General features: G+C 41.3%; 1 protein-coding gene across 2 annotated transcripts; it reads left to right on the forward strand.

Annotated features, from left to right (window-relative positions):
• The first annotated feature begins 28,136 nt into the window (after positions 1–28,136).
• LOC122540976 (aromatase) lies at positions 28,137–51,754 on the forward strand. Of its 2 annotated transcripts, none has more exons than XM_043677367.1 (10): positions 28,137–28,526; positions 29,964–30,149; positions 30,224–30,374; positions 30,792–30,946; positions 35,187–35,378; positions 35,958–36,072; positions 37,229–37,343; positions 39,390–39,552; positions 46,514–46,755; positions 50,331–51,754. In XM_043677367.1, exons 1-10 carry the CDS (start codon positions 28,451–28,453, stop codon positions 50,568–50,570), a joined length of 1,635 nt encoding a protein of 544 aa, XP_043533302.1. In that variant the 5' UTR covers positions 28,137–28,450; the 3' UTR covers positions 50,571–51,754. The 2 variants fall into 2 exon arrangements, with proteins under 2 accessions (XP_043533302.1, XP_043533303.1); XM_043677368.1 differs by having other exon boundaries at positions 28,442–28,526; positions 29,802–30,149.
• Positions 51,755–63,749: the final 11,995 nt, after the last annotated feature.

Genomic DNA, 63,749 nt, shown 5'->3' on the forward strand with positions numbered 1-63,749 from the left:
CCTGAAGAAGGGCTTATGCCCGAAACGTCGATTCTCCTGTTCCCTGGATGCTGCCTGACCTGCTGCGCTTTTCCAGCAACACATCTCCGGCTCTGATCTCCAGCATCTGCAGACCTCACTTTCTTCCCTAAAGGAAGACCATCCAAAGGATATACATGAACCACCTGGATCTTTACGACAATAAATGACATGGTGACCCATAGTTTGATAAGTCAAGATACATTCATTGAATTCAAGTGCCACTGCTAAGGAAGGGTTTGAACAGATATCCCCAAAGCATTCCTGAAAAAGAGCTTATGCTCTTTGGATGCTGCTCCTTGGATGCTGCCTGACCAGCTGTGCTTTTCCAGCACCACACTCTTGACTCTGATCTCCAGCATCTGCAGTCCACATTTTATCCCCAAAGCATTAGCCTGGGTCTCTAGATTATTAAGCCAATGACAATCGCACACCACCACCATCTTCCCCAAATCTTGGTCTATCTTCTTGATCTCAGTAGGTTATTCTGCATCCATGTGGATCATGCCCAGATTCTGCTGGCATGTAATTCTCATTAACTTGGCCAGTCAACAGTATTGCTCATCCGTTTTCTCGGAAATGAATAATGCCACTTGTGTTCCCTATTGTGTAACCAACCCATGGCTACATACAGCAAATCATTATAATTGTTCATTAGACTTTTGTTAATTGTGTTCACAAAATGCCATCCCTGTCTTTCTTTATGCCCTTACACACCCAATGAGAATGATAATGTGCCTCTTCATCTAAGCTTTACTCACTGTCTATTTATTTCCCTCGTGCTTTCTCTGTTGCAAGACAGTTGAGTGCATTAATCAGTGACAGCATGTGTGGGACATATCTGAAAATCATCCATTTCAAATGAATACCAGAAAAAAGATTTCAGTGCCAAAGAATTTGCAGTTTTTATATAAAACAACTAAGTATAATCATACTTTTTGTTCATTATGAAGCTCTCTGAGTGAATTCTGCAAGTTTCTGAGCCACTGTGTAGGCGCTTCGTGAATTCACAAGCCCTTTCATATTGATTAAAAAGTCAAGCAAAGAGCAACTTTGGAACACTTCACAATGGCCTTTTGTATTTCTCCTATCAGTAACATTATGTTAGATCAACGCGTACACTTTCTGAAGACATAACAGAGACATTACCACATTGAATGAGGCCGCTCAGCCTGTCCTGTCTATACTAACTCTCTGAAGGAGCAATTCACCTCGTGCTACTTCCTTGCTGTCTCCCCAAAACCTTGCATATTCTTCCCTTTCTGTTAATAATCCAATTCCCTCTTAAAGGGCACAATTAAATCTACCTCTACCGTACCCTCAGTCGGTGCATTCCAGATCCCAACCAGTCACTGTGTAAAAATGTTTTTCCTCATTTCACCATTGCTTTTCTTGTCAATTACCTTAAACCTGGATCCTCTTGTTCGCAGCCCTTCCTTTATTGGAAGAAGAATTTCTCCATCTACTCTTTCCAAATCCCTCATCATTATGATCATTATAAAATCTTTTCTCAACCTTCTTACGTCCAAGGAACACAATCCTTTGACGTAGCTCAAGTTCCTCATTCCAAAAACCACTGTCTCCAATTTATTCACATCTTTTGTAAAATTTGAAGTTGAACACAATGTTCTATACGTGTTTGACATAACCTCCTTGATTTGTACTTCATTATTCAATGACGTCCGCTTGCCTTTATTGGTCAGGGCATTGAGTTTAGGAGTTGGGAGATCAAGTTGCGGCTGTACAGGACATTGGTTAGGACACTTTTAGAATACTGGGTTAAATTCTGGTCTCTCTGGTATAGGAAAGATGTTGTGAAACTTGGAAGGACTCAGAAAAGATTTACAAGGTTGTTGCCAGGGTTGGAGGCTTTGAGTTATAGGGAGAGGTTGAATAGGCTAGGGCTATTTTTCCTGGAGTGTCAGAGGCTGAGGGCTGTCCTTATAGAGGTTTATAAAATCATGAGGGGCATAGATAGGGTGAACAGCCAAGATCTTTTCCCCTGGGTAGGGGAGTCCTAAACTAGAGGGCATAGGTTTAAGGTTAGAGGGAAAAGATTTAACAGGAACCTAAGGGGCAATTTTTTCACGCAGAGGATGGTGCGTGTATGGAATGAGCTGCCAGAGGAAGTTGTGGAGGCTGGTACAATTACAACATTTAAAAGGCATCAGGATGGTACATTAATGGGAAGGGTTTAGAGAAACATCAGCCAAATGTTGGCAAATGGGACTAGATTAATTGAGGATATCTGGTTGGCATGGATGAGTTGGACTGAAGGGCCTGTTTTCATGCTGTACATCTCTATGACTCTGGTACTTGTGCACACGTACACCCAAATCCCTCAGTTATACCCTTTACTTCACATTGGGTGGAAGGGCAATTGGGCAAGGTGATAGTGTATCCAAATTCCTGTGCCTTCCTACCCTGTTGGCAATCAAACCTGCTGCCCCCTCTGATAAATCCAGCTCAAGTGGTCTGTCACCATGTGACATCAACAATAGCTGCTCCCTAGTGGGCGGCCTGTCACTGCAGGGCCACAGGTTATCATTCAAAGTATTAGGACGTTGGGGGGTGGGGTGCTCAGGGAGAGCTAACCCCTTGCTCTTGCACGAAACTCTTCTGCCTCCCTATCTCTGAAACACCCAAAGCAAGAATTACCCCATCCCCACCTTCTGAATCATTAAGTTGTAATCACTACACAATTGTCTTCAGTTGTTTAAAAGTTGAACTGCGGAATTCTTTCCCAAGCTTCTCCAACTCTCTTTCCCTACTCTGTCCCCTTTTAAAAGGACTCATTGAAATCTGTCTCTTTAATCAAGACGTTGGTCACATGTCCTAATATCTCATCATGTGTCAATGTTGAATGTTGTTCAATAATGCCCCTGTGAAGGACTTTGTGATGTTTGACTACATCAAAGACGCTATGTAAATGCCAGTTGCTGTTCTTCTTGCTGTTGTTGCCAACTTAGTATCCTTAACATTCACTTGTTTAAGTATACTTTAATTAAATAACCAAATTAATACTTAAGATAAATTTTAAAAAAAAACACAAACCATAATTTCTTTTTTTTGTTTTTTTAGATATGTTCTGTATAAATATGAGAGCAATTAACAGTGGTGGGCTTGGTGCTTGGTGCTTGGTGCTTACCCCTGATTCACTGCTGTCAGGGAACAATATAATGATTACCTAGCTGACATTCAGGGATTGGTTTTCAATCACTGCTTAGGATGGATTTGGATTTGGGTACGGTTTTGCTACACGTTAAAAGTGGTGCTCCTATGTGCAGTGTCAGCCACCCCACTGGAATGCAGTGTGCAAGATGAGACCAGTAAACACGCTCACCTCCACGTATCAAGAGACCATGTTTACTGAGCAGAGGTGCCTTTGTACAGCTGTGTCTTCTGGAAATGGCAGATGAAGTCCTCCTCCAGCTGGATAGCAGGACAGAATCCAGTTGAGAATTGCCACAGCTCATTCAAGTACAAAAGTAAACTCAGATCAAAGCAGACACAAAATGCTGAGCTGCCGTTGATCAAGCAGAAACTGTGGATCTAGCTCTTATTTAAAAAGTGAAAGCATTTTAATCAGTCATAACAAAATCCTTACCAGGCGCTGAGAAACAGCTGGAATAATCAGGGAAGCAGAACAGGGAGATACGGAGTGTACCCAGATTGGAAATTTATGCCAGGAAAGTTGGTCATAGTACACCCCATTAATTTGCTCTTGAAAAAATACCTTAACCAGCAGCAACTTCTCAAACAATGGACAATCTTCTTGTTTTGAGCCAAACGTTAGCAATATCCAGGGTGATGAGGGAGAAACATCCACATAGAACATACGGTGGTTACTGGGAATGGCGAATGTGAAATATATGCACAGCAGTCTGTGTGGAGGGCTGCATTTTCTGAAGAAATTGAAGACTTCACATTGTCCTGCCATATTTGTGTAAATAAGAGGAAAATGTCAAATGAAACTTTATTAGCATCTAGGTTCCAGGCAGGTCTTGGCAAAGGTTGGCCCTTGGCCCCAGTAGATTACTGGTTCAGGAGGTTAAAAGCTTCCAGACTGCATGCTCCATCAACCGAAACAGTAATCAAACTATTAAAAACCATCTTCTCAACCATATGGTCTTGGCCAAACTTCAAGATGAATGCTTCAAGAAATTTGGTAAAGACATTGAAATTAGGCCATGATTGAATGGCGGAGCAGACTCAATGGGCTGAATGGCCTAACTTCTGCTTCTGTGTCTTATGTTAATGTCTTAATTGCTTACGTTATTAGTTATCCTCTTTACCCATGGGCTAGTGGAGTATCAAAAGAGTTTTGAAAACCAGCATGTGGCGACTGCGGGAAAGGCTTCCATGTCCTGTCTGCCCTGGAGGTTAATTGGTGCAGGCACACCAGGGAGAGGCCATTCTCCTGTCCCGAGTGCGGGAAGGCCTTCAACAATTCCTCCCACCTACTGAAGCACCAGTGGATTCATATGGGGAAGAGGCCCTTCAGCTGTCCCGAGTGCGGGAAGGCTTTCAACAATTCCTCTGTCCTGCCGAGGCACTGGCAGGTCCACGGGGATGGGGGTGGGGGTGGGAAGGCCCTTCAGCTGCCCTGTGTGCGGGAAGGCTTTGAACAATTCCTCTGTCCTGCCGAGGCACTGGCAGATCCACGGGGATGGGGGTGGGGGGTGGGAAGGCCCTTCAGCTGCCCTGTGTGCGGGAAGGGCTTTACCGAGTCCTCCATCCTGCCGAAGCACTGGCAGGTCCACATGGCGGGAGAGGCCACTCAGCTTCCCCGAGTGCGGGAAGGCCTTCAGCGATTTCCCCTGCCCTGCTGAGGCCCAGCGGGTCTAACCCAGCAAGAAGCCCTTCTCCTGCCCCCAATGCGGGAAGGCCTGCAGCAATTCCTCCCACCTGCTGGCCCACCAGTGGATACACACTGGGAGAGGCCGTTCACCTGCCCCGAGTGTGGGCTGAGGTTCACATTGTCCTGCAGCTTGCGGAAGCACCAGTGGGGGCACCAGCGCTCCCAACAATTGGATTCCACCAGTGATGCTGCTGTGGGTCATCCCCAGGACTGAACCTTCTACCCGTTCTGATAGTGAGTGCAGTGGGAGAGTCGGTGGGTTTTTTTTGTTTTCTGCTGGACTGCACCCCCAACCCCACAGGTGGCTCAGGAGCGGCATGGTGGCTTAGTGGTCAGCACTGCTGCCTCACGGTGCCAGGGACCCAGGTTTGATTCCACCCTCAGAGCAACTGTCTATGCGGAGTTTGCAAGTTCAGCCCATGTGGTATCTGTGTGGGTTTCCTCCGGGTGCTCCAGTTTCCTCCCACAGTCCAAAGATGTGCAGGTTAGGGCAAATTAGCCAAGTTAAATGATCCCATAGTGCTCAGGGATGTGTGGATATAGTGCATTAGTCAGGGGTAAATATAGAGTAATAGGGTAGGTGAATGGGTCTGGGTGGGTTACTCTTCGGAAGGTCAGAGTGGACTTGTTGGGCCGAAGGGCCTGTTTCTACATTGTAGAGATTCTGCACTGTTAATGTTTTGCTATAGTGATTGCAACTTCTTGATTTATACTTGTTGAATACTTGGTGTATTCCCAGGTTTTTGTGTCTTCCTCTGTCACTTCCTGTCATTCTCTGACCCTCAGCTCCCATGTGACTATTTTCCTCTTTCACATTGTCTCTACTCTTTTGGTACGTCTTTCACATTTGATCCTTTGCCCAGCCAGTAAAAACTGATCTGATCAGGGTAGCCATTATCCCACTGGATGGCTTTGACGGGCCATATGTCAAGCTTGCACAGTGAACAAATGGATCATATCAAACAGCATATACCTTTGGCTGTTCGCAACAAGTAAGATACTAACCATACCTAACAAGCCCATACTTACAACACTGTCTTCAGTATTAGATATGATTCTGCAACTGGACAGCATTTGTTACATAATCCTGAGTGAGTGGCATTCAGACTGGCAATGTGGTGCACTTGCTTGTTATGAAAGCTACATACATTTTGGTGGCCTGGTGGTCAACACTGCTGCTTCACAACATCAGGGTCCTAGGTTCGATTCCACCCTTGGCCGACTGCATGGAGTTTGCACATTTTTACCCTGGATTACCTCCAGGTGCTCCAGTTTCCTCCCACAGTCCAAAGGTATGCAAGTTAGGTGGATTAGCTATGGGAATTACAGGGATAGGGTAGGAGTGAGGATCAGTGTAGACTTGATGGGTTGACTGGCCTGGTTCCACACTGTTGGGATTCAATAAATACATGGAGCCCTGTCCTTTATGGAACAGAAACATGAATGTACTTTGTGCGAACTCAACATAATAGGTGACAGCCATTCGCTGGTTCATCTCTCAGGACTGTGCCATGAACAGTTAGAGTGAACCTACCTGGTTTAAAATGTAAACAAAACTTGGCAGTTCACCGTTAGTCATTATTAACTGGCGTGTTCTCCATGGTTATACTTCCACCAATGAGACTCCACATTTCAACCAATCAGTGCTGTCCTCTCATACAATATAAATATTGTTTTCTTGTTGCCTTTAGGATTCTTGCGAATTGTTCTGTTGAGTGCAAGACAAAAAGCTTTAAAAAAATGTGTCTTTTTAAGCAAGACTCAAATCCTGCTAATACAAATCACGGCACAAGTTAAGCAGGGAGTCAGTTCAATAGGATCCAAGGATAGAAATCCAATTACAAACCGGTGTCAAACTTGCCTTCAACTCAATTAGTGGCTTCCCATTTCAAACTACGATTGTAAATCGAACCGTTGACATTTATAAGCTGTTTTTAAAACAGCAGTAATCCATAAGTTGCCTTTTTTTGTGGATAGAATCGGGATTTATCCCACTGCATTAACCCCCACCCTATACAGCACACTTCAAGCATAACACTCCTCATAATGTCCTTAATGTAAATGATCTGAAGAGTGAATTAGGATGAGATTGCCATCTAGCGAACTGATCTTATTACTGCACTTTAAAAATCATTATTAAAACAATCACTGCCCTTGCTGATGTCCCATGTGTGTAGAGTATGGCACTCTCACCCCATGGTTGAACACTTCAACTCCCCCACCCACTCTACCAAGGACTGTTTGGAGGAAGAACGCCTCATCTTCCACCTTGGGATCTCGCAAGCACACGGGATTAATGTGGATTTCACTAGTTTCCTCATTTCCCCTCCCCCACCTTATCCCAGTCCCTAGCCTCCAACTTGGCACTGCCCTCCTGACCTGTCCATCACCTTTCACACCTACCCGCTCCATCCTCCTCTCTGACCTATCACCTTCTCCCCCACCTGCATCGACCTATTGCATTCTCAGCTACCTTCCCCTCAGCCCCATTCCCCCCTCCCATTTATCTCTCAGCCCCTCAGCCCACGGGCCTCATTCCTGATGAAGGGCTTATGCCCGAAACGTTGATTCTCCTGCTCCTCAGATGGTGCCTGACCTGCTGTGTTTTTCCAGCACCACACTCTCAACTCTCTGCATTGAACTGATTTTTGTTTAAAATCAAAGACAGACATTGACTTTCAATAATAAAACAACCAATTCAGCCAATTTATGAAATGGGGAAGTCAATTGAAACCAGTCAGCAACTGCATTTGTCTTTTGTGCCCTTAGGTAGAATTTGAAGTAGAATTTAACATTTTAGGACAAGATCTCCTGTTCCAGTCAAAATCCCAACATTTTCAGGCACTAGCCAAACTGATGCAGCACACAGAACATTTTACATTTATTGTATTATGCAAATCTATCATTGTAACAGTGGATTTGTAAGCAACATTCAAATTTTACAAGTATCCTTCCTTCCTCTTTTACTTAAAGGAATTGTAACCAGCATGACCTGAAAGGCAAATAAATTCTCTTTTTTTGTACAATCGCTGCCTAGGGCAGCATTCATTGCCCCAGAGGGCAGTTAAGAGTCAACCATATTGTGGTGGGTCTGGAGTCACATGGAGATCAGACAAGGATAGAAGTTTAGATTACATTAGATTCCCTACAGTGTGGAAACAGGCCCTTTGTCCCAACAAGTCCACACCAACCCTCCGAAGAGTAACTCACCCAGACCCATTTCCCGCTGACTAACACTAACACTATGGACAATTTAGCATGGACAATTCACCTGACCTACACATCTTTGGATTGTGGGAGGAAACCCACGCAGACACAGGGAGAATGTGCAAACTCCACACAGACAGTCGCCCAAGGCTGGAATCGAACCTGGGTCCCTGGTGCTGTGAGGCAGCAATGCTAACCACTGAGCCACCAAGGACATTAGGAAACCAGATGGGGTCTACCTGACAATTGGCAATGAATTCACAGTCATCATTAAACTCTTTAATTCCAATTTTTTTTAAAAACTGATTTCAAATTCCACCATGTGTCATGGTGGAATTTGAACCCAGGTCTCAGATTAACAGTCCAGCAATAACAGCACTTGGCCATCACCTCCCCTCAGCAAAAATGATTTGATGATTAGCCGAGCTCACAGAAGCATGCCATTTTGGCTGATTTGTCACAAAAACAGATGATCTGGACAGGTTTGAGATTATATTTGTGGCAAGTACACAAAGTGTCGACAGTACTAGGGGAGGCATGAAATCTGTAGGGCTATGACAGGAGTGTGGGTGGGTAGGAGTGGCAGGAGATTGCAGGGTTGTTGTGTTGGAGACAATGATTGGCCAACCAAATTAACAAATTCTCATGCAGAATTTAACTTCCTTAATTGATTTGCAATGTCAATTACCGTCTGCATGTTTAACAGCTTGAAGGTGGGACAGGTTTGGACAGGCTCCGCGAGCAGCTGGCTGTCTTTGGGAAATGAGGGAGTTTGTTTCTGGTGGGGTGGGGTTCTTATTGCAGGGCTGGGAAGGGACAATGGCTATCTCAACTTGTGGGGCAAAAGAATGTCCAAAAATAACATGAAAGTGGGTGCACTTCCATTCCTGTTTTTGAATGCTTGCATTTTAATTTTCAAACCTGTTTATGGGAATTAAGATTCAGCACCATCCCTGCATTGCAATAGTAACTCCATTTCCAAAGACATCTGACAGGCTGCAAGCTATCCTAGAAGTTGTGAGACTGATGTCTTATAAGTGTACTGTCAAGGGGTTAAGTCTGACTTTGTGATATGCTATAGAGACACAGAATACAGCATTGCAGGCTTGTGGTGCAGCAGTAGTATCCATACCCCTAGACCAGGAGGCCTTGGTTCAAGTCCAATCTACTTCAGGCTGATTAGAAAACATCTAAGTAAAATTTTCATGTTTCTTGTGATGCAGTGGTACTGCTCCTTTCTCTGGGTCAGGAGACCCAGCTTCAGGTGCCACCTGCAGTGGAGGTGTGCAACAACATCTCTGAAAACATTGTTTAGAAAGTGTTTACACATTCAAAGGGAGGGTTCCAATGTTGCATGATCTTGGGCCTTAATTTCAGCCTTGTGGCAAGATGAAGCCACAGTGGGATGTTTCTTAAATAAAGTTAATGTTTCCCTTACCTCAGCAAAACCTGTACATATTCTTGAGCAGCACAATGAGACCAAGAATATTTTAAGAAATATGCAGCAACTTCTTTTTCAAATGCCTAGAACTGCAAGTTCACAGCCTGTCACGTTTGAAACTGCAGAATATGGGATGCAACAATAATCGCAACTGATAACTGATCCGAATCAGCATGAGGGATGTCATGGAATTATCTGCACCAAGGTCTCAAAGTCCACGTGATACGTATTTGAACACAACATGAAAGTGAAGGTAAGCCTCTGACATAATCTTTACAGTGACCTGCTTTAAATTTCACTATTCCAGTTTCATTTGCGTGGGACTGATTATGTTGCGCGGTGACTGAGTGCGAGTGGAACAAATGTGTGCATGGCACACAATGAGACAGCAATATAGCAGGCTAGAGCTGTGCATCAATTCAGCAAGATGAATTCATTTTGACATGACCAGGCTGCTTCCTGCACAGGATGTCATCATAGAATCCCTACAGTGTGGGAACAAGCCCTTCAGCCCAACAAGTACACACCAACCCTCCAAAGAGTAACCCACCTAGATGCATTCCCCCTACTCTACATTTACTCCTGACTAATGCACTATGGGACAATTTAGCATGGCCAATTCACCTAACCTGCACATCTTTGAACTGTGGGAGGAAACCCACACAGACACAGGGAGAAAGTACAAAAGTCCACACAGACAGTCACCCAAGAATGGAATTGAACCCAGGTCCCTGGTACTGTGACACAGCAATGCTAACCACTGAGCCACAGTGCCACTCTGACATCTGCTGTGCAAGACCAGGACCAAGTACATTGAACAGGATATCAGTTCTTGCAGGGTTACTAATCTTTGTTGTAACATTGTCCTGCACAGCAAAGTGCCCACCATTTTCTAACTGAATATTTAACAAGAGCAGGGAGGGTGAAGATTTAACATACTCCTTTGAGCTCTTGTCCCATAAAGTTGGTTGAGGAGAAGCAGAATTGGATTTCAGGGTCAGGCTATTGCATGCAATTCCTAAATACAGAATGTGTAAGAACGCTGTCTCACAAATGTATTAGATCATGGGAGTAGATGTGAGAGAGATTTTTGTGACACAGTTTTAGTATGTGGCCTTATCCCAATGCCTTAAAGATGAGACCAATTGATTTGGAGACTGCTTTGAAGGAGATTGTAGATTGAAAAGATACTGTCAAAGGAGATCGCAGATTTGGAAAATGCCATCAAAGTTCATTGAAGGTTCACTAGGCTGAATTCTGGGAAAAGGTGTTATGTTATGGAGGAAAGGTTGGGCCCTGTGATCACTGGGGTTTAGAGGAATGAGAGGTGCTCTTCTTTGAAACATATAACTTGACATAGAGGTCTGAAAACAGCCTCTGTTACTGGGAAGAAAAGGGGCAACAGATGAATAGAAACACCTGCAAGTCCCCTGCCAAGCCATACACTTCCAACGTGGAGGAATATTGCTGTATGCTTACCATCACTTGGACAAAATCTTGGAATTCTCTTCCTAACAGCACGGTGGGTGTATCTACCACAGAAGGCAGCTCACTGCCACCTTCTCTTGGGCAGAAATGTGGAGATCAAAGGATGATAGCAATGAAAGTGACCATAAAGCTGTTCTCATTAAAACCCAGGTGGTTCACGAGAGTCATACAGCGTGGAAACAGACCCTTTGGTCCAAACAGCTTTTGCTGGCCATAATCCCAAATTATACTAGTCACACCTGCCTGTGTTTAGCCCATATTCTTCCAAACCTTTCCTATTCATGCACTTACCAAAATGTCTTTTCAACATTGTACTGTACCCATATCCACGATTTCATTTATATATTCATTCCACACGCAAACCACTCTCTGTGTAAAATAATGCCACACGTCTTTTTTATATTGTCTCTCCTCTCACCTTAAAATTATGCCCCCTTATCTTGAAGTCCCCCACGTTAGGGAAAACAATCCACTGTCATTCACCTTACCTATACCCCTCATAACTTTATAGACCTCTATAAGGTCACCCTTCAACCTCAGAAAATGTCCTGGATGGAGGCAAATCTGCTGTACTCACACAGTCTGGACTATATATGTTTCTAATCCCACTTCAACATGATTGTCTCTTGAGATAATATGACCAAGCATGTCTATGATTGGTAAGCTTTTTAAAAGTAATATTCAAGTTCTCTATGACTTGCAAATCAATAAGAATGATCTTCTCTTGCAGCATAAAGTGTTGATTGAAATTTGATATTCTTGCAATTCTGTCCTGCTAGCTACAAGATGAAAAGCCTAGTGTCATCGAGTCTATGAAATCCTAAATTAATCTGGTCCCATTTGCCAGTATTTAGCCCATATCCCTCTAAACCTTCCTACTCATATATCCATTCAGATGCCTTTTAAATGTTGTAATTGTATCAGCCTCCACCACCTCCTCTGACAGCTCATTCCATACACGTACCGCCCTCTGCATGAAAACATTGCCCCTTAGGTCCGTTTTAAATCTTGCTCCTTAAAACTATGCCCTCTAATTTTGAATTCCACTACCCTGGGAAAAAAGACTTTGGCAATTCACCCTATCCACTCCTCATGATTTTATAAATCTCTATAAAGCCACCCCTTAACTCCAACACTCCAGGGAATATAGTCCCAGCCTATTCAGCTTCTCCCTGTAGCTCAAACCCTGCATTCCTGGCAACATCCCTATACATCTTTTCTGCACCCTTCCAAGTTTAACAACATCTTTCATACAGCAGGGAGGCCAGAATTGAATCAGATTCCAAAAGTGGTCTAACCAATGTCCTGTACAACCACAACATGTCATCCCAACTCCTACATTAATGCACTGACCAATAAAGGCGAGTGTATCAAATGCCTTCTTCACTACACTGTCCACCTGTGACTCCACCTTCAAGGAACTGCGAACATGCACTCCATGGTCTCCTTCTTCAGCAACACTTCCCAGGAACCTACCATTAAGGGTATAAGTCCTGTCCTGACTTGCCTTCCCAAAATGAGATTACTGAAAGAGAGACATGCTGATGAAGTTGTGTACCATCAAACCTATACATATGATAGAATTCAGATGACTTTTTAAGCATATTACAATATGAAGTGGGTAAATCTCCTGTCATTTTGCATATATTATAGTTGATGCATTGCAAGAGTAATTTGAGACATGCCAATGGTAAGTGTGGCATGCTTGTAAAACAAGGTAACTATGACCCTATGGCTCCCAAACCTCTCCATCTCTGGAGTTTTCCTCTGCTCATCTTGTAATGCCAGTGCAAAGGTCTTGAATCCTAGCGTGTCTGCAATGGGAAAATCTTGAAGTCTAACGGGGCAGGATTGAGGTGAAATAGCCACTAGATGCATGAAAAACTAGATAATATGGTTCTTGCTGAAAGCAACATTCATTCACTACTTTTTCTGGCAGTAAGTGGATACTAAAAATTTAGTTTCAACTGAATATAGAAAAACTCAAAGTTGCATTTTATAGAATTTCTACACTGTGGAAACAGGCCATTTGGCCCACACAAATCCTCACCAACCCTCTGAAGAGTAACCCACTGCCCTAACCTGTATTTACACCTGATTAATGCACCTAACCTATGGGCAATTTAGCATAGCCGATTCACCTAACCTGAATATATTTGCAATGTGGGAGGAAACCGGAGCACCTGGAGGAAACCCACGCAGACGTGGGGAGAATGTGCAAACTCCACACAGAGTCTCCCAAGGCTGGATTCAAACCTGGGTCCCTGGTGCTGTGAGGCAGCAGTGCTAACCACTGTGCCGCCCATAATTACAGATATTGTCATGTAGACTTTGCTGTCTCTCCTAATGGAAATTCTGAGATTCTCTCTAAATCCTGGTCTAGTTCTTGATATTTTTGTTCCGTCTATTGCCTTTGGCTTTAATGTATTATTGTAAATGTTTGAGAAAATGAGCTCTTCAGCCTAACATATACCAACAATATCCAATCCTTCAAACGTTCAAATAAACATGAGGTGATGTCAGAAACAACTCAGGTGCAATATTCCACTTGAAAGACGCTGAGTGCTCTCTTCAGTTAAACCAGCAAATACTGAAACTGTATCACGATCAAAAATAGAAAAAAATAAATCAAGAATAACCTTTTACGAAACTGGCAAAGTCAGGCTGGAAATCTGCATTTTTCAAGACATGCTGGCAGAGACCATAGTAAGGCAAACTGTTGCAATTGTATGAAGCATAAAATGTTATATTTGGATTCTTGTATTCCAGTGAACCTGTGGTGCGCAAGGCATTCCTGGGAATGGAAAAACATGCCATTATAATTGTAATCCACATCTTTGTTCTTGTTGGTTATTTATTGAAATAGGTCATCCATGCCTGTTGTGAGTGCATCTACATTGACCCAGTTTTATCATCAGTGCAGAGACCATGTGGTTTGTTGGAAGCTTTATGCAAAAATAAACACATCAGACACTTTTTTTTTAGAAAGCTACAGTCATGTTTAATGACATCATTTCAGGGTGTCTAACATGCTTGAACTGCTAAAGAAAATCTGGAATGTCTTTAAAGTATCATTGCAATTTGCAAAGTAACAACTTCAATTTGGAAGCATAGAGCAGAAGTGAAAAGAAAAAGTATTTTAAGCAAGATAGATGAACGTTAATGTGCCTGTAGATATTTCAAAGAAGGAACAGTTGAGTTTTACAGCAAGCCCAAATTCAGTCAAGCTGTTGTTTGCAATCTTATCTTCATGTGGGACGTGGTAGATGGTGAATTGTAAAGATTGAAACTCAGGAATTATAAAACAAAGAATTGTTTGTTGTGGGCAGAGTCTACCTCATGGATCGTTGCTATGCTGAAGATCTGAAATAAACACCAAAATTGCTGGAGAAACTCAGCAGGTCTGAAGAAATGTCACCAGACTTGAAACTCCCTGTTTTTCTCTCTCCACAGAGGCTGCCAGAGCAGCTGAGTTTCTCCAGCAACGTCTGTGAAAACTTGAGATTTGCAGCCCTAGGGAGAATATATGACAAACACCAAGGGAACGGGGAGTGAATTGATCATTATTTGAAAGGGTAGAGGTACCACCTTGCTGATACTTGGTGAACCTAGCCCAGAATCACTGGCTGCAAAAGATATTTGAGTTATGCCACTGGAGCCCGACTGCAGAGCTGATGTTTGAGGGACAATGCTGGTTGTTGTCTGTGCAGGGCAATCCAGATGTTGTGATGCACGGCAGTGTACATCTGAAGAGATTGTTCTCGACATTGCAAAAGTTCAATGGGCTGAGGCGACCCACCGCAATAAAATTGGTCAATGTGCAGGACACACCTTCCTTATTCACTCCTGAAACAGCAAGTATCAGAAACCACAGGCTAATGGACCGCACAGCCCAGCGGGACTTTCACAAAAGTGGTCTCAAGTTGGCCCCCGCATTGTGGGGAGCTGCTGCAGGTGTACAGAGCTTTCTACAGAATGCAGACAGCAGAGATGTTACACTGGAGAGACTAAAGTGTCAGTTGCTGTGCAGCATGAGGAGGTCATACATAGGGATCGCAGGGAGGGTGATCTACAATGATGGAGGAGCCAGAGGGTCCCTCTAAATAGGTCTAACCTCAAGGGCATCTTTAAGACTCTGGAGTGTGCTGCACCCATCACAGGACCAATATTATAATCATCCAGCCACTCCCTCTTGGATCAGAGGCCACATCAGGAGGGAGAAGAGGCAGAGACTGTATAGTGTGGCTTTGCTTTAAATACAAGGATCTTTCCCCAAAGTGGCTCCACAATCCCTTCATTTGCTTTTCACATTCCTCATCGGAAACTCCCAATTGGTCAACAGCAAGTCATTAAAGGCTACCATAAAAAAAGCCTCCACTAACAAAAGAGAATCAACCAGCATGGATATCCCTGTGCTTCCGGCGTCCCTTGTCTGACCTCGTGGTCCTACACTGTGGTTGCACTATGGATGTGGAAGGCTGCTGCCATTCTGTCAGGAGAGACTGCCGAATGCCTTGGGAAGTGCCCTGCAGCAGCTCTGTGCTGTGAGGGCCTGGCTTTAGCACCACTTCACCATGGCAGCCAGGAAACTGGGCTGACAGGCAGGCGGGACCTCAGCAAAGCTCCTGGGTGAAGAAGTAGCATGACTGAGGGCATGCTGATGGAGGGTACTAGGTTGGTGCTGCACAAGGTTGTTGGCACTCTCACAGGTAGCTCATTTCAACATTCCCTGCAATCCACTGCGGTGCCAATTATTGTAAGAGCTTGATAGTGCTTTCTCCAGACATCTCCACTGGATGCTATCCCTACCTGGCCGCCAGCAATCTGGGATCTCACCGCATCTGTCTGAGCCCCCACTGTATCCATGAGGTAGACTGTGCCCACATTGCAGTAGCTGCAATAAGACCTAGAGATAGTCTATCGTGGGGTAATCTAACATGACTGCCATGGAGCTGCCCACAAATTTCCTGGTGGGAAGGATAGATTCTGAGCTCTGTACAATGCCCTGTGTCTCAGTGGAACAAGACTCTTCCTTCTTCTTATGCCTGGGTGGTTGCTATGGGCAAGTCATTGTGATCTGCAGGTTCATCAGTGTTTGCCACAATCTACCCCAGTGAGTATAAAAATAGACTTTGGGGGATAAGCCTCTGAGATAAACTAGGAGTCTTATCTCAGTTTTCATGTGAAAGACACTCTGCTATAAGGTTGGAAGTTGAGTAACTTTTAGGGCAGAGGTGTCTACTCCAAGATCCTCATGTATATGACGTAAATAAAGATGGTTGAAGTCAGACTGAGTTCTGACCTAAGCTTATCTGAACAGACAAATCCATCTAAAACAATGAGGCCCTCAGCAAGTAATGTGCAGCAGAGCTAGTCTGCAAACTCCATCTCTGGGAAGTATACACAAGAAATGATCCACCCCTCTGATCTGTTTGCAGGTCATTCGCGTCCCTCGATACTAAAAAGGCCCCAAATGTTCATCCAATGCCAATACTTGAGCCTGTAGCTGTCAGTATTAGGTTGAGTGATGTTGCTTCTTCCTCCTCTTACCACCCTCCTGTCTGATGCCACAAAGGCTGAACAGCTAGTTCATGGATACAGGAAGCTCTGGGATAATGTGTGTTTCGGCAGCGCAATTTGGCTATAACTTCACTGAAGAATTAGGGAAAGGTATTTTCAAGAACACTTACCTCTGTTCGCAATAGCGCAATTCCAGCGGAGATCTGCTTATGCGCTTCATTCTGCGCATGTGCTGATGTCAGCTGCCAACAGAGCAGCTCTCTGTGAGAGGTACTGAACAGAGAGAAGCTTTCTTACATTTTTTAAACATTTTCTGTTAAATTTACTTTTGTTTCATTAATAAATATGATTTCAACCTTCATTCAGGCTGTGCTACACTTTGTGTTAGACCTTTGGATGATTCTTGAGCGATTGTGAGTGATATTTTTTGCTGGTCTTTCCCTAACCCCACTTTTCCATAGGCCCCATTATATATATAAAGCGATTTTCTGTGAAGCAAACTTTCACTGGGACACAACTATAGCTTTGTAGGAGAACTACCTATATCTGAAAATGTTAGAAGGAGGGGGTTAGTGAAGGTCTAGGAAGAAGGCAGAGTTCCCCAATCACTGCAATGGCAGTTTCACAGCACGTTTTAGGATCCAGACTGAAGCAATGATTCCAACTACAGGCTGTTTGAAATAAACAGTGTTCCTGTGCCTAGGGACACAGGAGCATCAAATCCAGTCTAATGTGATGTTTGTAAAACATATCACAAATCATAGGACAAGGAATCACAGATTGAACCATGACTGACAAGGCAAGAACACTTGGGAATGAGAAGCCGGCAGCATTTCAAATACAAGAGAGGAAAACACAAGCAAGTCTAAACTATAGATTGGAGAATCAAATAGAAATCTGAGACATCAGATTGTGTAATGCACTGAAGTCAATTGTCTTCATTTTACACAGTGTAATTATTAGGCAGTTGCTTTTTGCACACTGAGGAGTAACCATGGTAATACGTACAAACTAATTTCTTTTGGGAATTGGCAGTTAAAACCACTGAGATATAAGGCTGTGTGAATACATGAAATTCAAAAGGTAATCAGGACCTTTCTTACAGTTCAGCCTGAGAAAGCCAGAGAACTGCTCTTAACAACTCATGTCGCTCCTCCAATTTGGTGAAATAACTTTGGGATGATTATCAAGCACCAAAACAAAAATTTCAGCAGTGGAGGCTTCTGCACACAGAACCCCAGTAAACAATGACTACTTTCATAGTATTTGCATTCACTTCCGAGTGTCCACTGTGAGTTAGAATGCTATGGGTTCAAGTCTAATTTCAGGATTTGAGCACAAAATCCAAGAGTAACTCCTCAATGCCATCAGATGTGCTGCCTTCTGAGTCAGACATTAAATTGAAACTCTGCCAACTGTCTCTGAGAAAGATGGGTGGCACGGTGGCTCAGTGGTTAGCATTGCTGCCTCACAGCACCAGGGTCCCAGGTTCAATTCCAACCTCGGGTGACTGTCTGTGTGGAGTTTGCACATTCTCCTTGTGTCTGCGTGGGTTTCCTCCGGTTGCTCCGGTTTCCTCCCACAGTCCAAAGATGTGCCACTCAGGTAAATTGTCCATAGTGTTAGGTGCATTAGTCAAAGGGAAATGGGACTGGGTGGGTTACTCTTCGGAGGGTCGGTGAGGACTGGTTAGGCTGAAGGGCCTGTTTCCACACTGTAGGGAATCTAATCTAATCTTGAACAAGGTGAGCTATGCCTCAGTCAACATTCAATAAACAGATGATCTGACCATGATATTATTGCTATTTGTGGGAGGTTACTGCATGCAAATTGGATGCTGTATTTCCTACAATGTAGCAGTTACTACACTTCAATGAAAATACTTAAATAAATCCTGTGAGCTTGAAAGTGATCTATTTTTTTTGCTTTACTTTCGTTCTTTGCATTCTGATGTGTTTGTAACTGGACCTTGTGTTTAGCAGTGAGTTCTGAAGCTCCTGAATCTGACTAATCACAAATTAGAATCTAGAGGAAAGTCAAAGTGCCATAGTCCTACTGGACCTTGGGATTGCTATCTCCCTACAGAGAGAGATGACTGGTAGTGGGTTAACCTGAGGGCCACCATGCCTCAGGCAAGGGAAGAGTTGAGAAGACCTCAGCTGATTACAGCTGCACTGTAGAGGTATAATTCCCCAGAACTAGCGGATGCCCAAAGTAAATTAGAATGTTCCTTTGGCTAAATCATCATTGATTAAATCCTGGCCTCTCTCAGACAGTAAAGGAAAATGGTGTCACTGTAAATGAACACTTACAACATACACTGCTAAGCTATAAATGTATCACTCTTTGATAAATTCATTAGCATCCTTATTTCACATGGACTGAAATATGAATCTAGTAATGTATAAAATATTTGAGCCTCCAAACTGTTATCCAATCCCAAGGTCACAAGCCTCATGACATATGATTGCTGTTATACAATCTCTGACCTGCCTTGCCTTGTTACTGTGCTAGCCCAATGTTTCAGAACTCTGGGACATTTCAGGGAAATCAAAGTTAATCATAAGATTCCCCACACTCAGGGCAACAACATCCCCATTCTCTTTGTTCTGCCCATTTTCAAACCACATTGGTAATAACAAATGTAAATCTTTAACGGATTTGGTGATCTTGAAGATTGAGACTGTCCATGAACTTCTTCTCCTTCTGACATCTCTAGATCTCCAGAGAGGCCAGCTCACACTCCAGCTGTGACATCCCATCAGGTTACATACATCTTCACTGCAGACCCTGCCTCAATGCCCACTTTTCTTTTCATGAAGCACACTCCCTGATGCCTCTACCCTGCACTCTCGATATACAAGGATGCTGCCAGGATTGGAGGGTTTGAACTATCAGGAAAAGCTGAATAGGCTGGCGCTGTTTTCCCTGGAGCACTGGAGGCAGAGGGGTGACCTTATAGAGGTTTATAAATTCATGAGGGGCATGGGTAGGATAAACAGCCAAGGGTTTCCCCTAGGGAAGGGGAGTCCAAAACTAGACGGCATAGGTTTAAGGTGAGAGGGGCCTAAGAGGAAACATTTTCATTCAGATGGAATGAGCTACCAGAGGAAATGGTGGAGGCTGGTACGATTACAACATTCAAAAAGTATCTGAATGGATATAAGAATAGGAAGGGTTTAGAGGGATATGGGCCAAATGCAGGCAAATGGGACTAGATTAATTTAGGATATCTGATCAGCATGAATGAGTTGGACCGAAGGGTCTGTTTCTGTGCTGTATATTTCTATGACTGTAATACGCTATAAAAGCAAATTGTAAGAACTTCTATAAGTAAGGTGAATGGAGAGAGAGATTTTAAAAAGATGAGGGACATTTGTTTTACATAGAGGGCGGTTCGCGTGTGGAATGATCTTCCTGCATTGCAATGTTTAAAAGACCCCTGGATAAGTACATGAATTGGGAAGATTTGGAGGGATATGGGCCAGAGGAAGGCAGATGGGATGAGTTTGGTTTGGACCTATGGTCTGCATAGACTGATTGGACTGAAGGATCTGTTTCTGTGCTGTGTAACTCTCTGACTCTAAGTAAGTGAAAAGAGAAAGATTAGTGAACATAATTGTAAACCATGCTACAGTCTGAAATGACAGAATTGATAATGGAAAAATGGAAATGGCCGATGAATTATGTTTGTTCTGTCTTCACCAAATAAGACACAAATAAATTTCCAGAAGTGGTAAGGAAGCAATGCCCTTTTGGGAAAGAGGAATGGAATTAATATTATTTTTAAAATGTGCTAGTGGAACTGAAAGTTGATAAATCCTCCTATCCCTCGGGCCTGATAATACATGTGCTAGGGTCATAAAGGATGCAGCCATATAAATAAGAAATGCATCGGTTGTCCCTTTTAAAATTTTGTAGAGATTGGTGATAGTATACTGACGTGGATTGAAAACTGGTTCACAAACAGGAAGCTATGAATAGGAATAAGGTCAGAGTAGAAGGCAGTGACAATTGGAGTGTTGCAGGGATCAGTGCTGGGGCCCCAGCTATTCACACTGTATATCAATAATCTGGATGAGGGGTGTATTATTTCCAAGTCTGCTGATGACACAAAATGGATGTGTGAGTGATGAGAAGTATCTAAAAAAAAGTTTCAGGGTGATTCTGACAAGTTGAGTGAGTGGACAAATACATGTTAGATGCAGTGTAACTTGGATAAGCGTGAAGTTGCCCACTTCGGTCAGAGAAACAGAATCGCAGAGTGTATTCAAATTGTAATAGATTGGGAAATGTTGAGGTACAAAGTGACCTTGGTGGCCTGCACACTGGTCACTGAAGGCAAGCTGAAAGGCACAGCAAAGCAATTTCAAAGGTAAATAGTACGTTGGCCTTCGTTGCTAGAGGATTGTTTACAGGAACAAGGAGGTCTGCTGTGGTTATATAGGGCTTTGGTGAGACCGTATCTGAGTATCAGGTGCAATATTTGTCTCTTTACCTGAGGAAAGATATACTAGCCATTGAAGGAGTTCAGCACCAATTTACCAGTCAAATTCCTGTTTGTCCTATAAGAAGAGGTTGGGGAGATTGGGCCTGGAATTCTAAAGAATGAGAGGGGTTCTCATTAAAATGTAAAAAATTCTAACAGGGCTGTACAGACTAAATGCAGGGAGGATAGTTCACCTGGCCAGGGGTCTGGAACAAGGGGTTATGGTTTCAGGATAAACAATAGGCCATTTCAGATTGAGGTGAGGAGCAATTTCATCACTCAGAGGGTGTTAAACCTATAAAATTCTCTGCCACAAAGAGGCACAGTCACTGAATATGTTTAGGAAAGAAATACTGTAAACTTTGTTTTAACTGGCACCTTATAATTTGCACTCTTAATAAACTGGCAAAATACATACCTTAAATACTAGGAAGTTTACTGTATTATTCTGTCCAATTATTATAGTTGGTTTTTAATTTATTCACCTCAAAGTAAATATACTTGTTGTTCAATCAAACAGCCACAGGAGATATCAACAGTGTTTTCAATTTCAAGTCAAGTTTTCCTCAAATGCCACGAGTAGTCAGTTGAAAATGTGAGTGAGATGGCTCTCTGCCAGACAGTTTTATTTAAGCAAAGTCACCTTATTATTTAGCTGATTCATGCTGTAAATAAAGTCTAACATTGATGTGTATACCCTCTGTGCTTAGAGTGTGTTTTTACATTGAATAGGTGGATCTCTTGATTATCCAGAGTATTTGATCAATTGGCACACTCCTGGTTCCACAGGTGCCAGACAGTAAAAAGTGGTTTAATTCCCACAAGATGGTCTGATTAACTTTAAATGTCTGGGATGGGGCAGAGGGTGGGGGCAGGGTGGTGTTGGGCAGGATCTAATCATTAAATCGAGACAGATAGTGATATGAGAGAACAGACATCCCATTGTTAGGGTGTTGGACAAATCATGGGGACAGGTAAATGTTACTGGTAAGTTTGTTGGTTCTAAACCGAACAGTTCTACTCCTCTTGGTTCATAAGCAGTGCTGTAAAGGCTCCTTCTCCATTCTCTCAATCCATCTCGCCTCCGAGCTCCTATAGAATTTCCAAAGGCTGATTGCATTTGAAAACAGCGACGCTGTTAAAATGAAGACATCCAGCGTTATAAATTTTTAAAAGCTCAACCATTACATGAATGTTACTTTCCATTTGTTAGACCAAGCTCTAACGTTGGTCTCAATAAAATCTGCTTAAAGTCTTCAGTTTTCTAGAGGATAAAGACCTGGCCTTTAGATCCACTAGGATGACCCCCATTCTTATGAACAAGGGTTAAACAGGATGGGACTCTATTCACTGGAGTTTAGAAGAATGAGAGAAAATCTCTTTGAAACACATAGAATTCTTAAGGGGCTTGACAGGGGAAATGATAAGAGAATGTTTCCCTTACAGGAGAGTCCAGGACCAGAGGGCATAGTCTCGGAATAAAGGGGCATCAATTGGATGAATTTCTTCTCTCAGACGGTTCAGAATCTTTGGAACTCCTTGTCACAGAGAGCTATGGAGGCAGAGCCCTTAAAGCTGGGATAGGTAAATTATTGATCAGTTCCAGGATTCAAGGGTTAGGGGAGAAAATGCAAGAAGGCTGAGTGTCGGATCAGCCATGCTCCTATTAAATGGCAAAGCCAGCTCAAGGGACCAAATGGCCTACTCCTGTTTCTATTTGATATGGTCTAACCAACTGTGATAACTTCAGGCTTTTACAATTATAATCAATCCATCGCCCTCCACTAAATCTTTTTCAGAGCGTTTACATCTCCTAGCATGTGGTAAGCAGCAAATAACATTCAACAGCATTACCATAGCTGAATCTCCAACCATCAATATCCTAGATGTTACCACTGACTAGAAACTGAACTGGATAAGACCATCTAAATACTGCAGCCACAAAAGCCAGTTAGAGGCCAAGGGATTTGTAGGAAGTAACTCACCTCCTGACTCCCCAGACACTATCCACCATCTACAAGACACAAATCAAGATTGTAATGGAATACACTCCACTTGTCTGGATAACCGCAACTCTATCAACACTTTGAAACTCAACAATACCCAAAACAAAGTAGCCCACTTAACAGGTACTCCATTCACCTTGTTAAATGTGCTGTTGCTCCACATCAATGCACAGTAACAAGAGCATCGAACCTGCAAGATGCACTGCAGCAATTGACCAAGATGCCTGTGTTAGTACACTCGAAACCTACTCCCCTTTAATAATACAAACAGAAAGTGCTGGAGAAGGTAAGAAAGATTGAGATCAAAGGTCATGGAATTCAACATGGTGGCCGAGGGTAGAAAGGTGCTAAAGCAGAAAATGAGGTGTTGATCTTCCAGTAAAATAAAACAAGGGACTGTAGATGCTGGAGATCTGAAACAAAAACTATTGAAACGTTACCTCTGCTTTCTTCCCACAGATGGTGCCAGATCTGCTGAGTTTCATCAGCAATTCCTGTTTTGAATTTTGTTGGAACACTATAGGAGGTCTTCAAGACTCACACATCCTCACTTGGAACTAAATTGCCATTGCTGCATTGTCGCTGGGTCAAACTCATGGAACTCCTTCTCGAACAGCTCTGTGAGTGTACCTACAGAACATAGACTACAGCAGTTCAAGAAAGCTACCAGATCACCACCAAGACCAAAAGCTAGTCTAACTGAGGTAGATTAGATTAGATTTTTTTTTAGATTACTTACAGTGTGGAAACAGGCCCTTCGGCCCAACAAGCCCACACCGACCCCGCCGAAGCGCAACTCACCCAGACCCATTCCCCTACATTTCACCCCTTCACCTACCGCTACGGGCAATTTAGCATAGCCAATTCACCTAACCTGCACATTTTTGGACTGTGGGAGGAAACCGGAGCACCCGGAGGAAACCCATGCAGACACGGGGAGAATGTGCAAACTCCACACAGTCAGTCACCTGAGGGGGGAATTGAACCCGGACCTCTGGTGCTGTGAGGCAACAGTGCTAACCACTGTGCCACCGTGCTAACATATTAGGCTACTTTGTATTTTATATTGGTTTGTATAAACACTGGATTCTAAAACTCAGCTTGTTTTTGTTATAATCTCAATGACATTGTTATTTTGAGTGTTATGCTAAGACTATTTCCTGTTAACAAACATCAAGTCAGGACTCTGAATATTTAAATATTTTTTCCAATTATGGGAACTTTATGGATTCACCACTTTGTGTGCATGTCTTTGGAGAATCCCATGAAAACAACCAGCTTAATGTGATTTCAGATTCTGATTCTTTCTTGATTATATCTATATCTATTTTACAACTTTACTGCATCATATCAATGGTACTAATGATGCATTAATGGTAATTGACATATACTGAAGTGACGATATTGCTGCTTAACTGGTGCCAACCATCATGATGATAAAATATGACAGAAAAAGTATGATAGAATGGTGTTAAATGAAGCGACAAGATTTTATAACATTTTACAGACTTAAAATGACTTATGCAGGGTGGTTTATTCTGTAACTATTTCCATATGAAAATTAGATGTGTTGGCCTAAATGACATGCCCCTCTATCACTACAACTCTGTGTGGAGACACACACAAGGCAGGGGCATGTAATATCCAGCCCTCAGAGCTGTAAGGAGTGAGATTTATTGGAAGAGAGGGATGTTGGATTTTAGGTTAAACTGTTCCATGCAGGGATGTAGAAAGGCAATTTGGAGCGAAGGAATTTCAAAAATGTTTGATTGCATTCTGCCCCACACTAAGGAGCAAGTGTGTTTTGGTTATTGCTGAAAAATAAGTGATTAGCATCAGTGGATAAATGAAGAGGCAGCAACACAAACATAAATACGTCTGTTCTATCTAGTTCTCAGTAGTAACATAAACAGCAGCTGTTCCAGTTATCTCCCTCTGTCTCTCTGATCCACTACCCAGCACTTAAAGTGAAGGCAAAGGGTAGTCTCTTGAAGTCTCTAAAGTTTATGCTGTACCTGATATTAGGCCATTGGAAAGATAACAAGTAGCCCATTGAAGTTGAATGGCTAGCATAGCTTCATAAAACAAAACTTTTGAGCATGCTGCTGGTCTGACATTCAGTCCTAGATGAGCAAATATCTCCTCCAACTAACAATTGCAAAGACCAAAGCTATTGTCTTCAGTCTGGGTCGCAGGCACTGGCCACCAACTCCCCATCCATCCTTCTCCCTGCTCATTGTTTAAGGTTGAAGGTTCCCAATTGTAGCACTCTGTCAGACTCTGAAATGAGTTTCTGATCACTTATCTGCTCTACAGCATAATTCCAACATTGCCTGCCTCAGCTTATCCACTTGTAAAACACTTAGCAAGGTCTTGGTTATCACTAATCCACTGCCATCTTGGATGGTTACCCAATTCCCACCATCCATCAACTTGAGTGCATTTGAAACTCTTCTTCTATAACTTAACGCACACCAAGTCCATTCACCCACTGCTCTTCTACTCTCTGACCAACACTGGCATGCAGTCCAGCAGCAACTTGATTTTGAAATCCTTAGCCTTGTTCACAAATCCCTCTAGGGCCATTATCAAGTTAACCTCCTTCAGCCTAATCACTCCCTCAAATCTTTGCATTTCTTCATTAATAGCCTCTTGCACATTCCCGATTCTAATCAGTCTAACACTGACAGCTATGCATTTAATAGCTTTGTTCTCAGATATTGGAATCGACTCACTGAAATTCTCCAACTTTCTAACTCTCTTTCTTCCTTTAATGCATGCTCTATAACCCACCTCTTCAATCAGGTAAATTGTGTTTGAGATTGGCTCCCTGTAGAAGTTTCTTGACTATTCTCATGTGATAAAAACACTATTTAAATCTACGTTGTTGTTGTTCCTGTGGCACTCTGTTACACATGAATAGGCCTACCCTCGTGATCTGCATTCAGAAAACTCACCCAAGTGACACCACAGTGTGAAAAGACAGAAGAAACGCTTGCACTTATATGGACACCAAATCTCCCAAAGCTCTTCACAGCAAATGAGGTACTGTTATAATGGAAGCAATATGGTGGCCAATTTAGGCACAGCAAACATCTACAAACAACAATGAAAAATAAGTAGATAATCTGTTTTGTTTAATGTGATGTTGTTTGGGATAAGTATTGACTAGGACACCAGAGATAATTTTTCTTGCTGTCCTTCAAAATAGTAGCCATGTGAGCTTTTAAGTTCAATTTAGTGTGCAAACGGCATTCCAGTTTAGTGTCTCATCAGAAAGACGACACTTCGGACAGTGCAGCATTCCATCAGTATTGCACTGAAATGTTAACCTGGATTGTGTGTGACATAGGAAATGAGGTTTGGCTTAAATGTGACAAATGGGATTTTTTCATACAGATATACCTTCTTTACAAAAATTTTGTAAGCATTAATACACATAGCATTTTTCTTCTTCCCAGTAGGAGTTAGGTTGAAATTCTCTAAAGCGCTTTTGCAGTCTCACCAAATCAAAAATTCTCATCCCATAAATCCTGGATAGGCTAAAAATAAGGTAATAATTCATTTGAAAGTCTACCCTCTGCTTAAGTTCAAGTATTATTAGATACTTGAAAGAATTACAGAGGCTGGAGATAATTCTTTACCATTTATTGAATCAGAGGTGAATGGCTGGATAGACACAATAGCATTCAACATTTTTATTTTACGATCGGTCCAATCCAAAGAAAAGCTATCCAAATACATTGAGCCACTTGCCTGGTTAAATGCAGAGTAACACTGAAGATGCTCAACACCATTAAGCAACCAACTTGAGAAACATTCTATATATTGTCTTTAATATTTCCATTTCCTCATAGTGGCAACCATTTATATGGTGAACTGCAACAAGCCTCCTTCTACAGTACCTTCCAATCCTATGACCTGTACCATTGAGATGGACAGGGCAGTATTGCTGTGGGGAACACTGTTATGTTCAGTTTTCTCCCCAAGCCGTGCATCATCCTGACTTGGAAATATACACTTATACACTTAATGTTAAGGTCTTAGGGAGTGTTGCTGAACAAAGAGATCTTGGAGTGCAGGTTCATAGCTCATTGAAAGTGGAGTCGCAGGTAGATAGGATAGTGAAGAAGGCTTTTGGTATGCTTTTCTTTATTGGTCAGAGTATTGAGTACAGGAGTTGGGAGGACATGTTGCGGCTGTACAGGACATTGGTTAGGCCACTGTTGGAACATTGCGTGCAATTCTGGTCTCCTTCCTATCGGAAAGATGTTGTGAAACTTGAAAGGGTTCAGAGGCTGAACAGGCTGGAGCTGTTTTCCCTGGAGCGTCGGAGGTTGAGGGGGACCTTATAGAGGTTTACAAAATTATGAGGGGCATGGATAGGGTAAATAGGCAAAGTCTTTTCCCTGGGGTCAGGGAGTCCAGAACTAGAGGGCATAGATTTAGGGTGACAGGGGAAAGATATAAAAGAGACCTAAGGGGCAACTTTTTCACACAGAGAGTGGTACAGTTATGGAATGAGCTGCCAGAGGAAGTGGTGGAGGCTGGAACAATTGCAACATTTAAAAGGCATTTGGATGGGTATATGAATAGGAAGGGTTTGGAGGGATATGGGCCGGGTGCTGGCAGGTGGGACTAGATTGGGTTTGGATATCTGGTCGGCATGGACGGGTGGGACCGAAGGATCTGTTTCCATGCTGTACATCTCTATGACTCTGTATCATTGGATCAAAATCCTGGATTTCAATAAACTAACAGCACAGTCCGTCAAGGACAGCATAAACAGGCAATAAATGCTGGTTTTTCCAGCAACCCTCACATGAAAGAATTTTTTAAATTGGCAAGTCGAAGTGGCCCAATGTTGTTTAAGTACATCCTTAATTTTAATCTTCTTTATAACTGAATGTATTTGTTTGTCATCATAGGTGTTAATTGCCAAGCAACGCTTTGCTTTTGAACTCATGGCACTGGACAAAGTAATTTGCACAGTCCAGGTATCTCCTGATGGGGTAATTTATTACAAGGCAGGTTGCTATGGGAACTCCTGAACAGCTTCTGAAGTGAATCATTCAATTTAGTAAGATTTTGGTTTGCGTTGGAAAGCTGAGGTAAAGCAAAGCTCTCAACTGGAGCAATCAGTAGAAAAGGAACTCCAAATGGACAGCTAATCAACTGGGAGAATGGATTTGTAAAATGCTTTTCACTGATAATTTACCAATTTAATCTTCCAATACCTGTGTTTTTATTGGAAGCATCAAACACCAGTTGAAGGGACAAGGGAAGAATGGATTTTACAAACATGTCCTTGCTGATGACAGCAGCTGTCACTAATTTCCTAGTGTTGTCTCCTGGCAACTTTGCACGTAGCAACCAAAATTAAGCCCACTATAAAAAGGGAACAGGATGAACGCCGGGTTATGAAACAAAACATTTTCAGAACAGCCGGAGCAAGATCAAGAAAGGAATATTCCCTCAAGTCCCAGACCAAGGCAGGTATGTCTGAATGACGGCTATTTCTAATTATTGTATTATATATTAAATAGATTATATGTTGTAAATAAGAAACAATTCAATTAATAATTCATTGAGCAATAGGCTTTGAATAATTGAGTCAATCTATTAAAATATGTTTCTGTAAGATATACATTGTTTTTTTCATTAGTTAAAACAGGTGATTTTATAATTTTGCTCTAGTCCTGGAAATTCTAAAGGGAAAATATTTAGAGTCACACTTACACAAGTTTAAATACACGTGGGTCTTTTTTTTACTTTGGACCATGTGCGATGCCATTCTGGCAAATTGTTCCTGAACTATTTTAAACAAGTCACCCTGTGAGCAAAATATTTCAGCTAGAAAATAGTTTTTGGTTTCTCTATTAAGTTACTCAAGGCAGGTGTAGGAGAAGCTTGTAAATCCTAAATGAACAGACTTGAGTTGCAATTGTACTGTGCGATTGGCAGGTTTTTTCTGAAAGGAAGATGCTGGGCAATTGATTGAAATAAATTTAAACCACAAGGTGACTCTACCAGTTAATGTACAAAGGAAAACTTTACACTAGGATACGGGCCATAAGGATGGCATTTTTCATATAGATTTGAAGCTGTTTTGGGTGCAAATGAAAATAACTTGTCATTGTAACTCAACTGACGATGGTACTGGCAGGTCAAGTGTGAGAGTCCCTCTAGGAGGTTACCTAATACTGGATTGAATGCAATGTACTTTTATCATTCAGAATATTTCTTAGTCTTTTGCACCAAAGGTTATAGTTAGACAACGTGTTGTACACTGTAATAATTACTTTATGCACGAATAACACAAGATGAATTGCTCACCTGGAATACAGGCAAGGGGTTTGCATGCAGGAAACAAAAGACAGGAGGTTAATAAAAGAGGAGATAATTAGTGACCAGATTCAGTCCTTACAAAGAATTGAAAGAGATGGGAGTGCATCTGGAAATAAATTATCTAGAAGCTAAAAGAAATAAGAATTGCAGATAAAAGAAAAATATTTATGAGCATAATCCACCAAATTTAACAAAAAATAAAATGCACTTAATAATGTTTATAGACATGTCTAATGTATTTAATATAATTATGATCAACCTCAATAGTTAGGCTGAGTTTAATGCCACTAGTGACTGTTCAAGGACAAGATTACAGATAAAAATTAGCATTGAAAAAGGCATTTTAGTTGCTTTATACCAAGGTTACTAAGAATTTTCACTTTGAAAATGTAACTTATCTCTATATTTTGACTTCATTTCCAGTACCTCCTGTCTGAACCCTCCCTATTGCCTTATAAAAATGCATCTCGTGCAAGGCAATTTAATACTGATCGACAACTGCAATACACTTCAACTGCAATACACTCCTGAACAGAAACAGCTTCAACATAATTTGCAATCTACTGTATTTCTTTCAAAATTCAGCTTATGTCGAAATGAGGCAGTTTGCCCTGGGTGATACGCTGTTGCAGATGTCAAAACCAGCCTGTCAGAATCTAACAACTGGGGTGGTGCCTGAAATGGGATCAAGGGCCACTGCTCCTCTGCTGTTTTTCCTGGGGCTGCTCTTCATTTTTGTCAAGACTTTGCAAAAGAAAGCAACTTTGCCAGGTAACAAAAAGTGCATATGTCTATTAAGCGTGTTAACAAGAAGAGCTTTCTAACTGTGCAATGTCTTTAAGCAGGTCCTTCTTTCTGTCTGGGCATTGGACCTCTCATCTCTTATGGTCGATTCTTGTGGATGGGAATTGGCAGTGCCAGCAATTACTACAATGAAAAGTACGGCCAGATAGTGAGAGTGTGGATCCATGGTGAGGAAACCCTTATTATTAGCAGGTAAATCAATTTGCAAGTTTGCAGGAAACTAATTTCCTCCCAAGCATTACTCTGTGATACATTATCTTAATTACACTGGCACTGACGAACAGAAATATGCATTTCCCTTACATTAAAATTAAACAGCTTTTCTGTGATTTTTAGAGTTTTCTATATTTATTGCAATGTGGAAATGGCCAATTTTCCATTAATGCATCACCAAGGCTTGTGACATATCATTTTCCAACTCTGATTTCTTGTCTAGATCCTCTGATGTGCTTGTCTCATTTATAATTAAACTCAGACAGGTATTTTATGACTTTACTTTGAGTTTATGACTTTTCCACATTGACCTTATCCTGTGCAAATGACCAGGGTTAGACAAGCTGATCACCCAGGGTAGTGATCTCATTCTTTTAATTCCAATTTGTTCTTCAGATCCTCTGCTGTGAACCATGTGATGAGGAAAGCGCACTACATATCCAGGTTTGGAAACAAACAGGCGCTTAAGTGCATTGGCATGAACGAAAATGGCATAATTTTCAACAATAATCCCTCCATTTGGAAAATGACACGTCCGTATTTTGCAAAAGGTAAGAAGCTTTCACAAAACTTGACAGAAATGTGCTACCTCAGGTTTGTTAGTGTCTAATTCTGTTAATAAGATGCTAAATACTGAGGAATTAAGGGTAACAATGAACATGGGCATTGTAAACTAATTGGAAATTACATTCAAATGTGTACAAATTTCAATTTAGTTTCTAATTTCTCTTAAAATCTCAGTTTGAGTTACCATGTCCTGGGGGCTGTCTTGTTTTACTTTGGTTCAATTTGGACTAATTTGTTTACTTGTTTTACCTAAAAGAGGATTCAAATCTATATAAAGCAGAGTCAGCTAGGAGATGACTGAGATTTATAGTGAGTACTTGGTTGAAATAAAACTCTCTCTGGAAAGTCTACGTCTGCACTTTATCTGAAAGTATTTATCTTCTAGTGTACAACAAGTCTGTCCCGAAGGACTCAACTGTGGGTATGATTTGATGCATACACTTCAGAGATCCATCCATAAAGGTACATGGAATTAACTGCACTGAAACTAGAAAATCTCCATCTTGATTAAAGTGCAATCTTCACTCAACTGTAGACTGAACATTACGAGAGTGTGTAGCAAAGTGTCATTGTCAACTGCCTCTTGGAGTGATATTACAAGCCACTCAGTTGTGTCAACCACTACAAAAAGTATCTACCACTACATGGTTCAATATGAAGGTTCACTATTACCATCTTCAGCCAACTAAGAACCAGTTAACTAATAGAAAACAGAGAGCTGGTCCAAGAGGAACAATGTCAGGATAGCAATCCATAAATAATGGTGTGCTGCAGGAACCAGTGTTGGGCCTACAATTAATTATTTTATATATTCATGACTTGGATAAAGGAAGTTAATGTACGAATGCCTAGTTTGCAGAAAGCTAAACAAAAAGATGGAAGGCAATTTGTGAGGATGGCACAAAGAGACTGCAGAGGGATATCGGCAGTTTAAATGAGTGTGCAAAACTAGTCAGATGAAACCTAATGTCGGAAAATGTGACATTATTCACTTTGGCAGGAATTATACAAGAGATGAAATCTATTTAAATAGAGAAAAAATACATAAATATTTTAGGAAAGACATAATGGCATTGGAGGTATTCCAGGGACTGTTTCTTAGGTCAATCTGCATACTTTTTATGAGGGAAATTGAGTAACTTGTACTCATTGGAGTTTAAACGATTGACAGACAATCTTACTGAAACATAAGATTCAAAGGGGTCTTGACTCAGTAGATGCCAAAAGGGTTATTTCCCCCTGTGGGAGCGTCTGGGACCAGAGCGCCTAATCTCAGAAGAAGGAGGCATCCAGTTAGAAGACAGCAGAGGAGAAATGTTTTCTCTCAGAGGGTGGTAAATCTGGAACTCTGCTACAGAAGACTGTCATAGAGTCATAGAGTCATATAGATATACTGCATGGAAACAGACCCTCTGGTCCAACTCATCCATGCCGACCAGATATCCAGATAACCAGTCTCGTCTATCTTTTCTCATGACAGAGAACTTTAAATCAGATCTTAACTGGCTCAACAAAGCATCAGAAACAAACACTTGATCTGGCTGCTGCACCAGAATGAGAAAATCAAACTTTGATGTGATCTGAGAGTGAGACTCAATAAACTGCAGCTGTAAGGATGAGATGGTTGTGGGATGGGGTGTCATCAGTCTTGACTCTTGGTCATTGTTTTTATGTATACATTATGTGTTCCTCAGAGTATGCTCTCCATACTTAGCAAAGAGAAACGCTGTTCGTGTCAATTTCCCAGCAGTTTGACTTAGAAAACTGAATGGCAATAGATGTCTGCACATGCCATGCACCTCCAGCTGATCATGAGCAAGTTTCTTATTTTTATAGTGAGGGACAAGGGCCAGAACGTAGAGCTGCAAAGTGGCTTGCTTGTGTTTTGTTTTAAGTCAGTGGAACCTTCCCATTTTTGATTCTAGGGTGTTTTTTAACTATATTGTCTAAAGAGAACAAGATTCATAAGTTGAACAAGAATCTTTTTTACTTTAAATTCTTGTTGTTGTGGATCGGTGATGAATTTACTGTGCTTGTTTTCCTATTGCAGAATGATTGATTTCATTCAATTACAAATTAACTAAGGCAGAATTTTACTGTTCATCACAACTCATAGTCTATTCCCTTCCAGTGTACAAAGTTAAAAATCACACAACACCAGGTTATAGTCCAACAGGTTTAATTGGAAGCACACTAGCTTTCAGAGCTCCACAACCACCTGATGAAGGAGCGTCGCTCCGAAAGCTAGTGCTTCCAATTAAACCTGTTGGACTATAACCTGGTGTTGTGTGATTTTTAACTTTGTACACCCTAGTCCAACACCAGCATCTCCAAATCATTTCCAGTGAGATTTGGAGATGCTCACAGACCTATACCCCTGTAGACTCACACTCACAGACATACACACACTCTCTCACAGACACCTATAACCTACCCCCTCCCCCAACACACACACACACAAGTTTGTGAGGTGAATCTGTACTTGCAGAATTACATTTTACTTTGCTCAAACACTGCATTAATCCATGTAAAATTCTGTAAATCGTTTTTTTAGATTAGAATCAGTCTGACCATTTGGCACAGACAGTCTCACACAGGGAAGCTCACAGCTTCAATATGTTATCTGGGCCAACATGACACCAATTGTTAAAGTTCACTTGAGAATGTAACTTTTAAAAAGGTTTTGCAATTTACATATGAAAGAACTGAAACCAACATGGTCATTCTAACAGATGAGAGACTTAACAAACAATCCAGGTCTTTTTCAATATATAATTTCAGTTACATCACACTGTAAGCTTTTGCAACAAATTCTGTGTCTTACAATCTTATTCTCCACAACCACCTGATGAAACAGCAGCTCTCCGAAAGCTAGTACTTCCAATTAAACCTGTTGGACTATAACCTGGTGTTGTGTAATTTTTTACTTTGCATTTCCAGTTGTAGTTCTTGACCCATTAATTGTTCCCCAGACTGCAACCTCGGAGAATGGACCATCAGTCACTAAATCCCTCATCTCTAATGCATCTATTCCACTTTGCTACATTCACAAGCTCTTCAAAGGAAACGCTTTTTCTTAAAGTTCTGATCTCTCCATTCAAAAGGAATTGAGATGTTCTCTGCAAGACACACAAGCATAAAGCCCTTCACTTTACCACCTCTCTTCATTTCTGAAGACCTCATAACTCCACTTCTCTCTTTGTATATGTGCTCAGACCTGCTCCTCTCTTTGGTACTTCCTGGTTTTATTTCAGATTTCTAGTGCAGCCTCTTATTTACTTCTCAAATATAATTTATGTTTTTTGAAATAGAAATCTCCATCAGCAGGCCTGGAAGCATCTGTGGAGAGAAATCAGAGTTAACGTTTCAGGTCCAGTGACTCTTCCTCAGATGGTAACTAGGAAAAGGTTGGTTTAGATGCAGAAGACAGGATGGGATTGGGGAGAGGAGTAGTTGATAGATGAAGGTAGAGCCCCAAGAGAGAGCAGAACCGTTGGACAGACAAAGGAGTGGATAATGATCAGCCTGGGAGAATGAATGGCTATTAGTGGACAACCAGTGGTTAACAATGGGTATGTGGAATAGCAAACCATGTGATAACAATGTGGATTGCGCTAAGGACATGGGAGAAGATGCCTCAAGGCCTAAAGTTGTTGAATTTGATATTGTGTCCAGGAGGCTGCAGTGCTCCCAAGCAGAAAATGAGGTGCTGTTCTTCCAGCTTGTACTGAGCTTTGCTGGAGCACGACAGCAAGCCTCAGACAGAGGAGTGAGCCAGAAAACAAGGTGGTGTGTTGAAGTGCTACTAATTGTCCACTAAAAGCAATTTACTCTTCCAGGCTGATCGTTTCCCATTCCTTTGTCTATCTAAGTGTTCTTCTCTCTCTTTGGACTTTATCTGCACCTATTGTTTCTCCTTATCCCCTCTCCCACCCTATCTTCTGGATATAAAAGCCATCTTTTCCTAGCAACCATCAGTTCTGAGGAAGTGTCACTGAACCAGAAATGTTAACTCTGATTTCTCTCCACGATGCTGCCAAACCTTCTGAGCCTTTCCAACAATTTCTGTTTCTGTTTCTGATGTGCAGCATCCACAATTCTGTCGGTTTTTATTCTCCACCATCAGGACTGAACTCTTTCTCCACATTGAATTACAATTAAAATGATGCGTGGTTTTATAGTCATTGTGTACAATGCAGGATTCGTTGTGTGCATCTGTTTCAGCCTTGACTGGCCCAGGTCTTCAGAGGACTCTCGCTGTGAGTGTGGAATCGACTCGTAATCACTTGGACAAATTACTGGGGAGTAACAGCACCACAACTACCAGCACTACAGCCTGTGTGGATATACTGCTGTTCCTGAGAGCAATCACACTAGACATTTCCAACCGGCTATTTCTCAGAGTTCCAATGCACGGTAATTTGAATTTCTATCCTGTTTAAAGCAGTCAACTGGAGTATGAGTAGTTATAATAATGAATATACAGCTTCAAATAACCCAATGCTGAATTTGTCTATGCTGTCTAAATGAGTTAGAATTCACTTTGACACATCCAATGCCAATACTAATGTTATCCGAATAGCAGCCAATCTGGCACTGACAATAAAAACATTAGTTACAAACACACTGTCATCTCACACAAAATCCATCTGCGCCATTTTCATTCATTAATGTATTTGCTTTATTCATGAACTTGATGACACACAATGTCATTATAAATGTTCAGGGACCTCTTGTTCTATTGACACATTAATCAGGGATACAAATTGTAATTCATGGAAATCTGAAGCATCAATGAGCAGGATTGGATTTGACTTATTTTTTTTTAATAAACAGCAAGACAATTTATGACTTCTTGCCAGGCACTTTCACATATTTGCATATTGAGGGGCCATGGCTTCAAATACACATTCAAATTCAAAATTGCAGCATTAACGGTTTGTTTCTGAGGAAAAGGAGACATCGCACATTTGACATTTTATCTTGTCTTTGTAGAGGGCCAAATTGTGTCTAAAATCCAGAAGTATTTCGACACGTGGCAAACGCTCTTGCTCAAGCCAGACATTTTCTTCAAATTCAAGTGGATATATAAAAAATATGAAAAAGCTGCGTGAGTATTATTCGACTATTAGATTAGATAACTTACAGTGTGGAAACAGGCCCTTCAGTCCAACAAGTCCACACCAACCCTCCAAAGAGCAACCCACCCAGACCCATTCCCATACATTTACCCCTTCACCTAACGCTACGGGCAATTTGGCATGGCCAATTCACCTGACCTGCACATATTTCGACTGTGGGAGGAACCCCAGGCAGACACGGGGAGAATATGTAAACTCCACACAGACAGTTGCCTGAGGTGGGAATTGAACCCGGGTCTCTAGCGCTGTGAGGCAGCAGTGCTAACCACTGTGCCACCCATATATATATTGGACCCATTGCTTAGGGTGACTGTAGCTTGGAAGACAGCTTCATGATAAACAAAAATGTCTTCAATATTGCAGCCCTTCAAAATAATGAAACCTATCCCACATTTTAAAAAATTATTTGTAAACTATATGAACCATTAGATTGGAGTGAGTGGTCACCATCCTAAAGTGGACGTGGAGGAACAATTCAGGGCAGATGAGGAAGCAGCGAGGTTTCAGGATGTTGAAGTTGGAACCTTAAAACCTCGTTATAAATTTAGAACCAACTGTACCATGAAATCTCTGCTGCATGTATCCTTATCTTTGTGCATGTTATTTTCTGGCTAATTACTGCGAGCAATCACTCTTTTCCAATACTGTAGCCATCTTTTGCAAGGTTTGTGAAGGTTTGTAGCTCAGGTTGAGATTTAGGGTGTAGGTTTGCTTGCTGAGCTGTAGGCCCATGGGTGTGCCGTTGGTTTGTTTGTAGACCCATGGGATCTCCGCTATCAGGATTCATAGCAGAAGCAGTAATGCAAAGACTAGAACAAACAGCCCTACCAACCATCAAACCAAAAATCTGGGTCTGCAACGTAGATGACACATTTGTCATCACAAAACAAAACAAGATAGAAGAGACATTTAACATCATCAACAACACCCTCACAAGCATAAAGTTCACCAAGGAGGAAGAAACCGACAACCTACAGCTCAGCGAGCAAACCTACATCCTAAAACTGTAGCCATCTCTTGACAAGACAGCATTTCTTGTCTAAACTTACCTAATATTTGCTACCTCCGAGTAAATGTTCATGTGCACAACATTACTTTGAGCTGTGATGTGTTCTGTACTTCTAGCCAGGATCTACAAGATGCAGTGGAAGAACTGCTGCTGAAGAAGCAACAAGAACTGCAAGAAGCCGAAAAACTGCAAGACATCACTGACTTTGCGACTGACCTGATTTTTGCACAGGTAATCGCATCTATGAAAATAGCAATTCAAAAGAGTTCACATTGTATATACACAAAGATATCATGGTGTTTATCAATATAGTCATTACATTGATAACCACATTGTCTGAATGTCTGTTTCAGAACATTTTTGACTTGAATTCTAGTGCATGAAATTTCTTTGAATTTCTGAATTTCTTCCAAAATTCTATCGAGTCTAGAACAGTGTGTACATTTGGAGGGCTTCAAATGTGATGTCACCATTTAAAAAAGGGAGGAAAGGGGAAAAACAGATCAGGAAAAACAGGCCTAGCCTAACATCAGCACTGAGTAAATACTGGAGCCTATTGTCTCAATGCTGCTCCTTTAACAAGGTTATGTTGTCCTTGGCTTTTTTCAGAGACGTTGTAAAAGAAACAGATTAAGAAAAGTCTAAGTTGAAAGGCTTTAGGGTCAATTTCATTATAGCTAATAGATACAGCCTCAGGTAAAAGGCTTTTAAGTTTTAAAAAAATCTCTTATACAATGAAAGGGGAGTGGCCAGTTCTCCCAGCTCAGATTCCATCTCATTTGGTTTAGGTTTAGCACAGTAGAGTTGAAAAGAAGTTGGACCCAAGGAAGAAGGTCCATGCTCATCTCTCTCTGCCTTCTCTCCTGTAAGACCCTGTGTTTGATTTTACCTTTTATGCCAAAGAATGTTTACGGGGATTGTTGCAAGTTTTGGGAATGGCATCACTAAGTCGGAATGATCTGTTGGGTTTTTGGATAGGTTAAGTTATTTGGTATTCTGTTCTCTTTCGTTTGTGTTTCATTTGGTAATTTTGTAAGTAAATTCTGTTTTGTTTAAAACTAAGTGGTTTGACCAACTGCATCCTTCCTAGAATATCTGCATTACACCCATTTAAAACAGCTAGCAAAGTTAGAGTTTGGGCTGCTTTCTTGAAATGTTTTGAGGGGTCTGGCCTGGTCCAAAACACTATTGTAAAAATGTGATAACAGAACATTTGGAAAGCATTAAACAAAGGCAGCTGGGGTTTTTTGCACAGCAAATTCATTGGCTGGTTTACAAGCACAAAGTAGATGTGCCTGTGCAGCAAGCAATTCAGAATTTAGAACTAGGAGACACAATCTCAGGCTACGGGATAAATTATTTGGGACTGAAATAATGAAAGGTTGATCAAAGTGTCGAATTCTACACTCCAGCAGGCTGTGGAGGCCAAGTCACAATATCGGCAAGAAAATGACAAGCCTAACCTTAACATAAATGCTGTCACTTAATTTGTACTTGAAAATCTGCACAATTTTTGTCTACAGCTGACTGTGCTCTAGGTCTCATCAATCTGATTCAAAATGAATACTGTTTAATGACACTTTGTGAAATGACATAAAAGTCAGCAAAGAAAGACTCGCTAAAAAGACAAAATGTCATAAAAGTTGTCACATACCTTAGAGCAATGATGAGCAAGGACACCCATGACAGGAAACAGTAGAATAAGAATATCATTAACTAGTGGCCTTGAGACAATAACATTTACTAAAGGTTAAGGGCTAAGAATATGTCCTATTTCAGAAAAATGTGTGCTGACCAATAAGCCTGAGAGCAAATACGGTTTAAAAAAAAAAGAAGTTTGCTTGTTCCTACATTCAAAAATGATTGGAAATATGTCCACGGCATGATTTCTGCATGCTGAGCTTTACGTTCACATTATGCTGATTCTGAAGTCTACGCTCAATCCTGGCCCCTCATGACACAGGTAGAAGCCAGTAGTCTGCCTTGATGATAATGTCAGAGGAAAGGTAACAGCACAACAAAGTAAGAATCAAATGGAAATCCAAATGCAAATGTATTATTTTTAGCAAAAAAAGTGAAAAAATGTATTATTTGTTCAACTTTAGTGAACCATTTATGATTTATTTGTGAGGTAGGCAATCACCGTTCTACTATATTTGTATTTTTGTGTATCTCTCACCTGAGGACTGTGCATATCTTGGTTTTGGCCTGTCATGTTTGTTAATATAAAGCTCATATCAATGCCAGAATAACAGTTGCCTTTCTGCTGTTCTGTAGACGCATGGGAAACTGACTGCGGAGAATGTGAGGCAAAGTGTGTTGGAAATTCTAATAGCAGGACCAGACACAATGTCTGTCAGCATCTTTTTTATGCTAATGCTTATTGCCCAACACCCTGAAGTGGAAAAGAAAATAGTTGAAGAGATTCAAGAAGTTACAGGTATGATAGAGAGAAAAAGTTTAAAGCAATAAGTGCAGATTGACTTTCTTAGTTTAACTCATCATTGTTTGAACCTTGTTTCTGGATTTAATTTTGGATTTAATTGTTCAATTGCCATTCCTGTCCTTTGACCTGCCACCTCAAATGACTATAATGTCCCGCTTGATCATTTGTAAAACTGTTTCCTCTTGCCATCATTATGGCTCCTCAAACTAGCTTCCACTGCACCCACAGCATTGCTCAAATTATCAAATGACATCCATGCACCTAGGACGCTGTCTCCATTGTTATAGATAGAATTAGATAGAATCGCTACAGTGTGGAAATAGGCCATTCAGCCCAACAAGTCCACACTAAACCTGAGAAGAGTAACCCACCCAGACCCATTCCCCTACCCTTTATTTCCCCTGACTAATGCACCTAAGCTATACCTCTGGACACTATGGGCAATTTAGCATGAATAATTCACCTAACCTGAACATCTTTGGACTGTTAGTCCAGCTCCAGTAGCTCAGTTGGCCAGATGCTAGTTTGCCATATAGACTGATGCTAATAGCAACTTCCTGCACTGGCTGAGGTTACCATGAAGGCCTCTCCTTCTCAACCTCTCCCCTTGCTTGAGGCATGGTGACCATTAGGTTAAGCCACCACCAGTTATCTGTCTCATTGGAGAGAGAAGTTGCCCTATAATCTGGTAAGACTGTTGTTATTTCATGTTTCATTGCACCAATGTAATTGTTATGTCTGAGTCTCAGCTAAAATGCAGGAGAAGCAGACAGATTTGTCAGAGATGTAGAACAAACTGATTCAAGATTGGAGGACTCAATACACCCCAGATCCAGTACATTCCAAGTCTGCTGGATATACACACAAATGTCATCACTCCAGCCATTGAAGTTCAGCACCTAAAGCAATGCAACAGGATAGTGATAGACTTTGGCCTCTCTCTCCAGGTGCCCTCTTCTCCCAAAGGGACTGGGAGGTGCAGCCAGAGGAGGAACCATATATAGGCCCACTGACGTTTCCCCTCGGAACACTCCAGAACTGGTCAGGCCTCCCACCTCCACCCTGCCCTCAGCCCTATGGAAATTCAAACTGAGGAAGGTGCACCTGCCTTTGGGAAAGATAGACTCAGCATGTTTGGGCTCTCCAGCCACTAATGCTGCTGAGGTGACCCAACCAAAACTCTAAGGCCAATAGGTACCACTTTTGGGTGAGCTCCATCCAGCTCAGCTGTGAGCCTAACACTGCAGTGAGCCCAGTGGGAGGGAACAAAGGTGGCCCAAGTGAAACTCCATTGTCAATATGTTCACTGTTCAATATCAGCTGTGTGAGCAAATATCACTCTTGTTGCAAATACAAGAACGAACGGGGTAGCTACCCTAAGTGCTATACAGTGTTTTATAGCCCAAAGTGTGAAGTGAGCAGCTCCTGCACCACATGCAGGCTAACAGACCTTGCAAAGTGCTTGTCCCCAGGTGCTAAAGGTAGCAATCTTTCAACGTCACAATATATTTCCTATGTCTCACAGCCATTATTGCGATCGATTCCCGATGCTGCATGATGTACTCAATGGATCCTGGGGCATGGATTTGGACTCCAAACAGTACATCAATGCATAAGGTTCACATCCAACAGTTTGTGCTCCAAAGCAATGCATTAACGTGTAAAACCGTCGTGCAAGTAGATTAGACTTGCACCATGAGGGTACACTGAGGACAGTACATGCCTGATCCCAATATTCATGGAAGAGGGGATGCAGGTAGTCCCTGACCATTGAGGGAGATTGACATGATACTGACTTGTGTCCAAGATCAGGGGCATAAGTCACCAGGTAACCATTCTAACTTCCATGCTGTAAATTACCACTGTCTAGTTTCTATCCGGCGGAGGGTGGGGCAGGGGAATGGGAAGCTGCACATCAGTAAAGTGAGATGAACTAATAATGAGGTGTTAATGTCTGCAAATGGATGCTGATAGACTTCTAACCAACCAGGAGTGAGATTTATATCTCACCGCTCAACACTTGGTTGTAAAGTGGGACATTTCTTTTCCTCAACATTCAGAAGCTCCTTAAGTTGATCTCACCTTATTTTCCCACCTTTTTCACTAGTCCTTCTGTGACTGAGAAGATGCTGCCTTTAATTTCTCCAAATTGACAAACAATGGCATAATCTTAAGAAATTAAGGAAAACTCAGAGTTTTAATTTTGCAATTTCATAAATAAAACATTAGATGGTGATGGTCTGGTATTGTCACTGGACTAGTAAGTCATTTTGAGTGCACCAGCAATAGTGAGCTCACAATTCACCACAGCAGCCGTGGTGAAATTTAAATTCTAGTAACAAATCTGAAATACAGAGCTGATATCATCAATATTGACCATAAAACATCATTGATTGCCATGAAAGCTCATTTGATTCGCTAATATCCTATAGGGGAGGAAATCTACTGTCTCTATCTGACCTGACCTACATGTGACTCCGGAACTACAGCGATGTGATTGACTCTTAATTGGCTTCTGAAATGGCCGAGAAAGACATTCAGTCCATTCAAACAAATGCTGACATTTCCAGCATTGCCCACATCCCACAAAAGAGTAAAGAAATAAAAGGTGGTTTACGATGCCTGAGACCCTGACCAATATTATCGGATTGGTCTTGTTAAGGACTCAAGCTGCTAAATAATGCAAAAGGAACAGCTAGAGTTTTCTGGGTCACCATCAAGGTTGGCAAGGATCCAAGGAATGGTTGCTGATTGGACCTGTTCTGTACCCATGCACCAACTTGAAGAATCGAAACTGGAGGAACTGCCACACTCGCTCACAGCATAATTTAGATTAGGTTAGATTAGATTACCTACAGTGTGGAAACAGGCCCTTCGACCCAACAAGTCCACACCAATCCACCGAAGCGCAACCCACCCAGACCCATTCCCCTACATTTACCCCTTCACCTAACACTATGGGCAATTTAGCATGGCCAATTCACCTAACCTGCGCATCTTTGGACTGTGGGAGGAAACCGGAGTACCCAGTTTTCACAGTTCCTTCTCTAAGGGTGAAGCCAAAGAATGTGCATTCTGCAGTAGGCTGTCCAGCCCTCCTCATCACATGACTCCCTCTGTTACTATCACATGTGATAGTGAGCAATGCCTTTATGAGTCTATTTGTCCATTCAGATTGACCAGTGCAAAATCTAACATCTTTGTCTTCTGTCACTGCACTGCAGGGGGATTGACTCAGACAGATATTTTGTTTCAACTTTCATGCATTGCAAACCTACTGAGTATCTGTTTGGCTAGCCAACAGACCTTCGATGCTACACTGTCAAAAGATGTTATCAGTGTTTTATGACGAACAAAGCTACAATCTATGTTAACAAATGTTCAAATTCTATAATGTCTAATGGTTTAAGAGAGCAACATAAATGCCTACTTGTTTATTTGAAGAACGATAAATACTGGGACAATGGCATTGTGTGTAAAATGCCAATTCAGTGTCTTTTTGGTGACAGTGATGCTAGCGCACTTCCTGATGGCACTGTTCTGTAATCTTGTTTCTGTACACAGTGTCCTCATGTCCTTGGTTTTGCCAAAGCAATTTGCTGCAGAGTTAAAGCTATGATTCCATTTAACTTAGAATCACATCTTGCCATTAAATGACAATGAAGCAAAGTCCCAATGTAATTCAATTTGGTTTAATTGCTCTTAATTTCCAATGAATAGCTTGTGAGGAGGACCTTAATTCAGTGGCACAGCTGTACTTTCAGATCTCATTGGTGTGACTCCTTCAGACAAATATTCCATCAGTTTTAGCATAGATTGATTTCATTTCAGCGTGTTATTTTAAATGTACATTTTGTCCCCTTCATATTGTGCAGTGGGCACCATTTGTAGAAGAATGGAAGGGACCTCTCTGAGGTGCCTGTACTAAAATGAGTTGAAAGGATGCATTTGAGGGTTTATTTATTTGGAAGAGTGGAGAAGCATTTATTGTTCAATCTCAAGATTTCCGTCATCCATTGGCTTCATTTGACACAGTGTGAATGGTTGAGATATCACAAGGAATATGTCTCTCAGGGCAGCAGTACAGTAGCTGAGGTCCTGCTTAGGAACCCTGCAGCTTTCAGAATGTAATATCGAGTTCAATAATTTTAGAACCTGAACACTTTTTCTCTATATCCTTTACCCACCTCCACACCCCAGGCCCTGTCATGACTTGGGTTGCTTTCAGCACACTCATTTTTACCCACCTACCCACCTCTATCAACTCCATTATCATTTTCTATTACACCCAGGCTTACTATCATTCCCCGCTTTGTCTGCCTAATTATCATTCTCCCTCTCTAGGTTCCATCTCCACCTGTCCACTTACTCTTTTATTCTTTCCCCCTCATCATGTCATCAGCATAGATACCACCTTTACTGAGCTACTAACAGTTCTGAAGAAAGGTAACTGGATTCGAAAAATAACCTCTGTTTTCTCTCTACAAATGCAACCAGACCTGCTGAGTTTCACCAGCAATTTCTGGTTTTGGTTCAGTATTTGGACAATGGTATGATTCGAATGGTCACGGTCACACGCAGCTGTTCCACCTGTGAAACAAGTGGCTGCATCCTTTCCCAATGCTTCCTCAAGCAGTTAGAGGGTTCTCCAAAATTCCCAAGGAAAGTTGAAACCTGGGGCCTTACCGCTCGGGTTAGATTGAAACCTGGGGGCCTAGCACTCGGGTTAGGTTGAAACCTGGGGGCCTAGCACTCGGGTTAGGTTGAAACCTGGGGCCTTACCGCTCGGGTCAGATTGAAACCTGGGGCCTTACCGCTCGGGTCAGATTGAAACCTGGGGCCTTACCGCTCGGGTCAGGTTGAAACCTGGGGCCTTACCGTTCAGGTCAGATTGAAACCTGGGGCCTTACCGCTCGGGTCAGGTGGAAACCTGGGGCCTTACCGCTCGGGTTAGTTTGAAACCTGGGGCCTTACCGCTTGAGTTAGGTTGAAACCTGGGGCCTTACCGTTCAGGTCAGATTGAAACCTGGGGCCTTACCACTCGGGTCAGGTTGAAACCTGGGGCCTTACCACTCGGGTTAGATTGATGCTGTTTATAGTCAGTAAGGAGGTGCATCATCGAGCAGTGGGACCATCATCAGTTTCTAGAGGTTGTTTCAGTAGGACTTGGAGATTACAGAGCAGTGTGTGAGGTTTTGTTGAGATAATGTGTCACTAGTTGTGACTCATTAGCTGTTAGTAGGTGCTAGACTTTGAGGTGGATGTTATCCTGTGCACATCAGTTTGCACAGGGAGCCACTCAAATTGTGTGGGTCTCATCATCCCAGAAACAATTCATACAACTTGCTGGAGGTGGTGACTGTTATGTCTGTGTGACAACTCCTGAGTCAGGACAAACAGCTCCATTGTTGACAGACCAGGGCCTCTGACGCAGTAACTTCCAAATAGAATTAAATTCCAAATAATATTAAAGTGAGCTTTCCCACTTGAAAACCTACAAACTAATGTTGCCAATAAGGTGACTAGATCCTGGGCACCAGATTCCCAATCCAAGCAATAAAATGAATTGGAAAATTCTTCAGAATGACTGATGGCAATGCTCACTGTGTATTACCCCTTTAGGTAATTAGCAGAACTTTCTTTCATTCTCTGGAACTTCCATCATGTCTTCCACTTTTAGATTCACTGCATTCCCCCATTATATCATACATTATTCCCCCCAAAATTACAGTTAATAGGTCTTCTATTATTTCATCAACTACTCCCCCTGCACATCCCCCACAATTTAATCCCTTGCTATTATGCTGGCCATACTTGCATTCCCATTATTGACTGGTTACAAAAAAAAACAAACTTACCAACGATATAGCAGCTTTTACAACCACAAAGTGTTTTACCTGAAATTAAGTACTGATATAGGGAGCACAGCAACCAATTAAGACACAGCAAACTTCCACAAACAGGAACGTGCTCTCAATGTTGTTTGAAAGATAAATATTGGTTACGACAGTGGGAAAGACTGCCCTATGCTTCTTCAAAATAGTGCATTGTATATTTAAGTCCATCGGAGAGAGCAGACTTGGTTTAACATTTTGTCTGAAAGGCAGCACCATCAATAATGTAGCACTCACCCTGTACTGCCCTGAACTATCAGCCTTGAGCCCAAAACCTTTTGGCGCAGAGGCCAAAGTGCGACTCAGTGAGCCACAGCTGACACTATAGTGTTACCACTTCAATGGGGAACTCAGATACCTTTGTGACAAACTGTTGGTGATCATAGGTATCTGAGAGGGGAAAGTGAGGACAGTAGATGCTGGAGATCAGAGTCAAAGAGTGTGGTGCTGGAAAAGCACAGCGAGTTAGGCAGCGTCCGAGGAGTAGGAGAGTCAACATTTTGGGCATAAGCTCTTCATTTTTTGACGCAGATATCTGAGACACTGCTATCCACCACTGTTGGCATTGTGCTGGATGTTACAGCAACCATCTGGGATATTGGGTAGGTTCACTGCCATCAATTCCTCTTCTGGCTATTTGTCTGTGTTACTGATACCCAATAGGGAAGGATGACAACATGAAGTATTAGGCAGCGGATATGCTCAATCTTGACAAACGACAAATAGGATTCTTTCTATTATTTAGCAGCTAGCGCCATTACATCTGAGATACATGATGGTCTCTTGTGACACTGATGACTCTTCAAACTCTTCAAACACTCCTTTATATCCTGATAGTTAGAGTCTATCCTGTGATGTCAATTAACCATTTCAGAACAGAGCTGTCTTAAACAACAAACGAGTTCTGAATCACAGGGATATGTCATCTGACCATTCTCTAAGTGCCAATGATGCAAAATCAAGGGGAACTGGAATTATTGTTTTATGTTAATATGTTACTTCAATAACAGCATCAGAAATCAGATGGTCAGCTGGGTTTTCTCTTCCCTTCTTGTTTTTAGGGGAACGGGAGATACAGAACAGTGACCTACAGCTACTGAAGACTGTGGAGAATTTTATTTATGAGAGTATGAGGTACCAGCCCGTGGTGGACTTCACTATGCGCAAGGCTCTTAAAGATGATGTGATCGATGGCTACCCAGTTAAAAAAGGCACCAATATTATCCTTAACCTGGGCCGTATGCACAAAGATGAATTCTTTCTCAAGCCAAATGAGTTCAACCTGGAAAATTTTGCACAAAATGTGAGTTGCTGAAAATTGAGCTTTATATCTAACAGTTCTACAGATGATTCAAGCTTCATGAAGGCAGTTAAAAGACAATATTCATTGTATAAGGTGATCTTTATGTGGCAACATGCTGTCATTTCTCTTGTTCATTACAGCATGTATTGTTGTTTTCACTAATTCATGCTTACTTGATGCTCTGAGTCAGCAAAGCCAACATATAGAGGATAACATTTTTAGAATAGCTTCCTATAGCTATCTCAGGCTGACCTCCATCTTCTCAATGCCAATTACAGAGGGCAATGAATGATAGGGTGATCTTGTGGTAGAGTGTGCATTGTTGCTGGCTTAATGGCAGAAGCTCATTGTTCAAGTCCCACTCCAGGAGTTGTTGGCAACAGAAAGTATATTCATAACACAGCCAACTTGCAAATCCTCTCCATACACCAATGACAGATGGTAAGAATAGGAATGCCTCCTGGTCAGCTATGCTTGATGTTATGGTAGTCTTTGATGGGCTCATGAAGAAGGGCTCATGATGGGCTCATGAGTCCTAAAGAAGGGCTCATGCCCGAAACGTCGATTCTCCTGCTCCTTGGATGCTGCCTGACCTGCTGCGTTTTTCCAGAACACATTTTCAGCTCTGGTAGTCTTTGATATCAGCCTCGCAATCTGTAGTTAAACCTCGCAATGAAAACAAAAGGAATCATGTGTATGTATAGCGATTGTAACAGGGTCATTCAGCTGGACCTCATAAAACATGAGTTCCCTGTTTGAGGCTGTTAACCTGGTCCAATCAGGGAGCCCTGGCTGACAGATAAGAAGATGAATGTCAGAGGTTCTGTTCACTCTGAGACCTGGCTCTGGGGGAGCTGGATCAGTGTCAAGGATTCTGCATGTGTAAATAAAGGGAAACTTGGTGACAGGATACCAGTTTCTGTGGAGTTATTTCAATATGTCTGTCTGAAAAGTCATTCAAGACAAGACTGTCTCAAAAGCAAAGAATAAATGCTGATCTTACCAATAATGCTTACATTTCATAAATGAAAAATGCTCTGTCTGATTCAATGCTGATCCAGTGCAGTCTGGCTGGAGTGGAATTCTATTTATTGAACAGAGGCTTTACAGATTTCAACAAAGACCATAACATTTCGCCTGATTTACTAAAAGCATTTTTGGCCAGACTTCCAAACAAAGCTGGTTGCTGCTTTCTTTAACGCTGCGTGAGCAGGTGGTGTAAAACTTTTGCCTGACTCAGATGTGAGTGAAAATTGTGCTTGCTGAAAGTGACATACAAGAGCTGGGTCAATGTAGAAATTCAGCACAGTCAGTTCTTGTTTGCCATTTCTCAACTGTGTTGGGTTCAATTCTATCAGTCACCAGTCCTCAGGGCCTGCAAAACAAATATCCTCCCTCAGTTAACGGGTGCCTTCTGTCTTGTGTCATCCATCTTTTACACAGTCAGCCTGCAGATAGATAAAACCTGCACCTGTGCCAGTCAACGTTTTTGTGAACCTTTATGAATTAGCGTATGTTACAGCAAGGACGGGTTTGATTCAGTCAGATCATTTTTAATCTCCTTCCCAAGCATAAAGGAAGCAGTCAAGTGGGTGCTCTGTAAACAATACTTGAGAATTAACACAGACATTCAGGGTGTTGGAAAGAGATAGGTGTTGCACAGAAACCCTTACATGTATACATGGAGGGATATTACCAACAGGGAGGAGAAACTACAAACCTCAGAGTCCCTTTCTTTTAAGTGAAATCCAGGAACCTCAATACAGTTTCATGAATTGTTACTTGTAACCAGAGTCACCATTTGACTCAAACTGATCTTAATACTAGGAGCTCCATTGTTGAATGTTTGTATTATTGAATGGTGCAGTAGGCCTAAGGAGCTGAGTATGTGGATATGTTTGTAGGAACATAAATCAGAGCTGCCATATTAAAATAAATTGCAATTGCATAATACTCTTATTAAGTTTTTGTTTCAAAAATCTGGTTGAATAATCTGTCTTGAGCCATTAAACTCATCTCTTGGATTTAAAAGGGAGCAGAACCTCACTTAGATCTTCTCAAATATGATTAGAGTCACATAGCATTATTACTATGTTTTGTACGTACATAGTATGGTATTCATCAACCTTTTCATCAGAGTTACAGCAAAGTCAAATCATAGGTATTTCAACAAGAACATTTTTCCCCCAAAAATGTCCGTTCTTTTTTGCTTCTCTTTCCTTTTTAACAACTTAGAGAGGTTTCATTTATGGTTGAGGCAGCTTCACTCAAGATGACGTTGTTTAGATACAAACGTAATAGTGAGGACCAGCAAACTGTAGGATTATGAAGAAGATCACAGATAAGCCTCCATCTGATGATGAGGCACACAGTGTTTTCAGCAATGATTCCCAGACAATAACCAGGAGCAGAAACTCTTGTTAATTTATCCTTCCCTAACTGTGATGTTCCTACTGTCACTCATGAATTTAGCTTTTTAGTATAGACTAAGGATCAAACCTGAGGTCCAACTGGCTTCACTTCTCCCCGAAATCAAACACACTGTACTTTCAACTTTTAGCCTTCTGTCAGACTTTGAACAAGTCATTGGGAGTAGGGATGCCATTTGTCAGTTATATAAACAAAAGGATACAATTCCAAAAGAGGTATAGAAACAGAGTGACCTTGTGGGTGTGTACATACATCTGTGGTGAAGAATGCAAGTCAGACTGAGAAATTAGTTTACAAGTCATACAATATCCTGGCTGTGAGAAATAGAGGCATAAAGTACAAAAGGAATGTTGTTCTGAAAAATCTTTGGTTTGGCCTCAACTCATACGCCATACTCAATTCTGGGCACCGCAATTTTAAGAAGGATGTGAAGGATTTTGGAGGAGTTTCACCAAGAGTATTTCCAAGTTTGAGGAACTTCAGAAGTTTAAGATGAGATTTGACAGAAATATCAAAAATGAGGAGGTTCTAGACAGACTAGACGGAGGGAAACTTTTCCTATTGGGAGAAGGGTTGAGAACTAAAGGACACAGATTTAAGATAATTGGCGAAAGCAACGTGAAGCAAAATATTTTTACCCACTGACTTCCACCTGAATGGGAAATAGGAGCAAAGGGAAGCAGATCAACACTTGACAGGAAACCTTTGGGTGGCCACGGATAAGATTGGAGACATGGAGCCAGCTCGTTCAGAAAGTCAACACAGACTCGATGGGCTGAATGTCCTCCTATGCTGAAACCATTTTATGTCTCTTGGCAGTCTTGCCTGCCAAGAGCAGACAATAGACATCCGGGCATAAGCAATGAGATGGGGCCTCACAGGTAAAGCATATGAAGCTATCTTGGAACTTGTTCATCATCTGAAAGTCAACAAGGGCCAGGCTAGAACTTCAGAAATTTCTCTGGATCATCTTGCAGTCCAAAGATTTCATCAAATCTCATTGAATATTTTGTCTAGATAGTGGCAATGATTGGAATTAAACTTCTTACGAACTGACATAACCATAATTATTTATCTATAAATTATATCCTGCTCCTACCCATCTATATCAGTGTAAAATAGCTCTAATTCTCCTGTATTTGTAGGTTCCTCATCGCTACTTCCAGCCATTTGGCTGTGGCCCTCGGTCCTGTGTGGGAAAATATATCGCCATGGTGATGATGAAAGGTATCTTGGTGACCATGCTGAAGAGGTACAGAGTGCACTCACATAATGGAACAACATTAGAAAATCTCAAAAATAATCATGACTTGTCCTACCACCCCAATGAGTCATACTCGCTTCCCCGAATGACCTTTACCCCAAGGAATCAAGCAGAGGCCTAAGATCCCAATTTCTATGCAAGCAGCATGCACAAGGTTTCATTAGCATGGTGCAGAGTGACTGGAGGGAAATCATCCAAATTAAATGTGCCACCTTTTCATAAAAGTTGAACCAAAGTGCTGGTTATCATTAGGATTCAAATCTTTGTGATAAAAAGATTTTTTTTCCTTCTTTAGATCCACTGGTATTATTGTTCTAGGGATAGTTTTGAAATAAAGCACTCTATTTGCAATCATGGATTATCATTTTTAAATTGTAGCTTCCACCAGGACCTTCAACCCACTCCAGGTCTCATCTCGACCACAGGGGGCAGCAATCTGGGAGTGGGCGAGATGTAAGGAGGATGAAATCAGCACAAGTGGCAAGTCAGAGAGTATGATTGATTATTTCTGTTGAGAGACCTGTGAGGCCTCGCCATGCTGTCTTTTCAGCAGAAAGAAGAAGTATACTGTGTGCACTGGAGATATGAAGATTCAGGGAAGAGGGAAATGTGGTAATGGAATTAAAAAGAATATTATTTTCAAAGTTCAGAATCTGTTCCTTATTTTACCAGTCCTATATGGAATTGTACTTTATAAACACTATGGCACTTAATATTAAATTAATAGATATGGAAGAGAATACTGTATAGACAAATAGAAACAAAACCTTCTCAACTTTACTTAATGCATGACTGAGGGGGAGACAGAGAAAAATTAAACTTTCTAGGAGAGAATGATAATGTAGGTGATAGTAAAGATAAAGAAAAACGAGCATTGTCAATTCTGTTTTGGGGAGAGGGAGTTGAGTTCTATTCTGCAATAAGGAAAGGATGTGAATTCTATTCTCTGAGGGTAGGTTCCACTGTGTGCTGAGCATGCCAGAATCATATACCTTCCACATTTGTAAATGGGCTCCATAGAGAGTAGAGGAAACCTATCCATGTGGTCAGGCTCCAGGGTAGCTGGAGGTGACACTATCAGGCTTTCTGTGCATGGAACATTTCAAAATGTTTATACTTTAAAGACTGAAACATTCTTAAGAAAGCTCCCTAATTAGGAAGTGGCAGAATATTTTTCATATTGCACAGAGATGTTATAAACATGGATGTATAATGTACTCTTTTACAGACTTTATAGCTTTGTACATGTTTTTACATTTTGGGCCAGAGAAATTATTATTAAAATGTTCAGTATTCAGAGCACTGTCAGCACCTTCTTCACTGGCACAGAATGCCAAGTATCTATTTTGATGAAGCTACAATAAAGTTGTTGTTGTGGCTTGGCTTACGATCTTTTCTCTCATATTGAAAACAAACACTGAACCATGGTGAAACATTGTAATGATTTACAAGCAAAATGGTGCTTCAAGGCAATACTAGCACTTTATCTTCTGACCTGTTCAGTCACCAGATGAAAGGTAATCCTGTCCCATTCTGCATGGCTCCTATAGGATTGAAGCAAAGTAAAACAAGTCTGGAAGGAGGGTTGCAGGTGGAATGCGATGCCAAATATTATTGAAAGTACATTTATTGGCATTATTGAAATGCTAATTTGATTGAAAACTTACCATTTACCCCATTATTGTTAACTGAGTTATTCACATTCTAGTTATAAACAATTGTAAAGTGAAAACGATTTCAAAACTAAAACTAGTGATAAGACCTAACTGTTCAGATGTGCCCAGACTTTTTGTGCCCTTCAGATGAAGAACTACGCAACAGTTGCTGGGCACTGCAGTTAATTCATGACTACTTATGTAACAACAGACAAGCTCCAATCTACAGGAGCTTCAGATTTTAATGTCTCGCTTGATAATTTTAAATGAAATCCTGGGGGTGATTAGTGATGAAGAAGTATATCGGCTTGGCCTCAACTGTACGCTATTAATTTCAGTCCATTAGAATGAAAACTGAGCTTGCAGACATGAGTATATATTACTGTGTACACACAAGTGTGTATATATAGCACTTTTCATAACCTCAAGGAGTCCCCAAAGTTTCTTGCAGCCAATAAAGAATTTTAAAATCATAATCGCTGTTGTAATGTAGAAGCAGCAAGGTGCTATAAACAATAATGTCATCATTACTGGATATAATTAGAATTATATATTGGGTAAGGGATAAATCATGGCCAGAGCATTGGAGGCAACTCTTCTGTTCAACTTCAGAATTATACATTGGATTCTTTTATGTTCGTGTGACACCACAGTTTATTATTCTTTCCCAGCGCTTGGATCTCCAACACAGCAGCATTCCAACTGGAGTGTTAGCATAGATTCCGAACTCCAACCTCTGACATGGTACGTGTGTCTCTGACTCAAAAGTGGAAGTGATGCCACTGAACCACAAACGTTCCTTTTATAAATCAAATTGCAGGCAATGTGCCCATGACGTGACATTCCTGACTCAGTCGGTAATACCTTTGCCTCTGGATCCGAAAGTTCACATCTTTGACTGAAAGACTTGAATACAAAATCCATGCCTTACTCCAGTGCAATACTGAGGGAGTGCTGCACGGTCATAGATGCCACCTTTTGGATGAGACATTAAACCCATCTATTCTCCCAGGTGGTTGCAAAAGATCACAAGCTTTATTTCCTGAAGAACTCTGACATTCAGACCAGTGGTTATCCCTCAGTCAGCATAACAAAATGCACAGATTATCTCATCATTATAATATTACTGTTTGTCGGAGCTGGCTATATGCCCAATTCCCTATTTTACAATGGTGACAACACTGTGAAAGAGCATTAGGAGATCCTAAGGTTGTCAGGTGTGTTATTGAAGAAAGTCTTTTTTTGTCTTAATATGTATGGTCTCCAGTTGTATGAATGCAAAAGATCAATCTTCTTGAATCTGGCAAAATTTAAAATAAAAACTCAAAATATTGCCTAAATACCTGTAAATTATCACTAGTTAAAATTCCAAATGTCTCCTGACCATTCTGCAAACATATAAGTAGTAGGAATAGACTGTTGTCACAGACAAAGGCGCAGTGGGGGTGAATTTATATTATGATTGTTTCTTAAGTCTGAGACAGTGAGGTATTGTTTGATTTACTCTCTTCCCTCTTTGTTCCAGTCCCTCACTGAGATAAGTCAAAAGGTGTTTAAATCCTGTATGTTAGACTCTAATTTTCAAGTAAACTCACTACTGAAATCTTTAAAATAAAATTAAAGATAAAGTTTATTAACAAAACAAACAGGACACGGGAGAATTGCTTCCCTATTCCATAGATACATACAAGCACTCAGGAAATTAAGTGATGATAGGTTATAAATTAAAAGTTTTAGTAAATTCAGAGGTACTGAAATCAGTTCATGTGAGTTTCAACTTACCGAGGGTCAGTGTCTAATAATAACTTCCTTGATGAGCTGAGTCCAGTAGTTTTCTACCTTGCAGGCAAAGTGTAGGTTTCATTCCAGTTGACAACCTGGAGTCAAGGATGGAGTGTTTGAGACTGGCAGCCAGCTCAACATGGAATGCTGCTCTCCATCTTGAGGTCCAATAACAACTGACTCAGAAGCACACAATTTAAGCACTTCCATCACTTCCAATCTCAGTTATATGACAAAAGAAGGCATTTCAAGTGCTGATGGCTCATCTCAGTGGGATAATTGTAAGACTGCTAAGCTAATAGTGTAACATTACCTCCTCCATTTGAGCTTCCATTGCGAGGTGACCTAATAACTGTAAAAGCATTAGTGCTCATTTTAGCATAATTTGTCTAGTTGTTTCTCGCTTGTCCAGAGCTCGTTGCAAGCACACAGCTCATCTCCAGGCCCTGTATCAATTTTAGCTGAAGTATCTATGCAAAGCAAGGTGTTCAGAAACTTTTAGAAACACAACATGTGATCAGCCTCAGTCATCTTAAGAGTTCAGTAAGGTTGCCAACTTTTAAATGAAACAGAAGTTAAACTTAGAAGTATCAAACAGAATCGAGCTTTATTTTAGATATTTTTTTGTATGTTCTCTTGCCATGACGCCACTTAATTAAATTATAATTGATTAGAATCAGAAATTATCTTACCTTACAAAACAACCAACTATTGGAGCGGCTCAGTGGTTAGCACTGCTGCCTCATAGCACTAGGGTCCCAGGCTTGATCCCAGCCTCGGGTGACTGTCGGTGTGGAGTTTGCACATTCTCCCCATGTCTGCATGGGTTTCCTCCCACAATCCAAAGATGTGTGGGTCAGGTGAATTGGTCATGCTAAATTGCCCTTAGTGTTAGGAGGGAAATGGTTCTGGGCGGGTTACTCTTCAGAGGATCGGTGTGGACTGGTTGGGCCAAAGGGCCTGTTTCCGCACTGTAAGGAATCTAAACTAATCTCAATTTTGAATGTTCCTATATCTGAAGAATATTGACCTAGATTTTGTCATCATCACTTCTCTGAAACTTCTCTGTGGGAATGCAGAACTCGTCATCAGTGATTCAATGTTTCCCCATAGAATTCATAGAAGGTGTCCTCCCATCCTGAGTGTGCAGTCAGTAAAAAGTACTGAATGAATTAAAATTTGCCCTTTTAGTCATCTTATTATAAAACTACAGGAAAAATGTACACCCCATTGAATAAGGTCAGTTGAGCCTTGAAAAACGTTAAGTTCATAATTATTTATGAAAAGTCGCTCTGGCTCTGGAAACCTTTTATATTTGGGGAATGTCAAATTGCATCATTATTATTTTTAAAATAAATTTAGTGATAATTTAATTTCGTGTTTAATCTCATTTGTATGACCCAATGGTTTATTTTGCTCTCTGTAAAATTAAATTAAAAATCAAAAATGATTTTGCTTCCTTGTTTGCGATCTGTGAGGCTATGTCAATGTGATGTGCTGCTTGCTTGATTACAGCACTGTAGCTGGGAAAGCAACCATCCCCTTCCCCTTAATGGGGGAGGTGGTGCTGCAAGTGCTAATGTCACCCAGCTAGTAATCCAAGAAAATGGGTCCAAATCCCACTTTAGCAGAATTATTTTTTTTTAAATCTGGAATTCAAAGCTGGTCTAATGGTGACCAGACAATCATTGCCAACGGTTTTGAAAACCTATCTGGTTCACTCTTGCATAATGAAAAGTAAATCTGCTGTCCTTACCTGACTTGGCCCTATATGTGACCCTTAACTGTCTCCTGAAAAAGCCAGTTCAAGGGTAACTAGAGATGGGCAATAAATGTTGGCCTAGACAACAACAGCCACATGAAGTCCCTGCAAATGAATTTTAAAAAACTTGACATCAGATCCAACCTTGGGAAAAGTTAAATTAATGTCACAAAGGGCACTAGATCATTATGGATAGCTTTCCTCAAGATCAGCAACCACTTTGTCAGTGACCACAAAATCCAAGCCTTATGAACAGGGATTTCCTACACTCACAATTACCAGTGAAGCCATAAAGAAGGAGAACAGGAGGACTGCAGATGCTGGAGATCAGAGTTGAGAGTGTGGTGCTGGAAAAGCACAGCAGGTCAGGCAGCATCCAAGGAGCAGCAGAATCGCCGTTTCAGGCATAAGCCTGATGAAGGGCTTATGCCCAAAACGTTGATTCTCCTGCTCCTCGGATGCTGACTGACCTGCTGTGCTTTTCCAGCACCCACACTCTCAACAGTGAAGCCATAAACCTGTATATTAAGAGTACATTTATGATTTCTCTCCAAAAAGTGAGGAGCAGAAAGTCACCCCATAGTGTCCAGTAAAATTGCTAAATTGCCCATATAGTGCTAGATGGGTTATTCAGAAGGAAATGGGTCTGAGTGGGTTACTCTTTGGAGGGTCAGTATGGACTGGTTGGGCCAAAGGGCCTGTAGGGAATCTAATCTACGAAGTTTAAAAAAAAAGGGGCAGCATGGTGGCGCAGTGGTTAGCGCCAGAGACCCAGGTTCAATTCCCGTATTGGGCAACTGTCTGTGTGGAGTTTGCACATTGTCCCCATGTCTGCATGGGTTTCCTCTGAGTGCTCCAGTTTCCTCCCACAGTCCAAAGATGTGCAGGTTAGGTGAAGGGGTAAATGTAGGGAAATGGGTGTGGGTGGGTTGCTGTTCGGAGGGTAGGTGTGGACTTGTTGAGCCAAAGGGCCTGTTTCCATACTGTAAATAATCTAATCTAACGAATCTCCCATGGGGAACCTTGTCGAATGCCTTACTGAAGTCCACATAGATCACATCTACTGCTCTGCCTTCATCAATCTTCTTTGTTACTTCAAAAAAAACTCAATCAAGTTTGTGAGACATGATTTCCCATGTACAAAGCCATGTTGACTATACCTAATCAGTCCTTGCCTTTCCAAATACATGTACATCCTGTCCCTCAGGATTCCCTCCAACAAATTGCCCACCACCGAGGTCAGGCTCACTGGTCTATATTCCCTAGCTTGTCTTTACCGCCCTTCTTAAACAATGGCACTATGTTTACCAACCTCCAGTCTTCCGGCACCTCACCTGTGACTATCGATGATACGAATATCTCAGCAAGAGGCCCAGCAATCACTTCTCTGGCATCCCACAGAATTCTCGGGTACACCTGATCAGGTCCTGGGGATTTATCCACTTTTAACCATTTCAAGACATCCAGCACTTCCTCCTCTGTAATCTGGACATTTTGCAAGATGTCACCATCTATTTCCCTTCAGTCTATATCTTCCTTTTCCACAGTAAATACTGATGCAAAATACCCATTTAGTATCTTCCCCATTTTCTGTAGCTCCACACAAAGGCCGCCTTGCTGATCTTTGTGGGGCCCTATTCTCTCCCTAGTTACCCTTTTTCCTTAATATATTTGTAAAAACCCTTTGGATTCTCTTTAATTCTATTTGCCAAAGCTATCTCATGCCCCCTTTTTGCCCTCCTGATTTCCCTCTTAAGTATACTCCTACTTCCTTTATACTCTTCTAAGGATTCACTCGATCTATCCTGTCTATACCTGACATATGCTTGCTCCAACTGTCTTTTCATCACACAACTAATGAGGAATCTCTCCTAGTCTTCTAGTCTGCCATTATAGTGGGTTGGGAAAGATTTGCAGGCTTACACAGAGCCAGTTTAGCCATTGTGAAGATAGTCGCATTATGACGATGCTCCTTTTACTATCAAGTCTTTCGCTGGAACTTGATCCTGGCTCAGAGACAGTGATGCTACCCTGAAATGCTTTCATTGACAATTTTTAACTCAGTGGAACATTTACCTTTCGGTTGTAAGTGTGAGTTTGACAGTCATGGGATGGGGAGCATTGTCAGTTAATTTAAGTACCACTAAAATGGAACAAATCTGTTCATTCCTCATTTTACAGTTGCCACAAATAAGCAAATCCCGAGAACCTTAAAACGTTTATAGTATTCCAGAAGGGGAATGCCACAGTGTATAATGTCAATTGCCTGATTATAATAGAAATTCTCGTATGGCAGGTTTCTTCATTGAAAAAGGCAGATAGAGACTGCAGCTCATTGGATTAAACGGAACTCGACTTGATTTTCTGCTTTCTTTTCGACAATTAGCCAAAAGCCCTTGCCCGATTTGATGTATTCATTTGAAGAAATGTGCACTGTTCAATAAATTGAATACCACCAAATGGGATGATTCTGAGAATAATGCATGGTCATTCTCTTGCTCAAAAAATCCATACTATTGAAATGTTTGTGTTAAAAATAAGTGTTGAGTTACACTGAGTTCAGTAGGTGTACTACCAATGCATTTCTGAAAGTCTCTTTGTCCTTGAAGCTGAACACAGCCTCGGTTCATTAGGTTTCATATAATCATTCTTGTGTTTTTTTTTCAGTAAATAGCTTTACACAAAAACTTTTCGAAATAAAATGTTCAACAGAACATGGATTTTACTGTATAAATTCATATTGTTATTACTTCGTTATAAAAAATGCATTTAAGTGAAAAAGTATGCCTTATTTGATGAACATAAGCAACATTAACGTATCCTTCACTTTCATTTGTTCATCTTTATAAAGGCTAGATGTCCCTTTTACAATGAGCTCAAGTCACTGTGGCTAAGCCTTGCTATAAGCCATGTATTATTTACCTGCTGTTTCTATAGTTACCATAAATTATAAACATCCAGTCATACACACAAGCAAGAACAGTCGCTTGCACAAGCATAGATCTCAAGTCTGTACTTTTGTCACCATATACCTACTAGTCTCAAAGTAAAGCCACCTTGAATTTGATAAATTATTTGCATCCTTAAATATAAAGCACAGTTGGACACGTTGATTTATAGGAGGTGCATTGGCATTGAGGGGACTTTGACAACGTTGGCACAACGTGTAGAGTTGATAAGCTTTACTATATCTCAAAGCACTTCATGAACACAATGAGCTACAGCTAATGTTTTTTCATACAGCGTCAAATGGTGGCCATTCTGTTATCAAGAGCCTCCCGCATACCCAAATGAACAAATTAACATTAATCTGTTTTTGGATGATATGGTAAAGGCTCTATTGCTGGCCAGAACACAGTAGCTCAATGGAGGGAAATCAGAGTGAATATTTCAGGTCGTGTGACCCTTCCTCAGAAATGTTGACTCTGATTTCTTTCACAGATGCTGCCAGACTGGCTGAGCTCCTCCAGCAATTTCTGTTTTGGTTTCTGATTTATGGCACCCGCAGTTCTTTTGGTTTTTATTCACAACAGTTCCATAGAAGTTGTAATCTCCACCTGAGCCATAGTCCTCTGGTAATAGTTCTAGGTTGGTAACAACTTTTTGCCAATAAAGGATTCAGTCAGCAGTGGACCATCAGCCTAGTTTGAACATCCAAATCCCAGAATGTGTCTTTAATGTACAACATTCTGACTCAAAGCTGAGACTGCTAACAACCGTAATAAGCTGCACTGATCATTTATTCACATTAAGGCAGATCTTGGCTTTGTGCAGAATTACAGCGGTGATTGTGAGCCAGCATCTCTTATACATTGCTTATAATTTTTATTACCTTTTACTTCAGCGGGTTGATTTTAAAGAGATTTAAACTAGTTGCTCATTAACTATCACCTGTTTTACACTGTTGAATAAATTCAAATTTTATTTCAATATTGTCTATTTACATAGATCATAGGTGCCAATGAAAAGGTAGTTACTCCTTATTGTAACATTAAATTTAAAACGTCTATTTATTCTGGGGTTTTTTTTTGGTGAGGTTTGGTCTCTGATGATTTTGATGGAATTACATCTCTGATTAAAATGTGTAAAATTGGCAATTAGGAACTGTCATGTCTGTCAGGGCTGCGCATGCTACAGCATGCAGTGAGCAGACAGAGGGCTGTGCCACTAGTCTGTGTTACTTTGAATAGCAGCAGTTTTTCAGGCTCTTTGGAGCTGTGCGGTGATGTGGATTAGAGAGTACCTGTTGTGAAGTGAATGAAAACCAGTGGCTTGGTCAGGACAAAAGGCCTGAATGAAGTCTGCTCAGCACTTTCAGAGCATGCTGAGCTGAACACAGACTTCCTGTTGCATGTTGGAATCAGGGAGCTGAGTGCTGCTTAAGTTAAAAAAGAACTGTAATTTACCCACTGGGAATCCCGAACAAAGTATCAGAAAGTGGAGATTTCTCTAGCTGTGCAGGATGTTGCATTTTGTGTATTTTTAGATGGAATGAACACCTCAAAATGGCTAAATTATTGATTCTCATAGGATGGAAAAGATGGAAGGATTGAAATTGAATGTACCCAATTTGCACACACGCTGATCAAGGGTTGAGGTGCAGAGTGGAAACGTCAAAAGCACAACTAAGCCAAGCCTATAGGAGTTGGAAAGCAATTATACAGTCATAGAGTCATAGAGATGTAAAGCACGGAAATAGATCCTTCGGTCCAATTCATCCATGCTGACCAAATATCCTAAATCAATCTAGTCCCATTTTCCAGCATTTGGTCCATATCCCTCTTAACCCTTCCTGTTCATGCCTTTTAAATGTTGCAATTGTATCAGCCTCAACCACTTCCTCTGGCAGCTCATTCCATACACACAGCACCATCAGCATGAAAAAATTGCCCTTTAGGTCCCTTTTAAATATTTCCCCTCTCACCTTAAACCTTTGCCCTCTAGTTTTGGACTCTCCACTCCGGGGAAAAGACCTTGGCTATTCACCCTATCCATGCATTGAATCTTAATAACTTTATAGCTGCTCCAGAAAATGGCATCCTTGAAAATGAGGAGAAAGTGAGGTCTGCAGATGCTGGAGATCAGAGATGGAAATGTGTTGCTGGAAAAACGCAGCAGGTCAGGCAGCATCTAGGGAACAGGAGAATCGACGTTTCGGGCATTAGCCCTTCTTCAGGAATGAGGAAAGTTGGTCCAGCAGGCTAAGATAAAAGATAGGGAGGAGGGACTTAGCTGAAGAAGGGCTAATGCCCGAAACGTCGATTCTCCTGTTCCCTAGATGCTGCCTGACCTGCTGCGTTTTTCCAGCAACACATTTCCATCCTTGAAAATGACTTTTATATACTGCAGATGCAGTTAGCCAGTTTGCAAATCTTAATGAGGCAGTAGGGTGTAGGCTCCCTTGCACAGCCCAAATATCTTAGCAGTAAGGGACAGACTAAAACAGATGCACAACCTATCTTATATTTGAAAATCCCTACAATAGCTTCCTGGGGAGATCCCTTGCTGCTGGCATGTGGTCAAACATGGAGTTACATTAAATGTGCCATTGGCTCATGTAGTCTCTGAAGTAGCTTCACTCCCTCAAGAAGGTTACATCTTTTAAGAAACCATGAACCTGAAATTTTCCCAGCTCGGCACTCTCTGGATTAATATCCAGGACCCTGACCACAGCGATTGTAACGTGGTCAGCCAGGTAGACCGCATAGAATATGAGTTCCCTGATTAGGGCTGTTAATCTGGGCCAGTCAGGGAGCCCTGGCTGACAGATAGGGACAGGAGTGTCAGACATCTTGTTTACTCTGAGAGCTGGCTCTGAGGGGGCTGGATTAGTGTCAAGGACTCTCCATGTGTAAATGAATGGTGACTTGGTCTTGGGATATTGGCCTCTGTGGTGAAATGGATGAAAAGATCCCAGCCATTTCTTCGAACACATGGCTGGCTTTGGACAAATGTAAAAGATGCCCAAAGCATATCATTTTCATGAGGGTGAGAGTGACATGGGGATGAGTAGGTTAGTTGTACTGAACTTGTAAAAGATTATGATTGCAGAGTGTTACATCCTAATTCTCTATCTCCTTCAAGTTAGAAGGATACTTGGGATCAGGTTCCAGCTTGTTCCTTTGGTTGGCTTTCTACCTGATGAGAATTCTAACTGCCTTGTTTTGGACAAGGAACCTAACATCTTTCCAAATACATATCATTTTTAGTTGATGAGCGAATCTTTCATCAAGTTATACATGACTCGCTCCATTTTATAATTCATGTAAAGTTAGAGTAAGTAAGTGTTACCAAAAGACGATAAGACATTGGAGGAGAATTAGCTTCAAAAACAGAATTTGCTGAAAAAGCTCAGCAGATTTGGCAGCATCAGTGGAGAAAAATCAGAGTTAGTGTTTCAGGTCAAGTGACCCTTCCTCAGAACTCACTCCACCGAAATGTGAACTCTGATTTCTCTCCACAGATGTTGCCAAACCTTCTGAGCTTTTCCAGCAATTTCTGTTTTTGTTTCTGATTTACAGCATCCACAGTTCTTTCAGTTTAGGTTGTTTGAGAGTCCCTCGTGCAAACCACTTTCCCTTGCATGCACACTGCACCACCCACCCCTCCAACCCCCCAGAGAAATCATAACTGTGAAGCCCTGTTTCCCATTTTTCATGCTTTGTCAGTGTGACTAGTTAGATTGAACAGTGGAGAGGAGGTAGTAGTAAAGAAGCAATGTTTCTTACCAAGACCTACAGCTATCTTTTTAAAATAAATGTAGAGCTGTTGTGGAGAAATTAGACTCTTCATAAATTCCCTTCCGACATTTCCCTATTAAAAATGTACTGCACAGCATGTCAGTTGTTCACCAGTAGAGGACAGTGTGTGAAAATTAAACTGTGGTATATGTTACAATATGTTTTTTTTAAACATGAAATAATACTCTAAATCATTTGGGCCTTTTTCCATAAAGGATTCCACTAATTTCATAAAATAATGTTACACATAGAAGATATTCTAGAAAGAATGTAATAATGATTGTCAATATTCTCTGAGAGTAGGTATTCTGTACTTCCCATTTTTCACTGAAAATCTTGGATAGCCTTAATAGCAGTCTCTCTATAATATTTTACATAGCATTCATCATTAGAAAACATCACAACTGAAGGAGACATAACTCATCACACAGTATTAGAATTGGTAGGATGTAAAACAACTGTGTACGTGCTTGACTGAGGACCCTTTCTGTGCAGGGCTGGCTAATTAACAAAGGCACACATTTACTTTATTCCATCTTTTAGAAATAAGCCAAAGCACTTCACATCCAGTACATTATTCTTCGCTGCAATGACTGTTGCTGCGTAGGCAAATCTATTAAAAGGAGGATCAGAAAATGAGTTGAGGGAATCTTTAATTTCTACTCCTACTGCTTTGTGCAGTGCATTTTTTTCACTAACTATATTCTGTGTAATAACCCTCCTTTTCATTTCATAAATAACATGGTGTCTTTTCATAACAATCTAAACACAAGAATATTCCTTTCCTTTTCACTGCGTTGAGCCAATGACCTAATTTTTTGTGTTTCATGGTAGTGGGTGTGCAGAATTAGCAACTTCACAGAACCTCATTATTCACTTCATACTCTAGGCTGCTGCTTTTACATTGAATTCCTGAAAAGAGGAGTAAAGTGTTTCTGGATATAAATATGTGACTTTGTCTAGCTATTTAATCACATCCATCCAAAATCTTTTAAAGTGAGTCTGATTTCTCAAAACTCAGCTGCAGATTTCAACCATTATTCTGACGCTGATTAATTATTATAGACCTTAGACTATAGCGTATAGGAACTGGAGTAGGCCATTTGTCCCCTTGCACCTGCTCCACCATTCAGTAGGCAAACGTGAGGACCGCAGATGCTGGGAACCACAGTTTAGATCAGAGTGGTGCTGGAAAAGCACAGCAGATCTGGCAGCATCCGATGAGCAGGAAAATCCACATTTCGGGCAAAAGCCCTTCATCAGGAATGCTGCCGCCAAGACATTAACCGCCTCAAACTGTCTACCTCCCCCCCCCCCCCCACTCCAACCTCTCACCCTCACAACGCGCAGCCCTCCACTCC

Source organism: Chiloscyllium plagiosum, chromosome 36 (genome assembly GCF_004010195.1).
Source record: "Chiloscyllium plagiosum isolate BGI_BamShark_2017 chromosome 36, ASM401019v2, whole genome shotgun sequence".
Classification (NCBI taxonomy): Eukaryota; Metazoa; Chordata; class Chondrichthyes; order Orectolobiformes; family Hemiscylliidae; genus Chiloscyllium; species Chiloscyllium plagiosum.

What these genes read in the sequence shown, in the direction of transcription:
- LOC122540976 (XM_043677367.1), top strand. Translation starts at nt 28,451, where the DNA reads ATGAAACAAAACATTTTCAGAACAGCCGGAGCAAGATCAAGAAAGGAA. An exon ending in AAAGAAAGCAACTTTGCCAG is followed by an intron (nt 30,150 to 30,223) that starts GTAACAAAAAGT and finishes GTCTTTAAGCAG; the next exon opens with GTCCTTCTTTCTGTCTGGGC. An exon ending in GAAACCCTTATTATTAGCAG is followed by an intron (nt 30,375 to 30,791) that starts GTAAATCAATTT and finishes TTTGTTCTTCAG; the next exon opens with ATCCTCTGCTGTGAACCATG.